The sequence below is a fragment of the Patagioenas fasciata genome, chromosome 5 (assembly GCF_037038585.1).
Source record: "Patagioenas fasciata isolate bPatFas1 chromosome 5, bPatFas1.hap1, whole genome shotgun sequence".
Lineage (NCBI taxonomy): Eukaryota > Metazoa > Chordata > Aves > Columbiformes > Columbidae > Patagioenas > Patagioenas fasciata.
In genome coordinates this window covers 53,073,466-53,145,297 of record NC_092524.1, presented here as the reverse complement: position 1 = coordinate 53,145,297, position 71,832 = coordinate 53,073,466, and the positions used below count along the sequence as shown (strand labels likewise).

Below are 71,832 nucleotides of genomic sequence, written 5' to 3'. Positions count from 1 at the left end.
CTAAGCAGTTACTAAAGAGCATGTTTACATATGAAAAAATTGCACATTTGCATATGAACATAACCAGCCCAATTTCTTGACTCTAGTGGAAGTTTTCTTCCTAACTACAGTTTTCAGGATAACATTCCTGATGTACTCTTGGAAGGTAATTTGTTTCCTTTATTCTGTTTGCTCACTAGGAAGTAGAACACCTTTTATTTTAAAATCATTGTGATTTCCTTTTCACAGCCTTACTCAGTACAAACTGCTTTCCTGCTGGCATGAACACTTCTTACTGTCTTTTTTTTCCAAAGAATTCTTTCAAAATTTAAAAATAATCTAGCCACTTTTCCTCGTAGTCCTAGCCAAGTGGAACAAGTGCAATGAAGCCTTTATGGGAAAATTATATGCCTGTGTAATTATAATTATAATGTTTAGCAGTGAAGGTTTGCTAAAGTGAAACATAAAAATGAGATTGCAAGCTCATTCAATTTCTTACTTGGTCATTTAAAGTATGAGAGTGTTTTTTAAAAATTCACATTTGAAAATCTTAGGTCTAAATCAGCTCAAGGTTTTAAAAAACGGGAAGGAAATGGATATAAAGCACTGGCAAAGGCATCACACAGTATTCTCCAGAACAACCTTGAACACTCTATATTAGTCATCAAGCCAATTTGTTGTATTAATTTATTATAATGACTGTACAAATAATAGAACTACATTAATGTCAGAGAACTTGAAAAAAGCTTCTAGAAGTGACATCATCATTCAATGGGAAATAAATATACCAATTTCAGGGTTAACGAGTAAATCACTGCTGCCCCAAATAGTCTCCTGTAAAGCAGACTGTTTAAAAGATAAACTCAGGAGCTTTATATTGTGTTCAGGACAGCAATTCTAAGAATTAGCTTACTTTGAACACAAGTTGCTAGAATCAATCAGTGGGAATAAATACCAATTAGATGTTTATTAGAAAGAGCTGCATTGATAAAGTTCAAGTAATTCCAAATCAATCAACTCTGAGTGATAATGCCACATTTTCTTTTTTTTACCAGTGCTCTATGTAGGCCACATCCAAAGCCATCAATAAGTACAGGAAAGGTAAGACGGAGTAGTAAGCAGAGTTTGTTATGGTTCTAAATACATCACATTCAAAACATTCTGCCTAAAAACTTGCACTATCCATTTAAAGCAACCATTTTAAAAGCAATGTTTTTACAGCAATGTCATTACATTAACATCTGTTAAAGATATGCAGGTCTGCCATCTTATGGAGCCTGAATGGTACTACCAAATAACAGAATATAGAACTGCATGTTCATATTAGGAGAATAGTTTGAATTTTTCCTTTTCAGGTAATGTATTCTTTCTTCAAAAACTTGCACAATTTTGACTGATTGTTTCTATTTGATATGTATATTTATTGCATTTATGTGTGCATGCTAGAGAACACCTGTAAACACACAGTCAAATAAAGACATTACAGTTACAAGTTCAAACATGGAAAAGCTGGGAAGTTTTAAAGTTGAAGTTGTTTTTTTTTACATTATATGACAGCCATGAACAACATCATCATGTGCTATTTTTTGCTTTGGGACCACTGCCTGATGCAGCGGTCAGGTTAGATGGAGCTATTTAGTGAATAGCTGTTCAGAATTCTGTTTAAGCCTCTTTGTTTGGAGTGTAACTATGCTGTATTTGCTGCAAGCTAGTAAAGCCCTATGCTAAAGACAAAATTAGTAATTTATAGATGGGCTTTTCTGTAGTTGTTAGAGAATTATTCTGAACAATTTTGAATGAAGTTTGTACAGGCCAAGGCAGACAATCATCATGGAAATTTTTAGCCCAAGTGATTAAAGTTTGGCAAAGCTGTTAAAGTTGCAAAAATGATGCTCTTTTGTTTGGTTGGTTTTATTATCTTTTTTTTTTTAAGCTGATGTCAGATAAACTTGATAAGTGACTTTTGGGTCAGCTTAGAACAAATGCATAAGAACACAAGAGTGTTATAATTGGTACAACAAGTATTATATGTTATTTTCATTTTAACTTAAGAAAATTTATCTTTAGGTGAAAAGGATTCCTCAGGAAGACACTATTTAGTTTTTGAAAAGTTTGAGGTGAATTAGGAAAGTGGTTGATCTAAGTGGTTGTGATACTGTCAGATACTGTAGTGGAGCAGTTAAACAAATTGTCCAGCATTCAGTGAACTTTTGCAGAGTGTTACCAGTTGCTGGAAAATCTGGTAGCACCTGGCATCTAAACTTAGGTGGATGTCTGATTTCACCGAGTTGTACCTGTACTAGAAAATAAATTATATTGTCTCCATATAGTGTCATTTGCAAATATTCACATCTACCCTGATAATCTTGCTGGGAAAAGACAGTGAGCACAAATTGCCACTTAGATTACTGTCAGCTGAATTTGATGATGTGAAATACTACTTACCACCACAATAAAAGCCTTAGCATAATTGGTTTTGTGTAAGAACCAACCGAGTCTTCACCTTTTCAGTTATTGCCCACTTACGAGAAGGGTTTTCTCCCCCAATGCATCTTGCTTGATTGTAATACCATATTTTCATATGTGTCAGAGTCAAATAGTCTCTGACCAAGTTCTTTTAAATACTGCACGTGAGGTTTTAATGTTTAATATCAAATTTATTTATTTGATATATTGGGTATTACATGCGATTTTGATTTAGAAGAGTGATACAGCAATATACTGAAATCACAACGAAAGGATCAAATAGCAGTTCCAATACACAGATGAATCACAGTAAAAGCATCATTCTTGTTATGGGTCTGTGTGCTCACCATGATGATTCTGAGCATTGCCAGTCACCAGGAAGGAGTATGTGGTTGAAGCCAGCTCAAACCCGTTGCTCTTTCCAAAGTGCATGTTGTTGGTTGCTCAGTTTCTGTACTCTGGTTTTGGCTGAGCCACTCCTCCCCTGCCGTGTTGCTCTGGCTAGCTCAGGAAGGCATTATTCTCTACTAGTTATCTCAGAGAAGGCTGTTTATACAATGTGATGACCCGCTGGTACAGCCTTATATCTAAAACAAAGGTTACCATCCAGCCTCCTTTGTGTTAAGTTCAGCTTTAGGATAATTGGTGGTTTTTCTTTAGAGTCCTTGAGATAATTGGTTTTTTGCTCATCCCCTCTGAGCTTTGCTCCAGTGTATGGGGTATCTAGGTTGATTGCAATCCACCCCTTCGCTCAGCCTGGCATTCAACAGTTATTAGTGTTGCACAGTGAGCTTGATACAACAGTGCTATGAATTACCAGCCCTCGTGCCTGTGCATGCTGAGGGTAAGGGCATATGGGAAAATTATTATTTACAGCTTTGCTATGTGATTTAACTTGAGTAAATCTCGTGTACTATTTGATTTTTCAAGTAACAGGTCAATATCAAGGTTACAAATCACATTACAGTGGTTATTAACAATACAGACATAGAATGTAACATTAGTTTCAGCACATTGGTAGCTTTCGGTGACAAACTTTCAAAGATATCATACCAATGATGTTCAGTAAGGCTGATTCATTATTATCATATACCATTTTTACTTGTCTTTCACCTAAACATTTTTCAGTTTCAGACAGATGTTGGGTAACCTTGGCATTTTGTTTGAGAAAGTCATCTTATGGATCAAAGGTCACCCCACGTTACTGATATCTTAAATGGCATGAAATAAGACTTATTCTGTTCAGTCAACAAGAAGTTAACTTGTAAATATAATTGGTTATTTGATCAAAAACATATGTCATATTACAGCAGCAAATGTTGCCAGGTCCAAAGTTTACATCATCTTTGAAGTGGATAGTACTGACAGTGGATATACACACATCCAAAACCATTGCCATATACTTATATCTCACTACTGTAGACATGCTGCCAGATGCAGATACCAGAGGAGTGTTTCATACTGCATGATTCTGGAGCTCTGGGCATAGTAAGGCAGGTCCATCCTCAGCTTGAGCCAATAGGTGTAGTGTTTACTGATTTCATAAATGTCATGTATTACAATGCAAACAATCTCCTGCTACTATAAGTATGTGATGTGAAAAGGCAGAACCTCTTAGAGACAAGACTCAGGCATGTGTTCTTATTGTCAGTATTCCCACGGTGATAAGGTAACCCTCTATTTTCCTGCAAAAGAAGACATCTAGGTCTCAGACATGATCCAAGCCTCAGTTATTGTTAATTTAGTCCCTGTACTGTCTACAGAATTCCATGCTCCTTTTCCTATGCAAAACTTTATTTTTAAAATGTGATTTCTTATCAGATTGTATTTCTCTGGGCAAGAGAGAACTAGCAAACCATCCGTTTAAACCAGCAGTGATTGCTGGACCAGTCACAGCTTGGGTGGGATTCACATTCCCTACACCACTGTTTCTACTCCTGTGAGGATGTATTTCCAGCCTTCAGGTGGTCACTTTAAAATACTAACATAATCTAGTTGACAAGTTTCTCTGAGTAATTTACCTTTCCGGAGACTGGCAAACTGTTGTCCTTTTGACAGGCACTGTACCATTGTTTGAAAAAATGGCATGTGTCTACAGTATGTATTGCCAGAGCTTTTGTCACAGGCCATCCTCTGCTTTCAGTTCATTGAAAAAAATCATAATTCCCAATGTGTCCTAGCCAACCCTGTAACCACTTACTAGCCTTTCTGCCTTGAGTTTTGCTATATCTTTATTTTAGCCAAATGATCAGTGATCTGATTCCACTTTCCCTTAGGGGTTTTTAGTTTTTGGTGAGGAGATAGATGTCCTGCAGATATGCACTTAGATTGGTCTACATTGTAAATCTTTCCAGTGTGTTTTTCCCCATAGGTCTCTACCATTTACTTGCTGATTGTTTTTCACCCAGTTCTCTACACACTGTGAACCAAACTTCCTTTGTCTTGCCTTCCCATGGCAGCGCATCATTTATTGGAGAGGAGGGCAGATGAGAGTATTTGATAGGCATCCCTATTTGCTCTACACTCTCTGATAATTTGTTTTCTCTATTTATCACATCACTTGTCGCCCAGTAAAGTATATACAGGGCCCATTGCTGCACAGCAGTTTCCTGGGCTACCATTAACGGTAGCGGCTTACCAGTTAAAATTGGTTTTAAAATAGGAATGGGCACACATAACTTGATTTCTCTTTCCAAAATTAATGGCTTGGTAATTAGCAGCCCTTCATATGCAGCTAACAGCACTTTCTCAAATGGAATGTAGTTGGGAGCCTCACCATGATTTAGAGCAAAATGCCTTTTTACCATTCACATCTTATTGCCATGATTGCTATTGATATCTCTCATAACCTATGACTATATGAAGTGTACTTGGATGTGCAGGCTTAATGAGTCCCATAGATGGGTTAGTAAAATTTAAGCATTAAAAGCATTTAATGTTTCATTATGATTTTTTTCCCAATTCCATATTGTGGGGTTTTTTCAGCAAATTGCAGAGATCCCTATAAAATACCGAATCCAGGAATGCGTGACTTCCAAAGCCCAAAAGTTCCTAATAAAGCTTGTAACTCCTTTTTATCAGAAGGTTCTTGAATGCTTTGTATCTCTGCTAATACAGATTCTGTAACAGTTTTCTGTCCTTCAGTATATACCTGAAAATGCAGCTTCTTGACTCGGTCCTTGCTGTGTCAAGTCAGGAACACTAATATTTAATTCTTCTAAATGCTAGACAATAGCATTCATACTCTTGGCAAACCATTTCCTCATTGTGTCCTTCAATTAGAGTATCATCTGTATATTGCAAAATAGTTACTTCAGGTGGGAGGATGACTGATTCGAACCCTTTAGCTACCATGGCATGGGTGATGATGGAGCCATGTTTAAAACCTTGGCGTAGGTAATGAAACTATATTGTCTTCCACCCCAAGGAAATGGAAACTGCTGTTTGTCTTGCTCTTGTATTGGGATCATAAGGACCATACCTTTTGTGGTTAACACTCCCACCCACAGAAGATCACGTTCGTATCTACTGTGCTAGGAACAGGGCCAGCTGCTTTATTTAAAGCCCTACAGTCAATAGGCATGTGCCATATCCTCTCCGGTTTCTTAAAAGGCCATACTTGGATGTTATAGGGTGGGTGAGTTTTTTCATGGTAACCCATTGCTCTAATTGTTTGACTAATTCTGTCACAGGTTTTATGGCAGGAGTTCTTCCATTGTGGGTGTGTGTTGGTCAGTCACAACATGTGATTAACTTCCTGAGTGTAAATTTTAACTTGTTTGTTACCTATTCTAGTATAGATTCCGCGACAGCAAAACAGAATAATACAGAGCAGGGGCTCCCAGGCTTAATCCACTGGAGAGGGGCAAGGCTTTGGTGCAACTGGTAGCATCAAACTTCTGTCCCCAGACTGGTGTGCAGGAAGATATGTGCTTCCACATCTGCTCTCTGATGCCACTTCTGTACCTGTGTCCATGCATCACATATTGAAGCCTCAAATTTTAAAATTTTAATTTGCCTCCCTCATCGCCACAGAAAGAAGCCAGTTCCCTTCCCTCATCCACCTCCATTCCATCCATGTCACATTTCCTACCCTGACTTGCTCCCAGAGTCTTGGAAAAGGTGGCTCTGGCTTGGCTCTTACAGAGCGGCAATAATGGTAGAGACAGCAGCAAGTCAATGCCCATCAGCTGGTTGGTGTTAACTGCTCATCTTACAAAACTCTAGGTGTAGAGGAGTTTACTCCTGGGTTACACATGCTGATTCAGAGTAACTGCTCTATGCCAGAGTGTATTGGAGACACAAGGAGACTTTGCAGTGTGAATGGTTAGTGGCTACTTGGAACTATTTTTGCGGTGGTGATTGCTCCACAGCTCAGGTGAGTATGTATCTGCTGCTTGTGTCATTCCTTGCAATTTAAAGAGTGTTAAAAATGCAAAAATAATGTTGCTAATGAATAGAATTATGATCTTGTCTAAATCTGAGGGCACTTTAGAGCTTAAACCCTCACTTTGTTCCTATGCTTAAAATGATGACAAGATGGTCCTAAATAGGAGTAAAAGCAGAATGTGTATCAAGTTTTTGTGCAGAACTGCATTTAAAAAAAATAATCTGACTTCAGTATATTGAGAAAAAAAATCTATAAACTGGTGTAATTACTTATGCGTCTCATCCTTAAAATGGTTGTTACTGATAAGGCAAAATGGCAAAAAAGTAACTGAAATTGGCATCCACCCTGCTTGCTTCAGCTCCCAGATGGCAGGGATGTCACAGGAAGCTCAGAGGTTGACACATAAAAAATACTATTCTGGATCAGACTTGAGATGCCCTGGGTCAGTACTTTCGACAGCTATGGCAAGCTCAGGTCTTTGAACAAAGTACTCGCTGCTGGTAACAGGAGATAGTCTGTCTCCATAAAAGACTGTATTCTAAACTGTAAGAGATTTTCTGAAATTTGAAGCATGACATACAATAAGGCTTCCAGAATTATTGTGAACAACCACAGCTCTGGCTAGTTTGTTGTTCACGTACATTTTTAGAATTTACTGGGTTCTTGGCATCAGTAAGTTTCTGTAGCAATATGTTTCACCATGTAGTTACTCACTGATTTGGCAAACAGTAATCAAGTACATTATTTCTACAAAAATTATACAAGATTTTATGTACCATTACAAAGGAGGCAATGTTTCAGCTGTCATGTTTTGTCTGAGAAATCAACACACAGTAAATTGTCTTCAGCTGACTGTATCTTTTAGCTTAAGAAATCATATTGGGATTCTGATTTTAATTTGCAGTGTCAACATGTCTTAAATTGGATGCTTAGTGTTCTACTCAAATGTGATGTTTTCTGGGTTTTCTAATAATTTAAAACCAGCTTTTTCTAGTTATTTCCAGCTTTCTGAATTCTGTGTATTTTTTTTTTACCGGCAAACATATAAAAATATGTATCATTTAGTCCAGAATTTGTTTTACTCCTGATTAACAATAAAAACCTGCACAGATGGCTGCAAAACAGAACCTTCAAACACAGCCAGATTTGTACATTTGTGCTGATTTCTTGCTTAAGGGAACTCAGTTCAAAATGCTGTACTGCCAAATCCATCCCTGCAGTAATTCTCTTGGCTTCAGTGGATGGCCACATGGGATTGCCTGTGATATTTGGCTACGCTGAGAGATTCTGTGCAATTCCAAAGGGATTTGTTTGACAATACAAAAAAATGAAGTCTGAAGAGCATGCTACTGTGTTGGGTGTTGGACAGTTGAACCATTTTGTTCAAAGTCATGGCCATGAGAGCCATTATCCATTCAGAAACCACAAGACATAATCAAAATCTACTTTGATTTCAGTAACGGGCAGTAGAAAATGTTGTACCCGCACTGGGTCACAAACAGGTGCAGACAATAGGAGGGTCAAACAGTCCGGCTGGTTTCTGAGGACTTAGAAATAATTTTAGAACTGAGGAAGTGATCTGGAAGCTGCTGTAATTCTGTCTGTGTGGCATCAGAAATGCTGGAAGGAAGATTTTTAGAATACAGCTGCCTACAGAGACCCTGGGAACTACAGATAAATAAATTGCTCTTACTCATCTGAATTTCTTTGTGCTCCATAAATCAGGATGTTTTACCCATTCTTCCTAAATAAAGGGGATCATATCAGATTTAATAAATTTCTTTTCCTAATGGAAACAACCTTAAAATGTGGAAAGCTGATTGACTCTTTAGGCCAAAAAGTATTGACATTGCTAGAGAATATAGTATCACATAAGAATGCAACATAGATAGGAACAGGCCAACAGCCTGTTTGCCTTCGCTGATATTGCTTATATAGGGCAGACAAAGCACACAAAAATGAAGTCCCGCAGCTGCAATTTAATGAAATTGTGCACCTTATCTGAACATTTGCAAAGAATTGAAGTAGTTTTGAATTTTTGATCATCCGTTAAAGGCAAAGTGATAGCTATTGCATTAGAGTAAAAATACTTGTGTTCTTTTGGAAGTTGGCTTGCTTTTCTATGGCAAACTATATTATTTTAAAATAATCCAAAACAGTAAACACATTTATGGTGCAATGTAAATAATACAGAATAATCAGCTGCAAATCTACAGTCTAGTGCTAAAATGTACTTTCACACTGAGAGGTGATCATTTTATTGTAGTAGGAAACTCCTGTGCTTGTAAGCTTTGTGTTAGCACTGTAACAGACAACCAAGAAACAGTTGCCTTACAACTTTAGCTGGATCCTCTGTCATCCAGCACTGTCGGGCTGGAGCTAAGCCCAAGACAGAATACTTCTCAACATCCTACTCCTAATTGTAATGTTTCCTGTTTTCTTTTGCAAGCAATACTTTATAGTGTAAATGCCTTACTGGGGGTTTCACCTATGACATTTTGGCCTTTTCATTCTGCTCCTGTACTCTCCTCCAGAAACCGGCCAGGCTTCTTGCTGCTGGTGTTTCAATGTCGTCTCCTTGGTTCCCTGTAGGAGAGTTTGTTGGGTCAGATATCCGAACTGGATCCGTGTGTGTGTATCGTATTCACCTGACCTACAGGGCCTGTCCTGTCCCGCCGGTGGGGGATCATTTCAGCTGTCCCTGCATGCAGTCGGCTGCAGTTGGCCTGAAGCCCAGCGGGGTTTGAGCTGTTTCGGTGCTGTCTGCACTCTGTCTGTGGCTTCTGGTTCTGGGAACACGGTGAGGAGGAGCCTCGGCCATTTCTTCGGAAGCAACTTGGATCAAAAGAGCTCTGGCTCTGTGTGAAAGCACGTGTATTGTTTCAGGCCAGGAACAGTCTTGCAAGAGACACTGGTGCAGTGGTGGGGCTCAGCTAATAACTATGCTGGATGCAATGTAGATAATCTGATCATAGATAATTGACAATTGGCTTAATGGGTGTTACAAGCTTGCTCTCAGTTTTGATCTTTCATAGGCTGTTACTTTACTGCTGTTCAAGCAGGATCAGCTTGAGGTATTCCTGCTTCCTTTTTGTTCCCTCTTCTGTCTGTGGCATGCCACCCATTCACTTGTGCTAGCACAACTTTTCAAGATCAGTAATTATGTTTTTTAATCCAATTCGTTCCTTGACGTAGTGCTGACAACCTTTTAATAAGCCTTATTTAAGAAGCCCTACAAGCAATTGTGTTGGCACAGTGGAGGGGCAGAGGGGGTATTAGAAGGCTTTAAGCTACTGTTGCCATTTTTTATTGTGAAACAATAGCCACAGGGCAACTCCTGTAATTCCACTAATTCTAAAGCTGTACCGTTGTAAATTAGAAGTAATCTCAAATAAAACAAGGCTTCCAAGATCACCAAACATGTTTGCTGTGAGAAGGTGAAATATTAAAATATCAAAAATGTTGGTAGGCAGTTGGAGATTTGAGGGAAGGCGTTTTATTCCCTGCAAATATAATAATTTACGAATGGCATTAATAAATAGAATTATTTTAGCACATGAAAATGGTATTCTCTTTGTTTTAGTACTGAACAACCACATAGAAAACTGCAGGGCTACAGAATTACAAACCACACACAGTACTCTCTGGAAAACTAGATGGCTTCACCGAGCCATGTGCCACTGTGCACTTCATGGCTTGCTGGGAATGAAAAACAATAGAGCCTCGGGTTTCCCAGTCATCTTTGCCAGTGACTTCAGTGAGGAAAAGGCTACAAATAGAGTGGCTGCAGGGGGCTCTCTGCCCTGCAGGCGTGGTGTCACAGGGCCAGAAATTGCCGAGAAATAAATCCCTGGTTGTCCTTGCTGCTGCCTCCTCTTGCTCCACCCCACTTGTGGGGAATGAAAACGATACGGGGTGGGGGGAGACACGATCATCGGGCTTCAGAAATCACATCTAGGAGTGGCATATGATGGGTCTAACCACGGTTTTCCATGAAAGGATGAGAATCCTTGTGTGCAGAAAATGTCATCAGAAAGGAAAGGAAATCCAAACAAAGGGAATAAATACAGAGCAGGCACTTTGCCAGGGAGCAAAAAAATTCCCTTGATAAGCAAAGGGAGCTGATGAGCTGTTTCCTTGACAGGGAAGAAGGATGTCAGAATCTGCCACTGGAGAAATTTCCCACCCAATCTTGCTATAAAAACACAGCTGGCAACCCCAGGGAAAGAGATCCCTGAACAACAGAGAAAATACTGTATTTCTCTTGACTTGAGAAGAACAAATTCTATCACCAGGAAACTCTCTGGCTACAGCTATTAATTTACAAATGGCATTCAGCAGCTCTCATTTTCTAATTCTAGCCTTTCTTACTGCTTTCCTTCCTCCCTTTCCTCTTTAGTCTTTCCTTGCACCCCTCCCCAACTTATCTATGTTCCCTACAACTCACTGAACATACTGGGCTGATTATCTGAATGTGCTTATCTCTGGGATTGTCTGCAACTGCTAGTCCTATTAATTTACCTTTCTCCAATAGTTATTTACTGAATAGCAATAAAAAGTAATTACTTGTAGCAGCCAAAGAAAAAGCCCTGATCTTAGCATTTTAAAATAGGATGCTTTCTATACTAGGTCTTAAAGTCTTCAGGTTTCATATTTCAGTAGTAGCACTCTAGTATGGGGCGTCCATTAATTATTATGGCTGTTCAAGCACTTCTATAATGTTAACATTTGAGCTTTTTTCCTTTCTGGTATATTGTTACAGATTTGTTTGCTCACAAATTTGGGAAAACAGCTCACAAACCCAAGGTACAGTGTTCTATAAATGAACTCAAATGAACCTCGCAGAGCCTGCTTTATGCAGCTCTTCCTAAATGAAGGCTGCTTTGACAGTGTTTAGAGATTCCACAGTTCATAGGAGGCTACTGTAGGCTTCTGCCAAAGGCCCTAACATAGTTTGGGGTGGAGTGCAGCTTCCCCTTTTAGTGTGCAGGTGCCAGAAGCTTTTGATTTAAGCATATGGTGTGCTTTCTTCATTGAAACAGCAATATGCTCAGCTCAAAATAAGTACTTCATTCTAAAACTCATTGGCACCCTTTTGGCAGCAAAGATGGTAGAACACCATTTCAGTGTTATTTGGATTTTAGGACTTTGAACAGTGCTAAATATCAGGAATCAATGGCTATGATTCCTGGGAAATACAGCTGCAGTGTTCTGCCGCTTCCAGTGCAAGACTGTCTACTGTAGTTTGCTATACTTTAAAGATTAATGAAGTTGTTCTGAATACACTGATGAACACTAATAATAATTTCTTAGTCATTGATAAATTACATAAATATGTTCAGGTATGTATTTCTGTGTTAGCTGCATTTCTATTAACTCATATATGGATTTTCTGTATTTTTTAACATATGATTTCTAGTTCAAAATATTAACCTAATGTAATTGCTAGGCTAAATTTTACAGAGAACAACTCATATCTAATGTGGATTATAATGAAAAGTGTAGACAGAAATCAATGGACTAAGGCTGTTTATCAAAGTAAAATGTATAGAATAATAAACTGTCCCTGAAGCATTTTAGAGGTTTTCCATATTTAAATGATACTTTTCCACTTGTACAAGAAATTTTTTACAAATAATACTAAATTATACAAGTTCAGTAGAGTTTTACATTTTTCTGACTCTTTTACCCTTTTCTGTCTTGTAATTCTTTTCACATGATCTCACGTTGCTGTAGAGGAAGACGTTATTCCTATTTCTACATGTTCCTCACAAGTGTTTCTCTGGTGGCTTTTGATCAAGAGGAATAATACCCTTGGGGTACTGAGGTTTTATTTAGTTATTTGCCCAATATTTTTCCCTCAATAAAGCAAAGCTTTTCACTTGCTTGAAAAGGAAAGGAGACAACACTAAATTGAAGTTTTAATTATTTTTCTGGTCTAGTATCTTAAATCATGAGCAACCTTTGTCCTATAAGGTTCTGGGATCAAGCCTCGTAGGTTTCCAGAGGTGCTTAACCTTTAGTAAGATAACATTTCCTTCCTTGTGTATTTTAAGCTGCTCCCTCATAAGATGTCAAATAGCAAAATGAACTATTTTACTTCAAATCTATAGTCAGAAGCAAGATAATCTACAAAACCAACATCCACCAGATGCATATGAAGAGTTCACCTGTTTGAAGGGAAGTGCAGAGAAGGTCCCATTCATTTCAATGGAAGGGGAACTGTGGCTTCATTTGTTAGAAATACAACCAGAACCTATACCTCACCAATAATCTATCAGATGGCTAAGCAGATGTTAAGATAAGTGTAGATGAGTTATAAATGCCATTACTCTTCTTTTAGTCTAATGGAAGGACTCTCTGTATTCAGAAGTTCAGCAACAAAACATGTTCAGAGTTATTGACAGTGGTCCCATACAGATCTGTCTCTGGACTTTGCTGCAGATCAGATACACCTAATTTTTGCTTCGAGCTAGACACATGGGCTTACCTTGTCTAATATTTAATTAATAATCTCTCAGAAACTCCCCAGCTTCTGGCTAATTGGTAGTGTGGTTTGGACCAGTACATAAAGTTACCGCAAATTCCTAATTCCTCTAACAATGGACAGTGGAAAAGAACCCAAGCCCCAACCTGGCTGTGGCTGGAAGTTGGAAATGATTCTTTGGGAAATGACAAAATCAACAATGCAAGATTGATGAACAACATAATATGGACTGTGTGACTAAGCTTTGTTGTCTAAGTATTGTTTTCCATGAACAACTAGTATTCTAGGGGAAACACTTGTTCTGTTCTGTATCAACCTGGACCATAGTTAAAACAGTACTTTGCTAAGGCCTTGAGCAATGTCAGAGAGTCATGCAGGGAACATGCTGCCTGTGACCTACGTGCTGAGGAAAAATTATAGCAGATGACACTATATGAGGGATTGCATCTTATAGAAGAAATATTGTTTCTATATTTTGTTTGTTAATATGATATGTGAACACGAAATAGGATTTTTTGTTTGCACTTCTTTTAGACCTAATAGAATAAGAAATGCTCTCGGTTGAGCATACCACCTTGTATCCTAAATTTGTTAACAAACAAGATCAGCACAATAAATTGAAGAGGTAAGGTCTATTGTGTTTTAATCTCTAGTGGGAAAAGACATGCTAGAAGTACTCCAGTCACTTTGAAAAGGTAATTGAGACTGTGTTATTAGAGAGGGGTCAGGAGAATGCTTGACATATTGACTTGTGGACTGATAATGGATTGACTCATTGACTTAGAAGAATTTGAGGAAGAGTATTCCACATTATTTCCATCATAACATAAAATATTTGTTTAGGCAAACACTGGTTATAGAAATCAGTCTTCTGGTCCTCAGTAATGGAGTCATTCACTACAAGCCCTGGAACACTTTATTTTTTTTTTGCTGGCTATGGGCTTGGGTTTCCACTGCTTGACCTCTCAAGAGTGATTAGATAATTAGCAAGATCTTATCTCCCAAGGCCATTACATTATCTCCCACCTTGCTGTTTTGCAGAGATGTGCGCAGTATTTGAAAAGCAGAGTATAATCACAAGCAGACTGATAAAAGTGAAAAAGGAGAAGATAATCTTTCACACTCCATATTTTCATCACATGCCCTCAGCCATCTGAACCACACATAATGCTGCTTTTGCAAGCTGTTGAGGTCTAGCCTGGACTCATGTGGTTGCTGTTCCTTTGTCTTTCTAACGCCTTGATTCCATCCCAGTGATATGTCCAAGCTTGTATTTCTGAGGGTGGATTTCACGTGCTGGCAAAAGTAATGAAAATAGGTAAGAAGTCCTCTGAGCAAAAAGGACTGACTTATGGCCGGATGGGTAGAAAGTATTTTAGATAATGGCTGCTGTTGTGAAAATGAGCTCAGGGTTCATGAAAGCCCAACAAGTTTGGAAAAAAAATTGATGATCTAAGAGAAAGTGATAGAGAATTTCAGGGGAATTAAAAAAGAAAGTAACATTTCAAACTACTCCATTCCTGTATATGTGTATAAAATAAGCTCTGAAATATAAATTGTATAGATATAATATATATTTTCACTCGTACCCTGATGAAGGTACATGAACATTCAAATTACTCTGGCTTAGGCTATTTTATTGCACAAAGAATTAGGTTTGAATTATCATCACCCTTACTTTTCCTCCTAATACATGTAATGCATGTATGGCTGTTTTTATCCAGCCTTCTGAAGCCAAAAGAACTGCTTTTATGCAGTTACCTGAAGAACAGGTGAAGAAGAAATGCATGGAGGAAGCACAGTCATACCTTTGAGGAAGGACCATAAAAATAAAATTAATATCCATTTTTCTCTACATGAAAATTAAATTTCTTAATGCTATTACAGAGTTTACCAAGTGAACTTGCCCCTGCATTCTCTTCTTCTCAAGGTTGTGCAGCATATTTCTGCTCTTTAGGTTGAAAGTAACAGCACTTCAGTAGAATAATTGCAGCTTGTATAAAAGGACTTTCACTGCTAATAAGATAGAGGATTTCATTACAACAAATATAGAGTTGATTAGTTCCAGTTAATATATTATTGTGACTTAGTGATGCTATCTATAATTTAAGGATGTTAGACTGGTGTTTTTATAGGCATAATAATCCTCAGTGTGCTGAAAGAACACTGTAGTAGTTCAGGACAGCAAGATTCCAGTTCATTATGTTGTAAATTTTTTTCCTTTACTGTGTATATATCAACCAGTTTCAATGCTTGTCATATCGGTTGTCTAGTGACAGCAATTGGCATTCTGTCAGAGGTGACATTGCATACAACTCAAGCATTATACAAATTGTCTGGTAATAAAACTTTTCAGTACTGGTAATGGATACTTATGTGATATTATTTGCAAATTGAAATTTTCTAGAAAACTGGAGGAAACTTTGCAATCTTGATGGCAGCTGAATTAATGGAATTTTGCAGCACAAATGGAGACTGGAGAAGGGAAAATCTGCAAGCATCACAGCTCAGTTGTTGGTGAAACATGGGGATAAGGAAGATTTCTGATGAGGTTCTTTGAAGAGAGATTCAGAAATGCAGATGTACAGTGGAAAACATGAGCTACTAGTACCAGTACAGCCCAGATATTTGTGCAAGTGACAACCAAAGCACTTTTTTTTTTTTTCTTGGTACAAACTGATGCTATTTTAGACTAATATAGGTAGTAGTGATGGGGAGAGAGCTGGTTGTTTTAAAGTTAAAACAGATCAGTCCTCTCTCCATCCCCATCCCCACTTGGGAAGAATAAACAAAGCTGTTTCAACAATTAAAGTTTTGGAGGGCTTTTTTAATACTGTAATAACAAATATTGGTAGATTAGACATAGCAATTGAGATATTCAAAGGGACTGAATAAATCAGAACCTTAAACATGACAGAGACCTGGAATTTACTTAACTCAGAGATGCAAAAAACATGTGGAATTTACATTCCAAGTATGGAAGTGGGATGAGTAACCACCTCACCAGTCAGAGCAAAAACAAAGAAAAGGTCTGTACAGAATGGAGAAGGGAAATGAATGAAGATGTGACTTAAAGACTTGGAGGTGCAGAACTCAAGGAAGATTTACCAAACCGAACCCAGAGCTAAGTCTTGCAAAAGAGTAAAACAAAAAGTAAAAAGACTGTTTAGCGATGTAGGTAGCTCATTGCAACTAGTGTAAAAAGAAGGGGGAGCTACATTCCCCAGCCTGATGAGTAATTTTTGCAGCTTTCAGAACAGACAAAGATGTAGAAAGTCAAAGCTAAGTTTGCTGTTAGAAAAGAATACACAAAGTGAAAAGAGCCATGGCATGGAAGCTAAACTAGGAGAAGTCAGCTTGCTCAGATGGGGAAGCGTTACTAAGGAAAGAACAAGGGTATGGAGTTTTATGGTTTGTGGTAGAGATTTTAATCCATCTGTTGTATTGTGGTGATTCTATATAGCAAGCTTCCTTTTTTTTTTTTTTAAATATATAAACATGTAATATATTTGTAGTTATTCTGTTAGTTTACAGTGACACACAAAGCTTTAGAACAAATTTTGAAAAGAATGAATGCTATGGATATAAATGGAACATGGGATAAAATGCAGTCCAAGTTTACTAAAGGTAGATCATGAGTGAACTTTAATGGCAGCAGAATTTTTATGGATGGAAACCTGGTAGGTCCAATTTATTTTTGTCTCAGTAAAACACTTTGCAATGTAGTACTTGTGAGATTATTAGCTGAAATGGGAAACAGCATAAGAAACATAAGTCAGATTAAAAAGTGTCTAACAAGAGGGGTGACAATAGGTCTGTGCTGGAAATGGCACCCTGAGACCAGAGAGGGATTCCAAGTGAGGTTCCTTATACCAGCATTTGTCCTGATCTTATCTAATAAATGCAATGGCACAAAAATAAGAGCATGCTAATTAAACTTGCTGATGACAAAAACTGAGAGGCCTTGCTTACAATAAGCCATCTCAAGAATTTCTTTCCTAGAAAACAGATGACTTAGCAGCCTAGAGTAACAGAAGTAAAGTTAAATGTAATACAAAATATAAGGCCATGTCCTTAGGGATTAATAATAAGATTTTCTGGTATAATAGGGGGATTCATCCAAGGGAAGTGATAGATTGGAAACGCCAGAGTGTAGTTATTGATCAGGGTCATTATGAGCCACTAGTATGATTCTGACAACTAAATGTCAATGCAGGGCTGTAGAATATTTTCAGTAGAGAATATGCAGTAGGCCATTCTGTGGAGTACCACTGCATCTGGAATACTGTGTACAATTCTAGTTCAGGATATGAACTGAGAAAAGTGCAAAAAATCCAGTGAACTGATCTTACAAAACTTTAAAATTGCTTAATGGAAGGCTGAGTGGCATATGATTACTGTCTGTGTATAGGTTACATCCAGGTTAGCACCCTGGCAAAGTGAGGAGCTATTTTAAGCCATAGGAAAATGCTGGCCCAGACACAGATGGATATAAACAGAGCATGAATGAAATTAAGGACGAAGTCAGGATGTTCCTAAGCATTGGAAAATCGAGGTAAAAGTTGCATGGTTTTGGATATATAAGAAGTTCTGATAATTCAGAATTTTTTAAAATTCTCTAGTCTTTGTCCTGAGAAAGCTTCTAGTAAACAGAATGCTTTGCTTATATCTGCAAAATACCTCCTTTGTCTTCTGGATGTAGTTGTTGTTCACAGCAAAATTCTCAGTAAATGTACTGGGAACAATATCAAGACCCTAATGTTTTGTAATCTATATAGGCATACAGATATATATTCACATATGCATACATGTGTGTACAGCAAAAGTTAAAATACTTTACAAGTCTGAGGTTTATGTCTAAAAACCTAATAGGTCTATCTAGAGCATGGCTTTGAAACAAAGGTTTTTCATATTAATTTTGGTTTTGTTTGTAGTATGGAAGAGTATATACATATTTCATATATTCATATAGGGTCAGTCTGACCATGGCTTTAGTTCAAAGTTCAAGGCCAGCACTGCCATGCAGCCTGAGTAATCAAGTGCAGAAATCTTCTTCAGGTTTTTAAATTATAGAATCAGAATGTGTATTTGAATGGACTCAGTTATTACATATATCCACCACAAACATACCTGTAATAGCTGATCTACCCAGCAAGCATTTGATAACTCACCAAGCTTATCATAACTCAAGATTTTACAGATAGAACTTGGATCAGTAAATAAATCATAAGATTTATTAAGGCACTAGAAAGATGTCCTGACAGCCTTTGTGAAAATATCAGCAGTAATGCATCTCTGAATAAGATCAATTATATGTGTTTACTTTCTATTTAGTTTTATCTGTTGAAGGAAAGATGTTTGCACCACTTCCGTGTCATTTTATGTCCCTGTTTTATTAATAATTTAGACTAAAATTTTATTTGAGTATTATTTATTACATTTTAAGAATAAGGTGGCAGTAAAATTGCGTATTTTCAATTAGCAGTAATGTCATTTTCAAAATCTGTATAGAAGACTCTAGGAGGGATATACATACTGACCTGCTTTGAGAGTAAAATATGATACATCAAATTTAGTAGCAATATTATACAGTATTCTCACCTGAAATACTTAACTGTATGTGTAATACAATACATAATTAAACACCAAAGAGAAAGTAGTTGGAATTTGTTGCTAAATATGAGTCAGCTCATTTCCCTTCAAAAATATAATAGAAGTGCTTTTGAAAGATATAAAATTATTAAACCTTTGTATCAAAGTATATTCAGTTTTGATCTGTCAGTTTTGAGGACCAGAAGAATATTATCTAGACATTTAAGAATAATTTTTTCTCAGAAGACATCTTGAGCTGCCTCTCAAGCGATGGCAAAGCATGAGATGATGGAGAGCTCTGCATCATTCCTTGTGTGAAATGTCCCAGCCATGTCCTGCCTGATGCTCATGGCATGGAGTCGGTGACCTGGGGAAGGAAGCAGGCAGGGAGGAGAGCCAGTGGCACAGCAGTGGTGGCTGCCAAACCGTGTCCAGAGCCAGGGGAGGTTGGTCCTCTCCCTCTTCAAGGGAATGGCAGAGGTGGGAATGGTGAAGGCGTGGGAAGTATAACAGCAGCTTCGAAGGGGAATGGAGTGGGGTGAAGTGCTCCCGTCCTGTCCCCTGGGAGCTGCCAGCCCACACAGCACCCCAACAGCAGGGCAGAAAGAGGAAATAAAATAGCTACGGGGACCTTATCAGGCATCATAAAGTCCCAAACTCGTGATGCTGCTGCAGGAGTTGGTCTCATGGCGAGGCTGGCCACAGCACAGTGCTGAGGCTGCAGCCCAGCGGCAGCGCCTGGCACCTGACAGAGAGTGAACAGGAGCTCTCGCGTTTCTGCCTGCCGAGCGGGTCTCAATAAAAAATTAGCCCTTGGTAAAATTACTGAATAGATCTCAATACATCTGAGTAGCATTGGCATAGACAAAAGGATTTCTTAGTGAAAGAAACCTGAGAAGGGGCTGGGAAAATGTAGAGGAAGGCTGGAAACTTGGCACACCATCAGAACAGGAACCCATGTCACTGGAAACTCTGTTGTGTGCCAGAGGTCTCACTGCAGGGAGATAAAGCTATAGCACCCTCTTTTTACATTCACCTAGTCCCTCTCACTGTTGGAACATGCTAAATAAGTCATATTAAACCCATGTATTTTCTTATTCGAGTAAGCTGCATTCTTACCATCATACAAATGCGTCATCACATGATGCTGGTAGCACTCGGTATGTCAATGAGGTTTGAAAAGGCTGGTCAAGCACAAAGGTGGACGCCTTCTAATCCATCCTGTTGGGGTTGTTCAGGGGAGCCAAAGAAGGCATACATAAATACATCCAGTTGTCCCTCTAGCTCCCTGGTCAGAATTAATTTTGTGCACTTCCTAATGCAACCTCTGCTCTTACAGTCTTACAAAATTTCACAAAACTTTGGGAATGCTTATTTCTTTAAATGAGTGCAATGTAGCCCTTGCTCAAAATGGTTGCCTTTATTTCTGATGTTTTTATTCAAGGTACCCACTGTGTGTACTTCAAATCACACTCTTTATAATGCTGTACTATACAGCTTGTTCTATAAGTTTTCGCACGTGAGAAGAAACCCTCCTTTGTAAAAAGGATGGTCTCTTGGTATCTAATAGAGAGATGGACCTACTCCTAGCAGGAGCTCCTGCACTCTCAGAGTGGAAGGAAGAACCAGCTATAGGATTTACTTCAGAGAAAGCAGCAAGTGTGGAGAAGCAACAGAAAATAGAAAATTATGAGAGATGTGATATCACAGGCTGTGAAGTTAAGGCGTAGAGAGCACGACAGAACAAAACGTTGAGTTTGTGTGGCCAAGAACCAAACAGGCCTGCTGTGGCCTTCCAGGCCCTGGTGAGGGGCCCTGAATTACTGCTGCTTATGGCACCCACTTCACAAAAGCCAGACTCACAAATGCCTACTACAATTTTATTGTAATAAGGAAAATGTTATGGACCCAATGTGAGGGGTTTGATGTCCCTAAATATAATGTTATGATTTTTGTCAAAATACACAAAAGAACTCAATTCCCAAATCTACTGAAAACTATCACTCTCAGATCTGCTTAGGCAGTTCAGTACCTGACTCACCATAAGGCTTTCTAAAGAAGAAAAATCCTTATCAAAGAAGAAGAATCCTTAAAATAGATTATTAATAAGAAACATTATCTGTACCAGACTTTAATATGTTAAATAGGTAGATACAATGTAAAAAGTGGACCAGAGCGTTCTTAAGTAAGGAACTTGTTAGTTCCTCTAGTTGGTTAGTTTGTTCCTCATTGTAAGAACAAGGAACTCTTGTTGTACACAGCTGCTGTGGTTCTGTCTGTATTGTAAAAGGTTTGATGGTTTTCTGAGTGTTTCAGGTACCTTTATTCTAGGCATTGTGTTTTGGTCATGTTCTTCACTAATCCTAAGAAAAGGCTTGGCTCAACTGAGTTGAGGCAAGTAATTTATTTCTAATAATACTTTTTTCCCTGTAAAGGCTTAGTAAAGCATTTGTATAACATAATTAAAATGCATTTTGCAGTGTCTTAAGATAAAAGTTGGAAAATAAAATTTCTTAGGTGTGGAGCTAAATACATTGCAGAAAACTACATTTCATCAGAATGGGCACTGCTCACTCAGTAAGTCAAGGAAATGTCAGTTTAGAAGATTTCACTACATAGGCAATTTCTAATAATGATAAATAGGAAACTGCTTGTACAAATAGATGCAATAATGTAAAAACAATGTTCACAGAAGTTTAACTTCCACTTATGATAATGGGAAACGTTGCCTGCGTTAATGTGATAGTATTGAATGTGGTGGTGTTTGGTTTCTTATGATGCCACAGTAATATATGTATGGCAACAATAATAACACTTTGTGTTAATTTATCCCTCCCTTTATCCATAATTGGAATGAATTTCCAGGGATACAGCGCATAAAATCTGTATTTAGGATTCTTACAAACTCTCTCTTTGTCCATTTGCTTTACTCTCAACAAGCACATTTTCTGTATTCTCTTTGTTGAGAAGATGTTAGTTACCATTACTATGAGCAGCTGAGAGACAATGTGAATGATGACATTCAGCAAATAAACTGAATGCTTTTGTTATGAAGTCCATTTAGTTTATCCTGCCTGTAGAGCATCAATATCTTGAAAGAGCTTTTAGTCTGGTTCCTAGGAGGATAGGGAAATAATTAATTTTCTGTAGAGAGGTGGTAGCTTTCCCAGTGCTGAGGCATGCAGAATAAATTCATTTACAAATTTCAATAACTATCCAAATAAAATTATAACAGATATTTCCATCAGCAGGAGAATTCTGATTCAATTTTCCCAGTAGATTAGACTCCCAATATGAACTGCATGCACATTGGAGTTTTCCTCCCACTGAAAATCCTGCTCCGCATTGCCACCTGTTTTCATGTAATTTGCAGTAATGTAATAACCTGTAACCTCCTGTTAAATTTGGTTGAAATTGGTCACGAGTTTTAAAAGTACCTGGAGAAATTATGCCAGGCAGACAGAAAGACAAATGCTTGTTCAGGTAGCGTAATTACGTAGGTTTTATCTTCTCGGGAAAAAAGGCTAAAAAGTGGCAAGATAAGTTGCTTGTTTTTTTTCTTTTTAAATTGTCTCTTTGGAATTTGGTCACAAATTGGTAATGTGTTTCTTTTAGATTTTTTTTCCCTATCTTCTGTATCAGCTCTAGGCAGATATACATTTCTATGTATTACATACTGCATTTTCCACATTCTCATGTTTTACTACAGAGCTTGATAGATACTAACAAGCCTGAGCAAAAACATTGCTCCACATCAGTATGTGAGCATGCATTTTAAAGCACATTCTTTCCAAGATGGCAATCAGGCCCCACTCATTTGATGACTTCCAGACAGTGTCCATGACCACTACTTTGTTCTGAATCCTCTTGTCTCTGCACTTATATTCTTCTCTCCTGTTGATAAAAATGAATATGATTTTATAGATTAAAAATAAATTAAAGGTAGGAAAGGATGATTAAGAAATAGTTGGGGTTCTGTTGTTGTTGTTTGGTTGGTTGGTTTTGTGTTTTTATTTTTGTTTTGTTTTTTCTAAAGGAAGAAGTCACCAGCAGGATTCATCCGGATCTGACTGTTCAACATCTACAAAAAAGCTGAAAATGGCAGCGAACACAGAGCTGATAAAATCTATAGATGGTGCAAAAGTATTCAGGTTAATCAACTGGAAAGCTGACTGAGAAAGGTCACTCAAATATTTCAGAAATAAATGATAACAAAAAAAATCAGCTCAGTAAATGTGAAGCAGTGTGTATACGGAAGCTAATCCTAACATCTATACACAATAGTTACCTATTACTTTTTGCTTCTCAGGAATGGGCTCTGAAGAGACATCGTAGCTCAGGAGAGGCCAAAGGCCAAACAGAATGATTGGTATTGGGAAACGAGTAGAAAACAAACCACTCATTTGAATTCCCTATAATCCCTAAACCCACTGTACACCTATAGCTTAATCACTGCATGAAATTCTGTTTGTGCAGTGGTATTGGTGTAGGAGTTAGAAAAACTAAAGAAATTGAACAAAGAGAACATTATGAAGCAGCTCTAATATACAAAGAAAAAAGGCAGACTTTTCAGTTCAGAAAGGAGAAGTATCTTAACAGTGTATAAAATTTTGCAGAGAAAGTGAATAGGGATGCTTATTTCACCTCACAATGCAAAAATCAGGCACTGGGCTCGAGACATAAAAGAAATACTGTTTCAGACATTAATTAAAAAATGGAACATCCTACCCAACAAAGTGCAAAGTATAACAGTACAGAAATTATTTTTCCAGTTTGCTTATGGAAGACAGGCTCATGGATGCTATTAAACATGCTGGGCAACTCCGTGGTCAGGAGACTTACGAAGGACTGACTGCAGGAGGTTGTTTCTTCCCTAAGCTCTTGCTAATGGTGTTTGAGAGAGTCTGCCTGGATAGATGGGCCTTCTGACATGCAGTGGATACTAACAGAAAGCAAGCATGGCTTCTTGCAATATTCTGCTTTACACAGCCGAGCATTCCAGTCCCGAAAAGCTGTTTCTGGGGTGCTCCCTCCCAGTGAACCCCCTGAGGGAAGGCAGTGTGGTGGGGAAGGGCAGGCTGGCTCTGTAAACCCCATTCCCTTCCCCCAGCAGTTCTCTCCTTTCAGTCCCTTTAGTGATGGCGGCAGAAGGTGCAGGCTACGCGGAGGCCTGCAAGAAACAAACACCCGACGAGCCTCAGCGCTGAGCCCTTTTTCTCTCAAGAGCCATAGGGCCCCGCCGCCATTTTGAGCGGTCGAGCGGACGAACTACATTTCCCAGGATGCTCGTCGCCGCGGCGCCATCTTGCCCCGCCGCTCCGCGGGGCGGATCGGGCAGAGTAGTGGCGGCAAGCGCAGACATGGCCCTGTTCCCGGCCTTTGCCGGGGCCGCCGAGCCCGGGGAGCCCCCAGCCGGCAAGAGCGAGGGCTCCAGGAAAGGTAAAGTCTTGGGAGAACTCTCTTTCCCCCAATAGTCCTCAGGAAGCCCTTCCGCTTCCACTCGCCTCCATACGGAGCCTCCTGGCTCCTGCCGGCCGTTCTCCGCACCCCGTCGGGCCTGCTCCGGCCGCCCGCCCTCCGACGGCACAGCCCGGCCCGCCCCTGCGTGCCCGCGTTGCTGACGGGCGCTCCGCCCCCGCCGTGGAGCTGCGGGGTGGGCGGTGCTGCCGCCGGGACCCCGGCAGTGGTGCTCTGTGTGCGGCGCCTCTTGGGATTCGGGGGTGCCCAGAGGGGCTCGGCTGCCGGGGCAGCCCCGCCGCCTGGAGCGCTCGGCTCAGCCTGCCTGTGTGCGGGGACAAGCGGCCGTGCGGTGCGCACAGGCGCACTCCGTGCAGGGCACAGCCGGGCTGCTGGGAGCAGAGCGGTCGTGGCTATCGGGGAGTTAATGCCCGTGAGGGGACTGCAGAGAGAACCTGCACCAGGGTCGTCCCCATAGAAATGGTGTCGGCTTCTCGTTTAGAGGTTGTCAAGTGTGTGCAGTTTTGCTTCCAGCTGTCTGCTGGTAGATCGTAGAGTCATAGAACCATTTTGGTTCGAAGGGACCCTTGAGATCATCGAGTCCAACCAGAACCTAAATCTAGCACTAAACTGTGTCCCTAAACATGGCTGTACAAATACTGATCTTTGAGAAAGTGTATGTTAGCTTTGTGTATGTGGTGGAGAAAGTTTGCTTTATGCAGAAAATGAGGGTTTCGTCCTTTCCCTTCCCTTTCTTTTATTTTTTTGATTAATTTTTTTTTATTGCCTGCTGGCCTTGGGCAACTTAAAAAGTGCTTCCTCATTTCCTTGTTTATTAAGCCAGATTTTAGTTGTAAAGGATATTTTTTGGAAGGTCATGAGAGATTATGATTCAGTTTATCACTTTGACTGTCATGGTTGCTGTCTAGCAAGTTACACTTGTATTAAATGACTAAAGAACCCTTCCTGGTGTATTGCCAAACTCTGAAGTATGCGCAACATTTATTAATTCTACTGGGAGATGTTTTGAACAATGGTTTTTGCTTGTCAGCTTCCGTCACCCTTGAGTCTGCTCATCCTAGAGATACCACAGCAAGAGGAAGCTCTAAGAGAATTGTTTACCTAGGCTGAATTTCTTGTATATTTTGTCCAGTCAGTATGGTGAGGTTTTGAAGCTTTTAGCAATATAGGCTGGGATTAGCTGCTTGTTCTAGCCGGTTCTGTGTACCCCCTGGTGGCATTGCAGCTGTTGAGGCTCAGTCTGCCAATGCAGAGAAGTTCTAGCCACACTCAGGAGCCTTTCTGGTAATGACACTTGGTGCAGGGAATAGTGGATGTAATAAGATCCCAAGTTATAGCTTCTAGGAAGAGAGGAGCTGCTCTGCCGGGCACAGGTACACTAAAATTCTCTAGTAGTAAGACCTGTCTTATATTTTAAAACTCTGGGAATTTGGCCTTACAGTTTGTTATGCGTAGTCTGTGTCACCGCAGACCACCTGTCTGGAAGATCAAATTACACAGAAAAAGAGGTTAAGACTGACTTTGGGAGCTAGATTTCAGTTATTAGCTCTGTTTATGAGAGACGCTTTAGTCTACTAGAAGTAGACAATTACAGACAGAACTTTAAGGAACATAAATTGTTTCTTTAATGTGTTATCCAATATTGTACTTTGTTGTTAATGACCACATTTCAGTATAAGTTATAAAAATTAAGTATTAACTCGGAGCCACGTTTATGGTGACATATATCAAATTTCACACGTTCAGCTTGTGAGAACTTGAGAACTTGACAGGCAACTTTGGTATCTCTCTGATAGATGACTCTCTTTCCTCAGAGCTGATATGAAACCAGAGTCCATCATAATACAGAGATCACAGAGTATGTTGTATTTAATATGATTTGTAAAACCAAGATGTCTTTTGCAGTCATTTATGTCTCATACTCTTACAAACCTTCCTAAACCATTTATAAATGTGTTACTTGAAACAGAAGTATTGCTGTATGCTCTTCCTACCCTGCTAGATTGCTGAGTTGCAGCAGCCTCTAGAGTGCAAAGTAATTTTGGATATGGTTCCTTGCAATTATGTTTTCAAGCTTAATTAATTTTTGGTAGAAGATAAATTACAAATTTATCAGTAGCCATACTGAACAGAGCAGTGGTAATAATTAACCCTGCTGACAGTAGTGAGCATTATGCAAAGCATTATTTACAGCCTGAGCTATTCTGTAGGTAAGATGACGCAGTGGTTTTTGCTGAAAACAGATTTGCAGGATTCTGAGAGGCAACAAAAGTCTTTGCATATCTCTTAAAAATTGTCTCTGTAGACATGCACTGTAAATATGTATTTTTTTTTTCTTGGGAAGGTAACAAAGAATGCCATTGTATTGCTTCTATTGTTGTGCTCATGAATGTGGATGGTAGAGCAGAACATGAACAAGTACGTACATCTTATTACAAAATAAGTAATATATTTTATTTTTTATGTTCTTTAAGAACATAAATCTGATCTGTGAAAATGGTAAACTTTTAAAACACCTGACAAGGAAACAAAACAAATGAAAAGGTAGAGTTTTGAAGTTTGGAATGTGTTTTGATGTTTGAACTGGATGTATCCAGCTAAGTGATTCACTGGAGATTATTTACAAGGAGATATGGACTTGCATGTTGTGTAATGGAAAAAATTGTTCAGTTCTTTCCAGAGTATTCGGTCAATTTGATTAAATTGCTCAGAAAATACTGTCATTGGAGAATTCTAAATATTTCCCTGGTGTATCCACAGAGGCATATTGACTGTGCTACAGGGGTTGGTTCTTGCAGTGTGATTCTTCAGTGTTTTAAAAATGTTTATGATTTCATTTCTCAAGGTGAGTTTTCCTTAGAGGCCCTAAAAATAGTTTAAAATGTAAAAAATAAACCTTATTCTGCTTGCACTCACTGTTGTAATCATATTGCACCAAGTTAGTGAGTGACTTCACATCTGTAAGGGGATAACAGATAATTTCAGGTAAAGTTAAGTCAAAATGACATATTGGAAGTCCTTTTCTAATAGCTAACAGTGATAATAGACATTATTTTGCTATATTTAAGGCAAATTTCCTATGGAAATGGATCTCATGGATGCTTGCTGTGCCTTTGTCTACTAACCTACCTAATATCTCTCTCTTCCTCCTCAGGAGTTTTGACTCTTCCAGTCAAATTTGTTGTGGTAGGAGAGAAAAATGGCAAAAATAGAGGAGGTCTTTGAAAAACCTACGTCTGTAGAGACTGTAACGTGAATTGAACTGTTACCAGGATAAATGGCCTTGACAATGAGTGTATGTCCCAGTCTGACTCTTGCCCAGCCAATAATTAAGGGATGTGACAAATTACTGTAGAATGGTCTAGAGAAGCCAGATAATTCTGAAGCTGTGGCAGTGGTGGGGAACGTAAAGAATGAAGGACACAACTCAGAAATCTGGGCTTCAACCTTTTGTGAACTGCAGCATTAATGTATTGGGAGAGGAGGGGAATGAAAATTTTGCCAACTCATACTTTTTATTTAGGAATGTGATTCTGTTCTTAGAAAAACCTCTCAAACAGAGAAATGTAAAGATAATGGCTTTCTGCTCTTCTCACAGTTCGGTAAAACCTTTTTTGTGTAAAGTCTGTTTTGTGCCTCAGGGAAATTTGTATGGTTAGTCAGCCCTGTGTTTTATTGTGTCTTCTAAAACAGCTGGAACTTTACTGCTTGCTTGCTTTGTTTTCTCTGTTCATTTTGTCAGTGTGATCAATAATGCCCTTTTAAAAAGAAATGTATGAGTTACTTTCTATTTTTGAGTCTTTAAGACTGAAGCTCTTAGTGCTGCTAAGGATTTGTATCTCCATTTGGAAGCTGTTTGACGCTGTAGTACCATAAGGCTCAAGGTTACAAAATGTAGCATACGTGTTGCTGTATGCAAAAATTTTTTTCCTAGTTTGGGCTGGTCTGTATCTAAGTTGTTTACGCTGACGAATAATATTGAAAAATGTATTATCTGCATTAATCTTTGGAAGAACTGATGTCATGCTGCTGAAATAAATGAAGAACCTATGTTGATGTGTGCAGCATGTTGAAAGACCTTAGATCAAGATCTTAAAAGTTAAACATCTCAGAGATTTTTCCTGATGGTCTGAATTCTGAACTTTGTCATGAACAACTGTGTGACTGAAGGCAAATTGTTTAACTTCATTCTGCCGTCGAGCTTACTTTTTAAAAAAACGTAACCCGGTGTTTTATTGTCATGAGTATTAGTATATTTCAAGTGATTTCATTCAAATCAATGTAGAACTACCTTGCAACAAATTAATTTCTGCTAGAAAAATAATACTAGTCAATTATTTATTACACATCACAAAGGGAAACAATAATTTATTAAAAAGAAGAGAAGCTCAAGGCCACGGAGAATATCTTTGTGCCTGAAGTATCTTATTGAAGATCTGGACAAAGACAAATTAGATAGGTCTTGTGTATCTTTGGAACAAATATAATAATTTTAAGGCGATCTGTTTGGCTAATAAGTTACAATTTTGTGCTGTTATTTGATACACCTTTACACCAGAGACTCTGCCAACCGGTAAATTTTTCTGATATGTTAGGTGTATCTGGGTAGTACAATGCAAATCAAAACAAAGATGGATTTTCTTTAAGGGAATTAAATGTCTCCTTTATTTCTGTAAGTAAATAAAAGGCTTTTTGCACACATCAGTGGCATTTACTGAAATCTAGAGTGCTCTGGACCATTGCACTCTCTCTGAATTTGTCTTTGTTTAAGGAAGGCGGGCCTGAGTGTGACCAGTGGAAAAACTTTGCAGGGTTGCGCTTTGCTCTTGTGTTCTCTTACACCCCGTCGTCATTACCAAAATGAAGAAATAATTGAATATAAGGATATAAGAATATAAGGAAGCTAATTTTTAAAGTCGAAATCACATTTAATAAATATACCTCAAAAATCTTGAGTATAAAGGAGTACTGAGTATACTGCATGACATATATTGAATTATTAACCAGTCTGATTATGCAGCTGTTTGGTGTATGAATTTATTTAGCTCATATATGTTTTAAATATGTGAATGGTTACAAAATTATTCATGAGAAACATTTGGTACTTCATGGAAAATAGTAAATACAATTATTCTAAGAAGTAATTGTGATTTTAGGTTATTTATTAATACATCTCTTACAGGATCAAAATAAGAAATTAACTTATTGTTGTATAATACTTTATTCCCTAGCAGGGGAAATAATTATTTTGATAGGCAAGTGAAATGTTGCTTGGATATTATCCAGCATAAATCTTTCTCATTTAAGCTCACCAGAGGTTTTGGAAAATTTTTTTGTCGGAGATTTACAGTTTTAAGATCATAGACAGAAACTTAAAATGAAAGCGTTTGTACCAGGGTGGATTAGTTTGAATTAAATAGTAGATTTTTATCATATTTTAAATAGACAAGTAAGGATCATAGTTTTAAGGTTTCATTTTTTATTCTAATTTTACATTAATATTTCTTAAGTGTTTTCCTGAAAGCAGAGAAAAAACATCATGTTGATTTGCAACAAAACAGGATAGTATATTTGCCGTAGGTTTGGTGATTCTGATTTCCAGGCAGAAGGTTACAATAGTGTGCATATGTATTATACAGCTGAATTTTCATTTTTCAGTCTACATCCTACGTTTTGGTGAGCTGGGAAATGGTGCGTGGCAGTGTTCTGCAGCGTGTTATTTGGGGCGTTCATGGGGAGTGTGTTGTGGTCCTGGCAGTGTCATGAATTGTGGGCTGTCCTCCGCAGAGAGTTGGAGGCTCAAAACAAGCCTTCCCACAGGGTCTTTGGTAGCAGGGATAGCCTCTTGGGAAACGGAGCTTAGGTTGATAGTACGTGCTTCTTCAGAGAATCATAGAATGGGTCGGGTTGGAAGGGACCTTAAAGATCATCCAGTTCCACCCTTACTGCCGTGGATAGGGACACCATCTGCTAGACCAGGTTGCTCAAAGCCCTGTCCAACCTGACCTTGAACACTCCAGGGATGGGGCAGCCACAGCTTCTCTGGGCAGTCTGTGCCAGTGTCTCACCACCCTCACGATGAAAAATTTCTTCCTTATATCTAGATCTACTCTCAATTTAAAGCCATTGTCCCTTGTCCTATCAGTACATGTCCTTGTAAAAACTCCCTCTCCAGCTTTCTTGTAGGCCATCTTTCGGTACTGGAAGGCTGCTAGAAGGTCTCCCTGGAGCCTTCTCTTTTCCATGCTGAACACCCCCAACTCTCTCAGCTTTTTTTCATTGGAGGGACGCACCAGCCCTCTGATCATTTTCATGGCCCTCCTCTGGACTGACTCCAACAGATCCATGTCCCTTTTACACTGAGGACCCCACAGCTGGATGCAGTACTGCAGGTGGGGTCTCATGAGAGTGAAGTAGAAGTAGAGAGGGAGAACAACCTCCCTTGACCTGCTGGACATGCTTTTTTTTTGATGCAGCCCAGGACACAGTTTGCTTTCTGGTCTGCCAATGCACATTATTGGGTCGTGTTGAGCATCTCATCAACCAACACCCCTATGTCCTTCTCCTAAGGGCTGTTCTCAATCCATTCTCTGCTCAGCCTGTATTTGTGCTTGGGGTTGCTCTGACCCATGTGCAGGGTCTTGCACTTGGCCTTGTTGAACTTCATGAGAGTCACACAGGCCCACCTCTCAAGCCTGTTAAGGACCCTCTGGATGGTATTGATTCCCTCCAGCATGCTAAATACACCACACAGCTTGGTGTTGTTGGGAGGGTGCACTCCATCCCACTGTTCAGTTTTCCAATTGAGAGACAAGGGTGTTGTGCAGGACAGTGTCAAATGCTTTGCACAAGTCCATGTAGATAATGTCATTGGCTCTTGCCTTATCTACTAACGCTGTAACTGCATTGCAGAAATGTGTCAGGCACGATTTGCTCTTAGTGAAGCCATGGTGACTCTTGCCAATCAACTTATTTTTCATGTATTTTTCTTGATGAGTTTAACTCAGGTTAACAAACTGTTTTGCAGCCTGCTCCATTTTAAATCCTTTTGTGGACAACAGTTCAGCGATATGAGATGGAAGAGTTTTGGTATGAAGAGCTATTTCTGAAAGAAATACTTTAGAAGGAGAAGAGATATATGGCTTGGCAGACAATGAGTTCATGCTATTTAAGGATTAGAGGTCAGTGTAGTCAAAAGCACAAAGGCAAGAGTGTGACAGGAAGAACACTGAGGCAAAAATGGTTGTGAAGAGCACAGAGAACAGGCAGGGAGACCAAATTTGTTTCTTTTGTTATCTCCTGAGGTCTGGCTCCTCAGAGGCTGATTTTAAGTTCTGTGCTTATGCAAAATTACATTTGTTGTTTAATATGTTAGAAAATTTCACATACTGAAAAGAATTATAGAAACGAAATTTCTATGAAAATTGCTATAAAATTTTTAGTACCAGTAAAATTATCGCAAAAAATTCCCCTCCACATCCTATCGGTATCTGATCTTATCTGATGACTGAAATGGCTGAGGTCTAGATGCAGAATGCATAATGCTGACTAATATATCAAAATTAGCATAAATTAGCCTTTTTTCACAGTATTTAAAAGTCTAATCTTATTTCGGTGGTTAGAGAACTGAGAATCCAGTGACACATTTTGACCTTGTATAAAACACTTGGGTAATCTTATCAGTAATGACTGTCCCTGACAATAAACTCATATTATCTGTTATCCATACAGTGAATAAAGTACGTTTTTGTAAGTTTGAATAAGTTGTATTGTATTCATTAACTACACCTTTCATTGAATTATGCCCTTCTGTAATTTTTTCAATTTTACTCTTTAAATATGTAAATGTCTCTATATTGTATCTCGTAATTATAATTAATATATAAAATATGTAAAGATACATTAGATGCTTATATAACATATACAGGCATTATAATTATATATAAAGTTAGAATTTTTACACAGTAAAAATTAACATTGGACAGATTTTTTTTTAAAGTATATAGCAGTTTATGAAACATATTATTTGCTTTCAGTATGAATTTTTAAGCATTATTATATGGTGGGCTTTTTAAAACGTTGATGTGAAGGGAAGATTCCAGCTCCTGAATATTTCACCTCATTACAACCTAGTTTTCTGCTAAATGGAAGTTTCATGGACTGCTTTATGATTTACTCGATTATTACACATGACTTAATGACATTTGCTGCAATTTTAACTGTCTGCTGACTAGATTAACCCTCAGCTTTAAAAAGTACAGCAAGCTGATTTGTACTGATCTCATATTTTTTTTTACCTGCAGAATTGGACTGGCTTAGTAACCCAAGCTTCTCGGCGGAAGATGCACTGTTGCTGCATCAGCGCACTACAGAAGTTGCAAATCTCATCTCTGAAAAACCACCACTAATAAGGTAGACTATACTTCAATATTTTTAAAATATCCTCTTTCTTTTGTCCTTCTTATCTTTTGTTCTGTGAGACCAAAATCAGGAGCTTTTAGGGCTGCTTTTCATCCCACAGTTCAGTATTTAAAAAGGCCTGAACTGAGTCATATATAAAAGTGTGAATAGTGCTTCAATGTCCTTAAAATAATGAGAAATTATACTTATGCTATTACATTCCCATTTTCGTTTTTCTCACAACTGCATTTAAATCTTTGTTATTTTGGAATGGAAAGGGAACTGAGTGATCATGAGTCTTTGTGAGTTTTTAAATGTCCTAAGTGACCCTTGAAATAATGTAAAGTTTAAGCATCATCTTTGATTTCTCTGTGAAAACCAGTTCAAGCAGCCATTTCACAGTTTTTTACTTTCTAAAAAGTAGTTGAAGATGTGAATTAGTGAAATATTACATGTATCAAATTGTGCAGCTGTGTAGAACATGCTGATCGGGGAAGTGGGTGATTACATTCTTTTACCAAGAATGAACTTTAAGCAGCCATGTTTGCTGAAGAACTCGTTTTAACAACTTTACTAGAATAGTTGCTGTACTCGGCATATCTACACTATAACTTGCACTTAGTAATTAATGGAATCAAGTTACAGTTGCCAAGTTCAAAAACTTTGTCACTTTTAATTTGATACAAGATCCTGTCAATGGTCATGATAGAGATTGTCTTTATAATAATAACCATAGCCAAATACGTATTTGTATATACTTTTTCATACCTTTATATGTATTGTGTGATTGAAATGCAATTACTGTTCTGTTTATCAGTCATATATTCTGCTTCTATTTCTTCAGATCTTTTCAGTTCAATGTCATAAAAATAAGAAATTTGCAAATTACCGTTCAGATAGAACGACATAGTAAACCTACCATATTTAATTAATCTTTGAAAAATAATTTGTCAAAAAATAGCGTTCAGAGAAATGTTTGAACTTTTTGCCTATTACTAGGTATATTCTCAGTTCAATAATAACTAATTATTCCAACATTATTGGTGTTTTATTGGGGGGTTATGGTTTGTTTAGGTTTGGGGCAGTGTGTGTGTTTTAAAGACCTGCTAATGGTTCTTCCATGGCTTCTTTTTCCTTAGTGCCCTTAAATTGTGTAAGGCTTTTTTTTAGGTGCCTTGCTTCTGCCATATTAGGAATACTGAGACTTGTCACTCCTTTCTTTCAATAAAAGATTCCAGAAAAACTGTTTAAAAAGAGCTTGTGCTTTGATGAAGGGTTAGAGAAGATCTCCATTATTTCAGTTGATTGTTAACTGTGGGAGTGTATGCAATATATACAATAATATACATGTGTTTTGCCAAAACTACCTGTCCTCTGCGTGATCTCTCAGTAAGTCAGCTGTCTGTTGCATGTAGTGTTTATTACTACATTATACGGTCTGATAAGATTAATCCAGTAGTCATCAAAACTGTTCTGTGATTGCTGAGATTTGAATTTCTAATCTGGAAGTGATTTTAAAGGTATGTGGGTTTTTTTTGTTGTTTCTTATGTAAATCACAAAGAACAAGTAAAAAAAGTACGAATTTTTTTCTTTTGCGGGTGACCCCGAAAGATTTCTCATCCTTTTAGCTTGACCTAAGTTGTCTGAGCAAAGTTAAAAAGTTTTATCAGCTCAGTAATATTCTTTAATTCGGTGATGATAACAGATGGATATTTATACAGATCACACACCAAAATGTCTTTGACAATTAAAACTATAACACTGGCTGTCAGTTGCTCCAAGAGCTGAAAAAAACAAATATTGTTGTTATGTAAGGCAGGCATATCACTTTCGTTATGTCTTGTTGCTAACTCTCTTCTCTAACAATACAGGGAGAATGAAGGTAAAGGTTAAAATGAATCTGAACTTTCTTACGCTGGTATTTCTTTACAGTTTTACTACTTAGACATGTAGAGGGGTGTGTGTGTGTATATATATATATACATATATCTTTATTTTTATATACATATCTACTTGTATATATACATACCTACTTGTTTCCAAGCAGGACTCCTTCAAGATCAGAGTTGTCAGGGGAAAGTGATACAGATGAGAGTCTGAAACAGGCAAGTAAGAAAAGAAAAAAGCAAAAGAAAAAGGATCACCACTACAAGAAGACAAAAAAGAAAACCAAAGGGGACTCCAGTAGCAGTGAGTCAGACCTGGACGCTAAGCACATCAAGGACAAAGCTGCAGGAAGCTCCAGAAATCACAAAAAGGAAGCAGCAGCAAAGTATGTATTTATTAATACTATGCAAGATGTAAATTCATTGTGGTCTTGTCTCTTTTATGAATGAAATTCTTACCACTGGTGGGTCATTTTTTTTTTTTCTAAGCTGTATATGACTAAACCTGCATTCAAAGCAATGAAAATAGAATTAGAACAACTTGTTTAATCATATCTGAAAAGCTGTGACTAAAATATTGTGTGAAAAGTACTGTTCTGCAGAACAAAGCATGATATGGCAGTAATGAAATATATTTTTAAAGATATGTCAAGGCTTATGTTGAGTTTTTGTAAGCATCTTGTTGCCTTTCATGGATCTTCTTTTGGGAGAGTTTGGAGGGGGATTACATTAAACGTTATTCTTAGTGCTAAAGTCTTAGTATACAACTGTGTTTGCCTTGTGATATAACTTCCTCCTTACAGAGTTAACGTTTCCTTTTTTTCATATTAAGATGAAATTTGTTGTACGATTTAACATTTCTTTTATATCCAGCCATTTATTACTCTGTGCTGTGTGCTTCATACTTCTTGCTCATGGTGCATCTATATGGGTATTTTAAAACTCAGATTGTTTTGCTACATCTTATTTGTTAATTCTGGGAGCTCTAAAGTACTGTGTAATTAGTGGAGGTGTCATTTTTTTTGTGGAACAATAACATAGGTATGTGGTGGCTAGCATGATCTTTGAGCAGTAAAAGAGGTTCTGTGGCCACACCAGGTATTCAAGTTTGGCATACCTAGCTGTGCCTTTCTCCATTGGTTGGGTTTTGGTGATTTCTTTTTAAGTGGACTGATCTAGCTGTCTGTGTAAGTCACCTTTCCCCATTTCTCATCCTGTTTTTTGAGCAGCCATTTTGCCTCTTTCTGACTCCCTAGTTCCTGCTTTTTCTTTAGCATCAGCAGCTCTGGCTCTAATTCACAGCATTGCAGATGCTCCTGGGGACAGAGTGGGAATTTGGTGACACTGGGGAATTGTTATGGCTGGATGTAGTCCAGGCAGTCCTTGACTTCCCCAGATTTGCTGCTTTTCCCAAGTCAGAGGAACCAGGAGCTGAGAGCACAGGCTTGTGGGCTTCTGTCTGTGCTGAGGGACCTTTGCATCATTTCCATGTGGAAGAATGGTGGTGGTACTGGAGGTGTTGTCTAATGCCTCTGGCCACACTCACCTCCTTCTGGATGAAGGCCTTGTTGTTGGCTTGTGGTGGCCAAGGCTTACTTGGCTACGAGGAAGCACGGTAAAAGTCACTGTGATGCCAAGACCATTCTGCTCTGCCCAATCAGTCTTGTCTTTGCTGGAAGGGGTTCTGGGCTGAATGGAATGGACTTATGTGCTGAACCTGGTTCATCAGCTGTTTGCCAGACTGGGCCACCTAGCCAGTGCTTTGCCCAGATGAAAATGCTGAAGTTCTTTCAGGGTGTCTGCTCTTACCCTTTTCCCACAAATTGTTGATAACTGGGAGAATATTGAGTTTTCAGGAAACTGTTTTTGAAATGAGAACCACAAAATTACTTTAAATGCAACAGGACTTGTAAAATTTCAGACATCTTCTCAAGACTGTAAAATTAATTTACTAAGTTATGTATTTGTAACATTAATTCAGATTGGAAGTTCATGGTTGTCTACCATTCAGAGGCAGGTAGCAGTTGCCACCTAAGTTCATTTATATAGCTGTAATCCATAAACCACTTTGCACACTGTTTTTTACAGCTAATCAACGTAATCTTACAGGTTATCCTGTTTTTCTTAATTGTAGCATCTGACTAAGACAAAAGTAAATTTTAGAAGTAGTAAAATATGGCTTTTAGATTTTAGTTTGCCAGCCAGTTGATTGATTAAATCTAGTTCTTACCTTTTGTAATCGTAAATCAAATTTTTGGAAGAGCAAAGAGTGCTTGTATTTTGTTTTGATGGTCCTATTAGTGTATATTTCTAGATGATTTTTCCAAGCATGTGACTGACTTTGCCGTACTGGATCATGTACCACGACTTTGAGTAAATTGCATTATTATGAACAACAGAAATGCAATGTTTCGTGGGTAAATGCTGAATCTGTGCACAAATGCTTAGAATATGCTCCTTCTCTTCTACAGCCTAGATAAGAAAACATCAAATCTTACCAGCAATCGCTTTGTTTGGCTTGATGATGTCCAGACTTTCACAGCAGAAACCTTCAGGATAGACAAGAAACCAGACCCTGCAAACTGGGCCTACAAGTCCTTGTATCGAGGGGACATAGCAAGGTACAACATGTTGGTTTCTATTGGTATTGTCACTATCACAGAGTCACTACCTCAAGATTCATTAACTTGAGTCTGGCTGTGAAATTTTTATGTAGAAGATGAAAAAGTAAGGTAACAGAATATTTTATTACAAAATTTGACTTTGCATTAGACATAAGTACTTTAAAAGACAAAAGATGCCATGAAATAATGGGAATAAATTGCACAATTTTTTTTTTTTTCTAAGAATATTCTCTGTGTAGTAGACCGCAGGCATGTGATCTTGTAGAACTGCTATCTGGAGGTGGCAGCATGGGGCAGACTCAAAAGGATGAATTTGAGGGCAGAAATCCCTGGGTTCTCTTGCGGATCATCTTTGGGCGAGTGCCTATTGTTCCATTTCTGTGTCTGAAAAGGAAATGAAGGTACTGAGTATTTTGTACTACATATATAAAGAGATTTACCTGAGTAGTTTGATATCCTTTCAAAAAACCCCGCACAGATACTTCAACAAACAGATTTTATGTTAGATCGCCCAGACATGGTACCAAAGGGTATCTGTCTTATCCATTGGTGCATTTCGAGTGAGTGTAGGTGAAATTGTATATTCAACCTCCTTAGTGGGTTGCTGGTACTATGATGACCCTTCAGAACATTTCCTCGTGTTAATGGAGAAGCCCATCAAAAGGAGCCTACACTGGACTTGTGCATTATGTACGCACACCTGCTTCTTGATGTTCTCAAGGAAAGTTGTTTAGCATATATTAAAAGTAATTATTTGTGGAGGAGGGAGGATTTATGGGGTTTATTTTTGTAGTGTATATGCCTCTGGAGTAAAATTGCCTGGTTACAATCCATTCCAATTTTCTGCCACCTTTGGATTGTCAGCTGTTTTTTGAGATGAAAAGTGTTAGTTTAGCGTTGCATGTCAGTATGTCTGCCACTGAAAGGACATTCTTGGTAATATTTTAAGGTGATATTTTCCTTTCTTAATTCATGGGATTATTGTGGGCTTTATGAACCTGGTCTCTCTTTCTTCCCTCCCACCCTACCCACTTCTTGGTATATAAAATGGATAGAGGCTTAGGGATGCAGAAAGATACTACCAGACTGAACTACTGGTTTCTGATTTTTTTCAGTTTAAAATAAGCTAATCAAAATAGTCTTAAATAATACTATCTGATATTTTTTCTCCAGGTTTGTCTACATGGCGTAAAATTATACTGGAAAAAATAATTTTCCGTCTGCTGAGTATGACAGATGCTGTTGAACTCAGAAGAAGCTTAGTATGATAATAAAAGTTGTGATGGCACTGAAAAAATATTGAAATCAAAGCCTTAATTAAGGAGAAAGTTACCAAATTCTTAGGGTTTTGAAGGTCTATGCATACATTATTTGGGTCAATTTGAATGAAAGTACTCCTTCCATGCTTTCTTTCAAGAGGAGTTATCTTTTCTAATGTGTATTTTAGAAGATGTTTAGTTGTATTTTTCCTTCTAAGGTATAAAAGGAGAGGAGAGTCCTGTCTTGGCATAGATGCAAAGAAACAGTGTATAACTTGGGAGAATTCTGCATCAAAAAAGAAGCAATTGCAGAGGCAACCTGAGCGCTACTTCACAAAGAACAATGTGAAGATACTGAACACAGATGGGATTCCTGTTTGCAAGAAAAGTTCTTCATCTGACTCAACTGCTTTTATACCAGTTTTTGAAACGGAAACTGATGATCCTTCTGGCACAGTGGAGGTAAATTCTCTTGGGATATATGATCCATCAGCTACAGTGCAGCTACAAGGAAAAGGGTGCAGGGCTGCAGACCATGATCCTGTAAATACACAGCAAACAATTCAAGAACCTGGGATAAATATCGACTCCATTCTAATGACAAAAGTGGAAGAACATAACAGGAAAGTCAGAGAAAACCCAAGAGATATTAATGCTTGGATGGAATTTGTTTCTTTTCAGGTATGTGTTCTGACCGATCTCGTTGCTTATTATAAATCATAAATACAAGTTTCCTTTGTTTAGGACTATATGTCTTCTATTGATAAAGAATAAGCTGTTAATTCATCTTAACAAATATCAGCATTCTTCTTGTGATCCTAGTGATGATTCTTCCTAATGTCATGATTTTTCTGTTGTTTTAAGGATGAATTAATGAGAGGACCTAGCCTTTATGCCAGCAAGGGAGAGCAGGAAGTAAGAAGAAAATCACTGAAGTTAATCTTGGAAAAGAAACTGGCTATTTTAGAGAGGGCAATTGAAAGCAATCCAAGTAATGTTGATCTGAAACTTGCCAGGCTGAAGCTTTGCACTGAATTCTGGGAACCACCAGCTTTGATCAAAGAATGGCAGAAGCTAATTTTCTTACATCCCAATAATCCAGAGCTGTGGAAGAAATATCTCCTGTTCTGTCAAAGTCAGTTCACTACCTTTTCTGTTTCAAAAATCAATAGTCTCTATGGAAAATGCTTGACGACATTGGCAGCTGTACAAGATGGCAGCATGGTATCGCATCCTCTGCTGCCTGGGACAGAAGAAGCTATGCTAGGTAAGGTTCTTCCAGTTTCATCTTATGCTCAGAGTGGTCTTCACAGGAGCTGACTACATTCTCTGTAAAAATAGGCTTTCCTATGTATTATGGGAAATTTTTATTCAAAATGCCTGGCATCCTGATTTCTTAGCTGAGAATTCCAACCAAATATGGACATAACAGACGCTTTTCTACCCCAAGAGAGTTTGCGATACAACATCCAGTAAAGTCTAATGTGCTGAGTGGTTTACAGTACAAATGTCAAGGCTGGAGAATTGCAGCCGACAGCCGAGAGATGTGCTTTTATGTTTGAGAAGTGTTTATTGAAAAAACCCACAGTTGCCTGGTGAGAAAGAAACAATTATATTTTGTTCAAAAGTTTTATAGTTAATTACTTTAATCCAGAAAAGAGAAGAGACATGGGAAGTCTAATGTGAAATTTTCTTGAGCATACCAGTTCATAGGTGGAGAATTCTAAACTGTAATATCATGTGATCGTACCTTTTGTATTTATTGTATGCGTGTATGTACTACTTATAATTGTTATATAATTATCCGTGGAAGGGAAATTAGTCAGATGTTAGGATGCTGGACTGGATCCAGGGAAGAAACGAGTTCATGCTTAGTTCTGGTATGGGCTTTAAATTTATTTGGAGCTAAATGACTTAACCTATCACATTTGAATTTTGCTTCTCTACCTTGGGGGGGTCATTGTGATTATTAGTCGATGAATACGCTGAGCAGGGGGAAGTATTAGTGTCACCATGAATGTATTTGTGTGATGCTTTTGCTTTTTTCTTTTTAAAATTTGTTTTATATCTAGAGGAGACTATTATGAAGCAGTCCACATTTCTCCATATGTAGCATAGTCCAAGGAACCTCTATTTTTATCCAAGTCCCTGTAACTCATGTTTGAGCAGTGATGCTATCTTTTAGGCAGTATCTAGTCTGGATTTACAGATTGAGATACTGGATTGCAAATTAATTTCAGGTGTTCAGATCTCCTGTGGTCTTCAGTTAATTCGTTTTGGATCAAGCACTGGAAAAAGTGCTGTAAAGGAAAAATCCTATGCTGGCAGGTGGATATTGTACTCCCTGACTGCTTCTAACTGCTTCTACTGTCTCTAATTTCTAACACCTCGATCACTTTGCACACTAACTGCAATGAATGATTCTCAGAACAAATGTTTTATTGAGCATCTGATTTTTTCACACAGGAAAGTACTTATTTATCTATCTATCTATCTATCTATCTATCTATCTATCTATCTATCTATTTATTTATTTATTTAATTTTGCTGCGCCAAATGTATGTGACTCATTACATACTGTTTGTCAACTGATATAAGCATTATTTTTTAATGGAGTTCCGTTAGCTAGTTAACTATGTTAGATTGATTGACATTTTTCAAAATACTTGTGTGCTGGCAATGTCTGTATAGATAGGTTAAAATGAAATTGGACTTGTCTTTATTTGTATTTCTGATCCACTCTTAATGGATTGTTGTTCTGTATTAAGGTATTAAGACTGTAGTGATTTGTTTATGAACACTGTTGAGGGATTTTATTTGTGGTTGTAGGTTTTGGTGTTTTGTGGATTTTCTTTGTTTGTTTTGCGTGTGTGTGAGTTTTTTCCTCAATTTTTGAATTCAAATGATAGGAGTGGGGAGACTTCTTGATCTGAGGGCTGTGTTGTTGTTGTTTTGGTTGTTTTGGTTTTGTTTTGTTTTGTCTTTTTCAGTGACTCAGCTACCTGATTCTTGTGCTGAATTTGAACTGACAGTGTACTTATGAGGAAGATTACCAAATCGTTTGTTAAGATAAATATACAAAGAGTTTCACAAATTAATAATGAGGTGAATAGCAGTGTAGGTGTATGGTAGGCTTGTATCTTCAACCTTTGACCTTTGATAATGACAAAATGTAAGAGCTAGTTGTAAATAGTGGTGGATTATGCCATCTAGTGTTCAGTTCAGTGCATGGCACTATCTGCTTGGAAATAACTGGGTATTTTTTAAAACATGAAATTTAAGAAAGCAGGTAAAAATTGATTTAAAGTTATAATATTTGTTTTTACTCTAGTTTTGAGATAGCATTTTGTAAGATTTTTAATTTACTAGGATCTGTTAATGTAAAGCAAATGAAGGTAAGCATTCTCAAGTTTTGCTATGGAAAAGGAGTCCTGTTTCTCAATGTATACCTACTGGTTGGGGAGAAACATCCCTGCCTTTTAGGTTAGTTCAGCTGCAGAAGTCTTTTAGCATCATGGACTGAATTAACTGTATTCATGCTGGTTTCAGCTTTTACTACAAAGAAAATGCAGATCTTTGCATTTCTTCAAATATAGAGGGTTGTTTTTTTTTTTTTAATCATGCAGAAATTATATTATTTTTATCTTCAGTTTGGCAGCAAGTCCTGATGAGATATTCTCTACATTCAGACTATTTTAATCAAAATTCATCTGTTTGAAGCTGTGAAACTAGGAAAGCACAACTTTTTCAGTGACAGTTGGATACTGAAATTGATGGGGAAAGTGCCTAAATTGGTTAAAATACTTTGGGAGATTCTATTATATACTTAAACATACTTTGCATTGTTTAAATACCTTTAGAAACCTCAGAGTCTTTGTTGTCAGACACAATCATTGGCTTTGCAGGAAAACTGGATGGAATGCTTAGTTTGTACGTTCTAGCTGAATTCAAATTTTTGTATGCACACATCTGATGTAAATCTGAATACAAATGAAATGAGTAAATAATTTGCCACTTCTTAGGATTAAAAAATAAGCTGCTGATTAGAAGCAACCCTGCAAAGCCAATGCATTTAGTGAAGCAACAGTAGTTTTTGAAGAACTGTTTCCAGAACTACCAATGAATTATTTAAGTCTTGATTTATGGGGTTTGGATATTTTTGAAAGTGAATTAAGATTATGATTTTAAACAATTTGGTTTTTGAGCAGCCAGTGGTTTGTTAAGACTTGAGTGTAATTTGGAATGATGGAATATCTCTGAGATGTCCTTGAACTGCCTAATAATAGAGGTGTTGATAATACCTGTTATTTCTCCAGCTGTTTCATTAAAGACTCTTATTGCAAATATATTAATAGAAAAACTGGGCCTTTCCTTCCCTTTTTGAGCTGGGACTTGAGGCTCCGTCTATAGTAGAAATATGGCAACAATTACAGAAATAATTTGTTGAAGAGTGAGGGATAGGACTCTAACTTCAAGCAATAATACTTTGGTCAAACAACCCAACTTCTCTTAGCTGAGTTCTTATGTAAATGGGAATGAGAGTTGGAATGGAAATTGTATACTACCAACATATTACCAATGTAACTATCTCATGCAAAAATGAGGCAAAAAGGGTTTTTGTTGTAATCACTCATTGTGTGAATGGTAATAATGCCCAGCATCTTCAAAGAGGGCTGTGGCCCTCTCTGACAGATGTTGGATAAACTGAGTTCAGACCATTGTGTGTAAGTTTTATTCCACAACAAGAACAGTGCATGCATGGCATGAATAAAAAAAAGTCACCTGTCTGGCGCATTTAAAGTGGGAGACCTTAAAGTTAATTAAACTACAACAATTTTGACATGGATTTAAACTAGTTACTCTCTGTGTTTTGGATTTTGATACTGTTCCAAAACAATTATGCTCTACAACACTTCATGTGTGTCTTTTATATATTTGTGGACTGTAATAAAATACTTTGCAACAAAATTTATTTGAAATATTAAAATTTTTTCTTCTTTACTTTACAGCTATATTTATTCAGCAGTGCCACTTCCTGAGACAGGCTGGCCATTCTGAGAAAGCGGTGTCTTTGTTTCAGGCTCTGATTGACTTCACCTTCTTTAAACCTGACAGTGTAAAAGATCTGCCAACAAGGGGACAGGTAGAAATTTCCAATTAAATGGGTGCATGTCCTTGTGCATTACAGATAACGCTGTCGCAGGAAAATGTTGGTGAATTTTTAAGGGCGTGGGGAAATATTTTGAATCACAACTTACAATACTTCACAGTTCTTGAGGGTGATGCTTGCATTGGAAAAATGCTTGTGGGTCCTCTGGATAGGACTCATAATCTCTTTCTGTTCTAGACAGTTCTTGCAGACATTTCTTAAGTTCTCTGTTTTCTGTTGTTTTCAGTAATTCTTTGACAGCTACATTAGGAGCACCTTCATGCTTTAAAGTACCTTTTGTTTGACCCATGAGATTCCATTCAGCTTATTCTATTGAAGTACTGTGTCAATTTTTCTCTTCATTTGGTCAGGAAAATGTTGGGTGTGCACCCCAATAATAATCAGGAAATTAATATTTAAAGGGGGCTGTTCCCAATGTAGCATCATCCCACTGGATTGTCAGGAGCTGCTTTCTTTTTGATGGGCCAGCAGTTAGGCAGCTGGGCTACCATGGAGGACAGAAATTTAATTTCCTTTAATTACTTCACCTTCCTCAGCAACCATTACTGAGACTCCATTTTTTGTTCTCTAGATTATGCTTTTGCCCACCAGTGGAGACATCTTTTAGTTCAAATACTCATGTTGTCCTCTTAAAAAGCCAAAAGTTCAGAGTTCAGTCACAATTATCATGTGGGATGGGAGATTTGGTATAGTTACACAGATAAAGCCCGAGTTATACTTCCAGTCATTTGAAAATCTTCAAGATTATCTGTTTTATTTAAAAACTCTTAAGAAGGCAGGATGGAAAGGAACCTCAGTTTAAAAGGACAGTGTTTAGGTTGGAAAGTGCAATTCTTGAAAACAGGAAAATGCCAGATTTATAGCTGATCACACATTCTGCCCTCATACAAAAGTGTTATGACTCAATCTTGAATTACTTGTTTGCGTACTGTTTTCGCAGTTCACTTTCTCACTTGGAGCAAAGAATAAATCCATGAGGAGCAGAATTAGATTTTGCAGTTGCTGTAAGCCCTGTGTTTTTTGATATGTTGATGCTTGTTTTTTCTTAGAGTAAACTTTATTGTTAATATTTGTATTAACAGTCACATTTCAATGTCCAAGCCAAGGCTGTTACACAGCAGCAGCATATAATAGGAGAGAGATGGTCGTTAGAGCTAAGTGTACACAAAGCAGAGAGGAGCTGATGAATCTAAAGATGGCAAATACATACAGGCAGTGACAAAGTCAGGATTAGAACCCTGGACTTCTGATTCACTGGGAAGTGCCCTGAAGTTGTTGACCACCCCGAAACCTGAGAGATTAAAGGCCTCAATGATCTTTTTCCTCGTGTCCTCAGTCCAGTCATATACATCCAACTGTAACATTTTGGTTCGACCGTAAGTATGTCATTGTCTGAAATATCATTCTGTGATGTGGTGGAGCACAACTATCATCCAGGGTGGTGGACCCTGGAACAGGCTCCCCAGGTAGGTGTCACAGCCCCAAGCCTGACAGTGTTCAAGAAGAGACTGGACAATGCCCTCTGACACGTGGTGTGAACTGTGGGGTTGTGATACACAGGGACAGGGGTTGGAGTCGATGATCCTTGTGGGCCCCTTCCAACTCAGGACATTCTATGATTCTAGGATTAGCCAGGTTCTTCAGAGTCCTGTCATAGATGGATAGGAGGGTAGATTTGGTTTCTGAGGGCATTTGGATCCTTTTCCTTGAAGGATCTGTATAGGACATTTGGCACAAAAGTCTTTTTTCTTTCTTAAAAGCCTAATGTCTTTTAGAAACAATCTTTATGTTCATGGGAAGAGGTGATGACAGTTCTGCTGTGCCACAGGCATAGCCGAAGCACTCAGTTATTCCTGCTCATTCTTAAGCAGCATCTATCAAAGTCTTCAGATACAGAAGCTGCACCCAAATAAGTGATCATAGGGTCTGGAAAATCTAAGTTGACACAGGCAGTGTCTGCACAACAGCAAAAATTTTTTTCTCTGTTTTGTTTTGGTTCCCTCTGCCCAAAACAACAGGTTGAATTCTTTGAACCCTTTTGGGATAGTGGAGAACCACGAATTGGAGAGAAAGGAGCAAGAGGCTGGAAAGCGTGGATGCACCAACAAGAAAAGGGTGGCTGGATTGCTGTTAAGCCTGGTAGGCCTGTGTCAATACGTGTAGTTGTATGCCCATGTGTTCTTCTGAACATTTTTATTAGAATATACAAGTTGTTTGTTCTCATGTTTTTGCATACAAGTTTTAAAAAATATTTACCAGGTATAAACTAAATCACACTTCACAGGGAAAAGCACACAATGCGCTAGTTGCATCTAGCAGTCTGAAAAGATCATCATAGAAGTGGGATGTGGTTAATCCCTTCCTTTTGTGTGTGTTCAACTATATTGGTTATTTCAATCGCACATTAATTAAAATGATGAAAATACCAGGTATCTAAAAGCAACATTGCCAAGCTTGGTTTGCAATGTGTAGTACTACTTTTTACTTACAGAAGCTTTCTCAAAATATTTTATGTACACGAGTATTCATAGAGTGCATTTGAGATTGTACTCCCATGTATGAGGTGAAGAACCTAAGTTGCCCTAAAGGATGACTTATTCTTGGATGTTACTTGCAAACTGCTGTTGATAAAAGTTGTCCACAGCCCGTCAGTGTTTTATTTTCTCCTCTATGAGGAAGTTTGAGTACTGACAGTGATTCACTGCTTCAAGAAAGTTTGGAAACCTCCTGCTCCTATAGAGTTGATGTCAAAACCCCCAACTGTGATGTGGAATTTTTCAACTCTATCTTAGGTCTGTTTTATTAACACTGTGTTTATTTACATTTTGAAAGTAGTTAAATTGTATATCAAGTCTGGTCCTCGTATTTGGTGGATTTTTTTTTTTAAATAATTTCATGTGTGTGTCATGATTTGGTTTTAGATGATGATGATGATGAAGAGATAGATGAAGATCAAGAAATAAAGGATAAAACTCTCCCCAAGTGGCACATTTGGCTGGATATTGAATATTCTCGTGAAGCAAGGCATTGGTTACCTTGGAGGCCAGACAAAACCAAAAAGGAAACCGAAGAAGATTGTGAAGATCCAGAAAGACAGGTCACTGTGATATAATAAAACAAGGGGAGATGAGAAGATGAATTATTCTTTCATTTGAAAGCATTGCCAGTGGATATCTTAGAGGAGTAATCCGTTTGTTTGTTTGGAAAAAATTATTTTCTTTGTTTGGAGTTCGAATTTTACCTGAGATTTTGGGCTGAGACTGCTGAAATCCGTGGGAAGCTTGTGATAAACTTTGGAAAGGACTGGCAGGCAAATAGTCTGTCTTTGTTCTGTGATTTCTCTCATCTGTATGCAGAAATGTCACAGAAATCTGTGTTTAAGATGATGTATATATTAAATTAAAAAAGGTTTAGTTGCCTTCAAGTCAGATAGTTGGATTTTTTTTTTCTTCTTGGGAGATAGGTCAAGTCAGACATTGATTTTTCAAATAAAAGTATGTTAAATGGCCTAAGTAATAATATTTTTCAGACCTTCATTGTGTAAGTTTCCTGTGGACATCTTTGACACTCAAGGGCAAATACTCTTGATAGCAAATGTACAGTCTGACTGGAAGAACACATTGCTTGTTTAGCTTATCTTTTTTTAATTTGGATGACATTCTGTTACCATTTAATAGTAATTATAACTCTTATTGACTTGAAAAATGTTCTTTAATTACATGAATTACAGGTTTGTTAATTTTATTTGATTGCATAAATTAATGGAGTTTGTTGTAATTTGGATGTTTTTTAGGTATTATTTGATGATCTTGGACCATCTTTAATCCGTCTTTCTAATCCAGATCTTCAGCGTCAACTGCTGTACTCATTTTTGCAATTCCTGGGAGTTCCATGCACAAGTAAACTCTTTCCTTCCAACCTCTATATTGCCATGGATGAAAATAACATTTTTGACAGTGTGCTTTCTGATGAAAAGCCACTGACTTTTGTTGATTTTCCGCTTTCTGGATTCAGCAGTATTGGTCATATGGACACGATGCTACGAGGGAGACATCACATAGGCCACTGTAAAGAAGGAGAGGAGTTCATACACAATGTTTTCCATGTTCTGTCCCTGCTGTTTACAGGAAAGGAAAAGTGCAGCCTGTCCATTTGTTGGTTACAGTATGAAATATCAAAGGTAATGAGGAATCTGCTTATGATCACTTTTGTGGCTTTCTTGTGTACTAACGTTTATATTGAATTAATATAAATATTGATGAAAATAAAGTCTTGTAGGACTAAGTATTCAAATCAGAAAATGCAGGTTAAGATTGATCTGGGGATAAAAACAACACCAAGAAAAACAAACCCTTTTCTTCATTATGTTACATAGTGGCAAACATGTAACAAAATATTTTTTGCAGTCTTGGATAAATGTTGTTAAATGGTACTTGTATGGTAGACAGAAGTGGATGCAAAGTGGAGGCAAAGTGTGTAATCCCCAATACCACGATAAGAACACCTTATCAAGGAATGTACTGCTTCCTATATAAGTTAAATTTGTAGTGTTATTGAAGGAAAGACTACCTTACCACTTGAATATTGATTTATTGAAGTAGAACAGCACTAATAGATGCCCACAGAAGGATGCGAGTCCACGTTGTCTTCCCAGGAAGTTTCGTATTGTGTTACCTTACGGAGAAGTTCTCTATCTCTTACGCGAACATTACCTGACAAGAAGATCTCTTGTAATCTTCCCATCCAGCCTTTGCATTTGTCTGTCAGCACATTCTCCACTCTGAAAAGCTACTTGGAGGTTTAATTGTGTTTGCCATAAACTCCATCTGACCAGGCAGGATCGTTTGTTTTCCTTTTCTCAAACATTGCAGGGTGGCAGCTCATTATTTGAATAGTTGGCCTTTTTAAAGAGTGAAATTTGATATTGCTTATTGGCAATAGCAGGACTAAGAATGATAAGACTGTAATTTGTCTGTGTTGGAGGTAGCTTACAACAGGCTGTTGTGACAACTTACAATACTCAGTAGCAACATCTGGCTGGTGCTGAAATATGGAACAGAATGAAAACAAATACAATAATGAAATTAAAAAACGCTGTGAGGTGTGTTTTTTCTTTCTTCTCCCACCTCTCTCAAAGTGTGTTCTGTTTTTTGTCCCCTGCAGGTCGTTCAGTGTCTCCAAACAAAAAAAAAGAAGAAGCTGAAAATACAAGGGAGGAAGAGTAAAAAGTTGGCCAAGAATCTCCTTAAAGCACCAGACAACCGAAATGACCTTTCTCTCTGGAAACTGTATGCCTACTTAGAATGGTTGCTCGGTAACACTGACGACGCCAGGAAGGTGCTTGACACGGCTCTTTGCACAGCAGGGACAGGAGGGTTGAAGAGTTCCCAGCTCTGCAGCCTCGGTCTGCTTTATGCTCAACTGGAAGTGGAACTACTAGAAAGTCTAGAAGGAGCTGTTATGTCACGTGCTGTTCATGTGTTGACCAAATTGGCTGAAAGTGGACCCTATGTACCCTATAGTGGACAAGTGTTACCTGTGAATGTCTTGAAAGCTCGTAAAACATATGAGCATGCACTGCAAGATTATTTAGGTAAAACACAGGTTTCTGATCAGGATCGGGTCAGTGATACTCATCAGCTGGTTAACTTGGTTGGTTGTTATGCACTGTTACAGTATTTGACTGTTGGGATTGATGCTGCAGCATTAATATATGCACAGACTTCAGAAAAACTTGAAGCTCTTGGTCCACAGAAATGTGAAAATACTGGAGAGAATTTTGGCATTCAAAATTTTCCCACTGCTCTGGAAGCTGTCACACTGCTCCATACAAATTTACTCAGATTCCACATGAAAATTAGCGTTTATCCTTTGAATCCTTTGCGAGAGGCACTAACGGAGGCTCTGAAACGGTATCCTAGCAACCAGTCTCTTTGGAGGTCATATATCCACATCCAAAGAAAGTCTCACAGTGCTAGCAAAGCACGAAGATTTTTTGATGGTGTCACAAGGTCTACTGATTCTTTAGAGCCATGGCTGTTTGCAATCCAAGCAGAGCAGATGAGGAAAAGACTCATTGAGAATGTCCAGAGGTAATATTTTGCAGCTCCTTATGATTATGCTTTTTTGGATCTGTCTAATCACTTAACAGAGGAGAGAAAATCTATCATTTTGCAGATGAAGAAACTTTAGCTAGGGAAGGTTATTTGTTCAGGACTGAACAGTGAGTCAGTAGCAGAATCCTGAATAGAATTAAAGACCTGGATGATAGTCTCACATCCTTTCTACTGGATCAGATCATGTGTTGTGTTGTGTTGTATTTGATTACTTGCTGCTGACATCAGATGGTACACATTTCTTTAAGTTATTTTTAAATAACTAAGAGACTGCTTAGATGGCCAAGGTAGACACTGTGAGCTTAGAAACTGCTGCATTTTAGTACTACAGCAATAAGGCAGATAATACAGAGCTACACTGCAGTTTCTGACTAAGCTCGCTGCCCTACTTTACTCCTGGATCACAGAACACAGTTGTGGCAGTTTCCATAGTGAGTACTTGAGAATTTAGTTTTCATGTGGGGCTGTTGCTAGGTAGAAGAGGCTGGAAATTTCCTGAATTTGCAGTGTGGTCTGGGTTGAATTTTTTTTGCTCCTGGGAAGGGAGGAAGGGATAGGAAATGTGGGGAAACAGAGGTGTATGTTCTTCTTAAAGTTTAGTCTGTAACTGTTGTCTGACATTGCTTGGAGCTACCAATCCACTGCTACCTAAACATTTCTGATAACATTGGCAGCTTGGTTCTTTGTGTCTGCACATAGCAACAGAGATTTCTAGGAAAATATCTGGAAGCTTTACATAGCTGCCAGCTTACTATAGTCACACTTGATGAAATTATCGGTATACTTTGAAGTGACGGTGCACCCACTGCTTTGATTACCACTGTCTGGCAACAAGCATGCATACATGAGAGTGACATTCCTGTGCTGTTGGTGTGTGTCATCCTAAACTCTAATAAGAATTCCACAGCCACCAAATGTAAAGAAGGATTGTAATTTGATTTACACTTAATTACAGACTGACACTATGGTAGATTTTCATTACTGTTACCGGAAAATGATGTTAAAATTCCAGTGTGATTGTTTTCTCTGCCAGATTTAGTTCCTTTCCATATTCTCTGCTAGCATAGCCTTTCCTATAGGTTATATTTGTGTAGGGACAAGTTGGATGTTGCAAGAACAGAGCTGAACTCCTCCAACAGAGAGATAAATGGCCTATCAGTCATGTATAAAACATATGTTTTTATGATGTTGTGACTAAGAAGATGTCTGTGCTGTGTGTGACTATTTCCTATTGTTTTGTATTTCTACTTGTTTAAATGCATGGAATTCATTTAAAGAAATGAACATGAAGGGTGAAACAGTAGCTTATAGAAGCCAGTGTGAGGTATAATGCTTCAAATGTCTGACTCCATGCAGCATAGATTACATCATTTTTCCTCATGGCAAAGGTTAAGATGAGAGGAAACATGACCTCAAAGACCCTTGAAAGAAGAGGCAAGTTAGGACCAAGTGTTAAGGGTGAGTGGAACAATCTGGCAAGGCAAAGAGGATGCACACAGGCAGAACTGACGCTGCCACGAGTGCTCTGGGCTGTTTCTTCAAGCTCAAGTGTCAAAAATAATCCAGTCTGTATCAGCTGTAGATAAAAATAGGCGCTTCAGTGAAAAACACGTACCTGCTTTTTTGTTAATGCCTGGGCCTTAGGGGATTTGAATCTCTGGGTGAAAAAGAAAAGTATTATTGTAATCACGGTTGAGTTCCAGAGCTGTAATCAAGGCCTTGATCCAAGACCAGTGAGTGTATGCTCTTACAAAAGTGCCAGGAGTAAATTTGAACAGGCTTGCCTGGGCACCATGGGAAGGCTTGCTGACCAAGACTGTAATTTGGTTTGAGCTGTTACGCCAAGCTTAGAATGATAAATTATCTTGAATGAAGGCTAAGATAAGTGTTTTAAGGTCATGTGATAGTGGGTTATAGTACTCAAAGAGAAATGATCATGTCCAGTTGGACAGGGTTAATTTTTCAACATACTAAAAGAATTTTCACAGAAATATTAACTGATTTTTGTATTTAGAAATGTGTTGATTAGAGTAGCAAGTGCTAAAAATCTAGTTTATAACTTTCAGAACTTATAGTATGAACTTAAAAAACCTGTCTATATACAGTGCTATGTGAACAAAGACAGCACATTGACCTGTACCCTGTCTTACATGGATGTGCTCCTCCTGCTTGGATTTAAGGCTTTGTCATTTATTTTTTCCTCTGTTTCAGGGCAGGTGCTGGTGAAATACATTCCACTATTCCTGAAACTGGGTTGACAAATCGGATTATAGCTCTATTTGAACATGCAGTTCAGAGTGAAAATGGTACCCATTGTCCGCTGCTGTGGAGAATGTATTTGAACTTTCTGGTAAGAAGAGAGTATGAGTTCTATTTTTTTTTTTTTTTTTACCATATTTGGAATTTCTCATGAACTCAGCCACAATACTATATTAAAAAAAAAAAAAAAAAAAAAAAAAAGGAATACTGCATGCTGCCATATCTATACAATTTGCAAGGTGTTATGTTTGACTTGTAATGCTCCTTATTGGTGGGAATATTAGGGAAAATGTATTTTGTGTGGATTAGAAGGAGTAATAGCTTCTGACAATGTAATTTTAATATAAATGCAGACAAGTTATTGTGTCTGCTAACTTAAATAGATAAAAAATATGTCATAAGATGTCAATAAATGGATTCCACCCAGCCTTACAGTCTAAAGGTAAGTGGACAGGGGCACAAAATATAAGAAAAGCGGAATAAAATTGTAGGGATTTTATTATTTTTATGTAAGTAAAATCAGCAAAGACAACCTGTATTTATATTTGAGACCTACTTTAGGGTTCTGTAAGGAAATTATAAGGACTTTTGATATTTCACTCAAATCTAGATCCTTATTTGTGTAACATAACAAAATCACAGAATGGTTGAGGTTGGAAGGGACCACAAGAGATCATCTTGTCCAACTTCATTGTTCAAGCAGGGCCACCTAGAGCCAGTTGTCCATGGCAACATCTAGATAGCTTTTGACTATCTTCAAGGACGGAGCCTCCATAATTCTCTGGACAACCCATGCCAGTGGTCAGTAACCCTCACAGTAAAAAAGTGTTTCCTGATCTTCAGATAGAGCCTCCATTGTTTCAGTTTGTGCCCATTGCCTCTGGCCCTGCCACTGGGCAGCTCTGGAAAGAGACTGACTCTCACTTCTCTACATCCTCCCTTTAGGTATTTATATACATTGGTAAGATCCACCCTTCCGTCCTTCTTTTCCAGGCTAAACAGTCCTCAGTCTCTCAGCCTCTCCTCATAGGAGAGATGCCCATGTCCCTTAGTCATCTTAGTGGTCTTTGTTGGACTCTCTCCAGTATGTCCATGTCTGTCTTCTACTGGGAAGCCCAGAACTGGGGACACTGTGCCACGTGTGGCCTCACTAGTGCTGAATAGAGGGGAAGGATCCTCTCCCTCAACCTGCTGGCAACGCTTTGCCTAATGCAGCCCAGGATACCGTCAGCACTTTGCAGCAAGAGCATGTTGCTGGCTCCTCTTCAACTTGGTGTCTACCAGGACGCCCAGGTCTTTCTCTGCCAAGCTGCTTTCCAGCTGAGTGGCCTCCAGCATACATCGATGCATGGGGTTGTTCCTCACCAGGTGCAGGACTTTGCACTTTCTGTATTGAACTTGATGATGTTCCTGTCAGTTCATTTCTCCAGCCTGTTGTGATCCCTCTGAATGGCAGCAAAACCCTCACGTGTATCAGCCACTCTACTCAGTTTTGTGTCATCTGTAATCTTGCTGAGAGTATACTCTGCCAGACCAGCGAGATCATTAATGAAAATGTTACATGAGATTGGACCCAATATTGACCCCAGAGATACACTGCTAGTTACTGGCCTCCAACTAAACTTGGTTCCACGGATCACCACCCTCTGGGCCCAACTGTGGACCCAGTTTTCAGTCCAACTCACTGTCTGCTCATCCAGTTCCTGCATCAGCTGCATGTCTATGAGGAACCCATGGGAGACAGTGTCAAAGGCCTTACTGAAGTCCAGGCAGACAATGTCTACTGCTCTCACCTCATCTACCAGGCCAGTCATTTCATCATAGCAGTGTATTAAGTTGGTCAAGCGTGACTTTTAACCAATTCATGCTCACTACTCCTGATAATTTTATTTTCATTCATGTGCCTGGAAATGGTTTCCAGGATGAGGTGCTCCATCATCTTCCCAGGGATCATGGTGAGGCTGATTGACCTGTAGTTTCCTGGGTCCTGCTTCTTGCCCTTCTTGATAACAGGAGTGACATTTGACTTTCTTCAGTCTTCGAACACTTCTCTCAGTTGCTGTGATTAATCCAAGATTAACAAGAGCGGCCTCAGAGTGACATCTGCCAGCTCCTTCAGCATCTGTGGAGGCATTCCACCAGGGCCCATGGACTTACACATGTCCTTTTTGTTTAAGAGTTCCCTGACCTGATCCTCTGCCACTAAGGGTACATCTTCCTTGCTCCACATGTTCCCCCCGGTCTCTGGGACTTGGGATTCCTGAAGGCCAGTCTTGCTATCAAAGACCGAGGCAAAGGCAGCCTTCCACACCTCAGCCTTTTCCATGTCCTGTGTAACCAGGTCTGCTGTCTCACTCAGCAGTGGGCCCACATTATCCCCACCCTTGGTTTTGTTACGTATGCACTCACAGAAGCCCTTTTTGTTATTTTTGACTTCCCTTGCCAGGTTCAATTTCAGCTGGTCTTCAGTATGTTTTTTATTTATGGTGGGATAAAGAATATGGTGAAAACACTTAATGTGGGCCCCTCAAATATTTTTCTTCTTTCTGTTTTCTCCATATTATAAAAACCTTCTCAGACAAAGGTTTTTTTGATTGACATTGAGTCAAGCAAGGCACCATCCACATACAAATAAAATGCATGGTAGGGAAAGAATAGCTATAGCTTTTATAACTTGTCTTGAATTTTCACAATCTTTTTTAATTTTAAAAGCTGCATATAAAGGTTATGCTAACTGCCATTACAGAATAACATAAAAAAGCAATAATGTTCATTTCTTTCGTAGTTTGCCATGGAGGTGCATAAATAAAATCAACTTCACTTAGGCAGTTTTGTCATCTTGGTTCTTTTCTTGCTTCTCCAAATACACTATGGAAGATGAAAGCACAAACCAGATGCTTGGGACTCATGTAGGAGGAATTTAATTCTACAATATTACTCCTCTGTTCATGTATTTTGGTGTAATAAGTTGGCACAGAGGATCAGCAGTTACCAGGCTGTGAAATATGGAGGAGGCAGGGGAAGGAGAGACTCTTATTTTGTGTTGGAGAGGATCTCTTGTGTGGGACTGTTGCTGTGACCATTTCTACATAAAAACATGCTTGTAAATATTTTATACAACTTTGAATAGGAATGTACAATTGAATTACTATTATTCTTTACAAACTACTGAAATCTGGCGGAACCACCAGGCTCAAAGCATTGTCACCAGCAGCACAAACTCCTGCTGCAGGCCGGCCACTGGGGCCTGGTATTGGGACCAGCACCCTTTAACATCTTCATTAATGATCTGGATGATGACAGAGTGTGCTGTGAGCAAGTTTGCAGTTGATACAAAATCATGTGAAGTGGCTGATGGCACCAAATTCTGCCGTTGGCTTGTCAAGGTCCTTTTGAATAGCCAAGAGCCAGGAAGATGAATGAGGGACCTGGAGCATGTGTTGTACAGGGAGAAGCTGGGAGACTTGTGGTTGTTCATCCTCAGTACATAAATACCTGATGTGAAAGTGTGAAGAAGACAGAGCCAGACTCTTCTCACTTATGCTTAGTGGCAGGACAAGAGGCAATAGCTACAAATTGAAATATAGAAAATTTCATTTAAACATAAAAAGAAGGCTTCTTTACTGTGAGGGTGATGAAACACTGGAACAGGTTGCCTAGAGATTATACAGTTTGCATCCGTGGAGATACTCAAAACTGAACTGGACATCCTTCTGAGCAGCCTCCTTTTGCTGACCCAGCTTTGAGCAGAGGTGGGTGGAGCAGATGGTCTCCAGAGGTCCCTTCCAACCTCTGCGATTCTATGAAAAACTTTGAGAGAGTATGCCACTGAAAGCTCTCAGCAGAGCTGCAAAAGGTGCATGTGCATCCTGGTGCACAGCTCTGATGGCAGGGCTTCCAGTAGGTGAAATGGGTTGCTCTTCAGTTAAGGGAGATCGTGACACCAGAACAGCACGAGTTTCTACAACCAGTGCAACGATATGAAAAAGAGTTTCTAGATTTTTAAGAACAGACGAGGGAACCTGCTGATTTTTAGTAGCAGAAATGAAGTAGTCAGAACAAGAGAAAGTGTAAACTCCTGATTGAAGATCTTTTCTTCAAAGATCTCAAAACATTTGATGTGTTTTCATTATTTTGGAACTACTGGTTTTTGGTGGTTTTTTGGATTTGTCATAAAACCCTCTTTTGTTAAGTGTTTTTGAAGGTTATTTCTACCTGCAACTGGGATGACTGTAGCTAAGGAGACTGTTCAGTGCTCTGGACTCTGCTTCCCTTCTCCCTTTAAACTTCATGATGCTGTGTGCTCTCTACTTATATCACATAGCTTAACAGATCTGAGGAGGAAGTTTTAACTCTTCCAAAGAGATGCTAATTTGACATATCCATTTTTGTATGTAAGGGGATTCAACCTTGACAAGCTTTTGCTGAGTAAGAGAATAAATGTGCGTGATCCCTTCGGTGCACAACAATAATGTATTTTCACCTTTGCTGTGCCAAAGGTGCTCTTGTGTAGTGTAAGCGTACATTTTGGTTAACAACTTGCACTCTTGCCCATTGGAGTGTTATTGTCAAATATAGGCTAAGGCACTGACTTCAATGAAAACACTCAGCAGAAGCTCTTTCTGCTTGTCTTGGTTCTGTTATTTGTCTTACAGGTAAAAGTCCTGAAACTCCTTAAAGACACCTCTTGCGTTACATTGAAGAGGGTAACCTGTCAAATTGCATAGCTACCATAATGTATAGTAATAGGGATTCTTCAGCAGAGGTACACTGAGCTTTTCAGCAGTAATTTCTTTGTTTCAGAGATAATTGTTTCATTATTTCAGCTATTATTGCATGTTCTTTCTCTCACAGGCTTCAGTAGGAAACAAAGAAAAAAGTAAAGGATTGTTTTATAAAGCCCTTCAAAACTGTCCTTGGGCAAAGGTAAGCATGGAAAAAATATGAAGTTGTCATCATACTCTAATTTTTGAAGTTCTGTATTAAAAAAAGTTAGAATTTAGTAGTTGTAATGAGTTATATGCAAATGAGAGATTTCTGAAGGAGAAGTACTGTAAGATTTCTGTAAATGAGAGATGCATCTGAAATGGAAACAAAGATAGTGGGCAGTGCTGTTTGCATTGCAGAACAGAAAGGTATTGCATTGCATGAGGCCAGGAGATAATAAATTCCCCTCTGTGATCTAGAAGTGATCATGTCTTTCAGACCATGCTTTATCATGAGCATGGTAGTAGCAGAAGTATATAGGTAAGTAAAAATGTATTTGGTTAATAGTATAACAAATGAGTCAGGAGCACCTGCATCTCTTCAGGTAGTGTCTGTATATGCTGCAAATGCCCCAGCACTTCCTGACCGATGTTTCATCTCTTTGAATAAAATTATTTAATAAGAATTGGAAAATACTTGATTAAACATCTACATTTCTGTCACTGTGGAAGTACTAATTCTGTTTGTGTTATTTTTAAAAGTGTATGATATTTCCTTTTGCTGCAGAGTTGTTTGCATATCTACATACTTCTTTATACTGTGTTTCTTGCTAGGGTAGAAAGATGGCAGAGAAAACGTTCTCCTTATCTTTCTAGGTGCTCTATTTGGACGCAGTAGAGTACTTCCCTGATCAGCTGCAGGAGACGCTTGATCTAATGACTGAAAAAGAACTGAGAGTGCGGGTACCGATGGAAGAGCTGGATCTGCTGTTAGAGGTTTAAAAGAAGACTGTAACTGAGCGGAGGATGCACAGAAGCAAGTTCCAAAACTAAGTTAGACCTGTCTCTTTTCAAACGGGAACTCTGTTGGGACTTGGGTACTATATACCTTTTTTTTTTTTTTTTTTTTTAAGCTTTTATATAAATTGCTATCAAAATGGAGTTCTGCTAGCTGCTGCAAGTATTCTGGAATCAAGTACTGCATTTTGCCCACAAAAATGCATCAATTTCCCTGAAGTATTGCTGTCTCCCACAGAAGGATACCCTCTTATAAATATCCTCTTGTTGAATGTTGCCCACATTTCTTATTCTATTGTTTGAAATTACATTCCCTGGAGTTCAGTAGACATTCAGGACATGCCAACTATGGTTTGGTGAGCAGCACAGGAAATAAACATCTGCCAGATGGATGCTTCGCTGTTCCCCAGTTGGCAGACTTCAGTAATTTCCTTCAGCTTGGTATGCCTGCATGTGTATATATAACTACCAACTCAAGCAGCCATTACATCTGTACATAAACTGTTAGTAAAAGCTGAATCTTTGCTTGAGCAGACACCTATTTTGGACTTGTATTTGTATGTTTTGACAGATGACCATTTTAATAGGAATATTTATGAAAAATATACCTGAATATTTGAAAATTCAAAAGGAACTTGGATTGTTTTTTATTTCTTGATTTAGTAGTACTGTGAGTGTATTAAAAATGAAATTATATTCATAGTGCACCTCTAAGCAGCTAATTTTTAAACAAGTGTTTGTGATTGATTACTCTCTTCTGACCCAAATACAGGCAGTCATCATAAGAGAAGCAGAGGTCTGTTCTGTATTTAATCCTCACCAAAGAAGGCAGAGTAGTCAAAACATGACTTTAATTAGTAGCTTCTGTTCCAAGAGTCTGTAGGCAAGTTCCTAGAGAAGTAATATGCAATACAGTAACAATTTAAATATATGTATTTCTTTTATAAAACAGAATATGCTGAAATACATGAAAGACGGTTCAGCATCCCTACTCTTGAGACCCGAGTACTCAGAAACTGGGTCTTTGTTGGGAAGAGGGTACCTGCTGCTCCTGAATATCCAAAACTCTTTCAGAGGTTTTCCAGAAGAAAACTGAAAACTGTCACAACACTCAATCAATCAAGGATCATCCAGCTGATGAGATCTGATTACACAGAAAACTATGGCTGGACAAAGCCATACAATCTCTGGCTCGGTTGTGTCTGTAGCAGCACAATGCAAGATTTATTATAATTTAGGCTGCACTTTGTTTATTCTTTTCTAGAATTATTTTAATCTTACAGCGAATATGCAGAATTTTAAATGGTATTACAGCACTTTCTAAAAGCCTTATCATTTCACAGTGGTGCAAGTGATGCTAGAAAAGGAGTTGATTAGTCTTGGTAAAAAAATATCTATTTTATTTTTAAAATCCATTCTTCTTTCCAAAATGACAGAGCTCCTGAATTGGAGGTAGAAGTTACTCTGTGCACTGAACAGCACCATCACAAATTGTGTTTGATTTTGCTCTCCCATCAAAGCAAAATGCCATTTCCCGTAAAGACCTGGAAGGGGCATGGCAGGGGGAAGCTTGATTGTGCTCCTCATTGTGTTTCGTAGAATCACAGAGCAGCCCAGGTTGGGAGGGGCCTCAAATCATCTAGTCCAACCTTTTTTGGGGCAGAGAGCCTAGGTGAGATTTTCCAGCACCCTCTCCAGTCACATCTTGAAAACTTCCAGTGATGGTGGTGGTGACCCCTCTTTCAGTCACTTGTACCTTCCATATGTCCCCTCCCCTGGGTGCTTCTCCCCATGCTGGGTTCATGCTGCTGCCTTCACTTGGGGTGGCCAGAGGCTGCTCCACTGACTGGAGCTCCTAGACTAAGTGCTGCCTCTTCAGTCAGACCCCAGGAGCTTTTTCTGTCCCTATGGGGAATATACTTGTTGTTGACTTTCTCCCGATCTTTATTACTCACTCAGGTTCAGAAATGTTGGAGAGAGTGGCAGAAGTTAAATTCTGTTGCATAAGGTAGGAATTGAATTTCCAAATATGTTTCTTTTTCAGTTACTGTTGCAGCATTGTACCAGAACACACTCCTTGGTTCATTAATCCATTGCAGTTTTGCTTCAGTCAGCTGAACCACCTCTGTGGTTGTTACTTCTGGCCAGCGTGAACAGCCACGGTCCCACATAAAAAAAGCCTTGCTCACCATGCATCTCATAAAGCTCTTCAGCCCCTCAAGCGATGGTGAGATCAACTGCCATGATTAGAAAGTAAGTGCTAAAAAAATCACTGGCTTTTTGTGACCTTTCCAAAGAGACGGATCTCATAAGGCTTGCAAGAATGGGTAATAAACTTTGCTGCTTGTTTTTCTATCATCTCCAGATGAAAAACAACTCTATTTCAGGGTTCCTGTCATCCCGATTAAATAAAAGGCTCCATTCATTTGTAGGGTTTGTTTTTAACAATGAACCACATAATTTTTACACAGAAAAACAAAATCTCTTGGCCTTGCTGCTACCATTGTTGTTACAGCACTGGCAGTGACTGAAGGGATCACTGTGTAGCTCTCCAATGGCTGTTACTGGCCAGCATTTGCTCCCACAGAAAGTTTCCAGAACAAAGACGGCACAGTGATTAACGGTTCGGTGTACGGATCTTCACATAAACCTTAACGAGCACATGTACCACGTTTGCTAATTAATTACTTAGAACTTAAAAAGCACTTTACAGATGTACACTACATAAGCTGTATTTGCATCACTACAATTTAGCAAAATAGAAATCCAGCTCCTATAGGGATGGAGATGCAGGCCATGGATTTGTTCCGAGGGGAAGAATTCATTTTCAGATGACACTGCAGAACAGCAACCCTCTGACTTGTAGTTTGGATTTCTCTGCATGGCAAACCATGCACTGCCAGGGTCGGTGCCTTAACAGCACCTGCATCTAGCCCCAGGTTGCACAAGTGCTAGATAGAGACAGGTACCATTAAGGCTCCATGTTTTATTAATTTTTATGTATACATGACTTAGGACACTGAGGTTATGCAACAGTGACTTTTGTCCTAGTTACTTAGCCACTAAAAAGAGATGGAAAAGTAAAAGTACGTCAAGAACAGCAGCAATGACGCAGTAGTTGTCGCTGACTGCCATGCCAAACATGGGCCCACAGTGGGGAACGTTTCCACGTGCTCCTCGCTGTTCTGTCACAGCGTGCTTGGATCATGGGGACAGTCACTCATGGCACTCGCACTTTTTCCTGGAAGTGAGTCCAACTAAAGGAACAGACAGTTCCAGGTAAATAGCAAGTCTTTGCCACCAAACCAGTTCCATTCAAATCTATGTTTTATTTGGAAATGAAGTGTTACACTGACTGAAAACCCACAGTTCACCAGGATTTAACCTCTGCAAGAAGAAAAATGAGCAAGACTGTGGTTATACACACGACTGTCACTAACACAGAGCTCCTGATCGTTCCCCAAGAGACAGATGACTTAAAGGTACAATCCCTCAGGCGTTCCCTCCTGCTTCTTGTACAGAACATTCTCTTTCGACTTTTTGAAGTCTTCATTAGTGACTTTCATTCGTCGTTCCCTCAGAGCCATCAATCCAGCTTCAGTACAAATTGCCTGCAACACAGAAAGCAAAGAGTTCTTACTGGCTCCGTGTAGCACCTGCAGGTCACAGCTCAGAAGACAGCAGCACCTTCACACTGCTCTGACTGACTCCTAGTACAAGTGCAGAGCGTTAACAACATTTACGTTCTTAAATTTGATACTGTTGAGTAGCACCGAAGCACGGAAAGCAATCATCTGGATAGAGCTAGATGAGTACTTCCGTCACCAGAGTACTGCTGCCATGGCAGAAAGGCAGCTTCCTAACAGCAGTTTCCCTCCTGCGAGGAACAGATGCATCCAACTCTGTTAACAGTGAGGTGACAGAGTAATGTCATGTCATGTTTGGTGAAGCTCATTAGTGTGGTAACTCCAGCAAGAACGCTTTCTGGTTCAGACCAGCAGACTGTGTGTCTGAAGCCTCCTCATCTACAGTTGCATTTTTATCTACTTGCACCAGTCTATAAAAATGCTTCTTATCCTGCACTGTCCTGAGTAATATTTCAGATATCTGGCATGTTTGTGTGAGATTCTACATCCCACTTCTAATTTCCACTTTGCTACTTTTAAAATTTCATATTCAGGTAACACAGGTACATACTCTTTATCAAAACAAGGTACATCACAATTACAATTTTGATAAGTTTCCCATTCATAAAGCTGAGTATGTGGCACTCAGAAAAGGCACTTTAAAGCCACCCAATGGTCCCTCAGTGATGTAGCCACAGGTAATTAGATAATAGCTTCAACAGACGACATTTTTGCATGCAGTTAAAAATGAAATTTCATTTGTCTTTTGAAGTGTAACAATGCTGATGTACACTCACCTTAATATCCGCACCACTGAGATCATCTTTTGCCATAATCAGCTCATCCAAAGTCACATCATCTGCCAACGTCATCCTACTTGTGTGAATCTGAAAGATTCGTTTCTTGGTCTTTTCATCAGGCAGAGGGAACTCTATTTTCCTATCAATGCGTCCTGTGCAAAAGAGAACTTCAGTCAGGTTTTTGACACACAGCTACTGGAGACAGAGTAGGAAGAACATGTCAAGGTTAGACTGACAGCAACCGTTTCTTCACACCACAAGAATTGTGGTGTGCAAGAAGAGTAGAAAGTGCAATCAGATTATTCTGTTTGTAATAAAGAGGATGCTACTGGAGCTGAAAGCTGCCGTGCTGCTGAAAGTCTGTGTCCTTGCAGGGAAGAGACACCTCATCTGGAAGCATGAAAACCCACAGCTTCCTTAGGGCATGTGTAAATATAAAAAAACAAAATTTGTGATAGCAAAGAAAAGTATTAATCAAAAACTTAAGTTTTTGTAACAAATTTTGTTCTACTCTTGAGATTACATTTAGCTCTGAATTTTCTGCCCCATACACACAAGTCAGTGGGGCTACCTGAAGAACTCTTCCTACATAACCAACCTCCTAAAAAAACAACCCCAAAACCAAACTGAAGAAGGAAGACTTTGCGTAAGATGTTCTGTTGCAAGTCTCTACCAGATGTCTCCTTTATGTCAGTAGAGACTTTGGATGTTCTGGTAGTCATTGTTCTAACTTTAATGAGCAATCTTTTTAAAACATTTTTTCCATCTCCAGATCACTCCTATTTTTCTTTACAGTATCTTTTCTAAAAAGGGTTGATGGCACCACATAGGATATTCCAGACTATTATACACGGTGGTAAATCAGCCTACCGAGCTGTTAGAAGTGCCCTTGTTGCACAAGCAATGGCTATAATTGAAATACACAATAGGTGTAGGAAGTCTCCTTCCAACAAATTTTAGATCATAATACTAGTACAGTATTTTCTCCTCTGTACTCGAACAGCAGATGGTTTTGATTTGGAGGAGCAAAGCTAAGATGGTGACAAAACCAGACCTTTTGAAAAAAAAAACACACGCCTCAGCAACTTCATACCACAGAGGTGCTTTCTAAGCTCCTTGGGTCTATACAGTCTAGCGACCATTCAAATAGTTATTTGAAAAATCACCTTATCTTTACTCTCGTATCTTACCTCTGCTACTTTAGAAGGACTATCGTTACAACCTCTTCAATACTTAGGATTTACCTGAGGACACTAACAGGAGGCTTAGCTTTTTCCTTTGATCTCCATGTTGCTTTCTAAGTTCTGGTTAAACAGACCCCACAGATATTACTATGTTTTGGTACATTTTAGCAGCCATTTTAAAATACAAATTGTAGCTGCTGAAGCTCTTGGCTCAACATGTAATACATACGTTACATCAGAGTAAGATATTACTTCTCCCTGACTCATCCCCCAGATGACAGCAGCATGCCAGGTCAGTAGAGAAGCAGATGGGTTTCCTTGCATCAAAATCCAGTATCTCCTTGTTCAGGCTTTAGTTGTCACATCCGTGAGGCACACGTGGCACTGCCCAACCATCCCTAATGGGATGCTGCTGCACTATGGCTTGCCTTTGCAATCACTTAAAATAGCTGTGCCATCTTAATACGAAAGAAGAATATTCAAATTGTTTATGTATATATGAGAGGAATTAATACATTTAGTCTCTTTCATAGGTTTTTCTTCCATCTGGAAACTTTTGAATGGGTTCTGATTTTAACAGATACACCTACACAACCGTATATGAATACAGACAAGGCATAACTTGCCCTCTTTTTACTAGTCCATGTTTGATGAGTTATGACAAGTCCCAAGAAGAGTGACTTAAAACACACACAGTGGGAAGTCTCTTACCTGGCCTAATTAAAGCTGGGTCCAGTGTTTCTATTCTGTTTGTTGCCATGATAACTTTAACATCCCCCCGAGAGTCAAACCCATCCAGCTGGTTCAGCAGCTCCAGCATCGTACGCTGGATTTCTCTCTCACCACCTGAATTTGAGTCATACCTTTAAGAAAACAATGTAGTCAGAAAAAGCACTATGCCAATTTAAGAACATGTACCACGTAACTGCCACAAATGTCTAAACAAATACTGTGTGGTAGTTGTACGCGTTTTTAGTTTGGTTTGTTTTTTTAAAAAAACATCCATAACAGATTGTTTTTTTAATTTAATGATCACCCATAGAAAAGAAAAAGCAGCTTCTCATAATCGTATTGTTGACACCTAGGTAAGGAAAGAGACAATGGACTATTCTTGTAGGTAGGAGAAGTAACAGCAATCACATGAAGGAAATCTGCCCTTTTTCCAAGTTTGTTATGTACTTGGAAATCTCATGTTTTTCCTTATGCACACAGTTGTAACTGTGCACCCTCTGGCCTTACTAATGTGGCTCCTGGTTTAACTCTGCCCTTACTGGCACCCAGGTACCAGGGGCTGTATTCCTCTGCTTCATAGTTTAGCTATTTCATTTTGCTAATATCAGACTAGATAATCTACATCCAAAAAAGCTCACCCACGTTTAGGAACAGTTTCAAGTGGCATAACATTAATCAAGAATTCCATGTGTTATGCACTTCACCATCAGTCCGCTCCTTTCTACATATGCTGAAACAGACAGGGCAGAAGCTGCCTCATCCTGGACCTTCAGGCTAGTAGCTCCGTAGTAGTAACACATATGAGCACCTTTTTATTTAAAACACATTTGACTGCTTTGAAGACTATGTACTGGACAGTTCCAGTCAGCCTAACAAATTTTCAAAGTAATACAATTTGAACATAGGCTTAACAACAGTTTAGTGTGACACAAACAACGCTTCTCAAATTCCACATTCACGACATCACACTCTGTAGCTTACCACATGATGTTCTAAAAACTTGTAAGTATTTACTCACCTATCTGGAGAGAAGAGTGATAAATGGATAAACTCTGTATTAAGTACGCTGCTTTACTGTTGAATCACTGTTTATTTGGATTTGCACTTCAAGTACACCATGTGAACTTACACACAATGTCCCTTTCTGTTTGAGACATTCTATCATACAGATGCTACCAGGTAGCAAGAGAACAGAGATTGTCTGCTGTCGTACCTCTTTAATATGAAAAGGTTGTGATATATTTTAGTTTCAAAGAACTTATTTGAAGTTTTACTTGTTAAAAACGCTTACATCAAAAAGAGTATAATGAAAATGGCAGCAGAGCTATGAAACTGAATATCAGTATGGACCCAAATAAGTGTTTCTAGTAAACTTTCTGTTGTCCCTCACAATACTTGCGAGTGAAGTGGGAGCCAGAGTACTGTACCTCTTTGTACCGATGGCATCGATCTCATCAATGAAGACAATGGATGGCGCGTGCTCTTCAGCCACACGGAACAGTTCACGCACGAGCTTTGGGCCATCACCCAGGTATTTCTGTATAAGTTCTGAGCCAACCACTCTCAGGAAGGTTGCTGAAGTTTGGTTTGCCACTGCTTTGGCTAGTAAAGTTTTACCTGTTTTCAGTTGGACCGAAATACCGTAATTAGTTTGCAGGCAAAATAAAGTGCCTTAACACAACAATCATAAGAAATTTGTGACAAACTTGGCAATGGTTTAATACTAATCAAGCATAATTTATTTTACTTGGGTTAGCTCAGTACAGTTGTTATTGTACTACAAGATACCTGTGCCAGGTGGGCCATACAGAATGACTCCTTTGGGTGGCTTTATACCCATCTCTTCGTAGTATTCAGGATGGGTGAGAGGAAGCTCCACAGACTCCTGCAGTACAAGAAAAATGAAATTGAGGTTTTACAGTGAGCACTCTGCACAGAAATTCCATGGGGATCCTGAGAACAGCATCAATAACAGAAATAAAGGCAAAAAGAACTTCACTAATTTCAAGACAGACTTTGAAAATTATGTCTTTCTGTTGCCTCCACTTCCAAGGCAACTACTCTATTTGAAGAGGTCTTTCTATTGTTTCCACTTGACACATGGAAGAGAAGCAGTGAGTGTTCCTCCTCCCTCAACTGAAATCATCATGCTGAATTTAGAACCTGGGAGTTCCTGACTCCCAAACACAGAGGACTGTGGGGTAGGGGACACTTTACAAAATGATACCTTCCACCATGAGTTACCACATACTACAGATCAGTATTTTAAGAGCATGTGTGATTTCAGCTACCCAAAGCAAAAGAGCTGAGTTCACCAGGGTTCAGACAGAGCTCTGCTGGTAGGAAAACCAACCAATGACAATACAGACCAAGCCAACCCCCCAAGCCAAACCCTTGGACTGCACAGCATCAGACACTCAAAATGACCTCTGCATTTTTTAGAATTTAACTTTCATCTTGGAACAATCAATCACTTTATAAGTCAGAAAATAAAATGAAGTTATTGCAGAGATTTTATGAGCTCAGTGTTTTACAGATTCCACAGCAACTGTGAAAGTTTTGCGTGCATACAGTTTGTGAATCGCTATCCTACCCACTTAAGAGTTTCTGTCTAGCAAAATCAAATCCAGAAATGAACTGGCAAGATACAAAAGAGCAGTACACAAACAGCATTTAGTCCTGTTCTTGTGAACAAACAGCACACCAACATACACTGCTAGCTTACTTAACAGTGTGAATTAGTACATCTGAATACCTTGATTTCTTGAATCTGGTTGTCAAGGCCACCGATGTCAGCATATGTTTCTTGAGGAGCTTTCTCAACTTTCATCACAGTCACTAATGGGTCTGTGTCATCCATCAGGACACCTATCACAGCATGAACCTAATTCACACATTAAGAGTTGTCAAAAAAAAAAAAAAAAGCAAGCAGCATTTTTAATACAAGTCTAAACACAATGCCCATGTATTTAGGTGTGTGAAATAAACAGCATTAGCTCTCAGACCTGGGATTCTCAGGAATAAAAGAAGGCCAGTTAAAAACAGCACAAGAACTTGCGCTTCATTTTATAAAAAGAACTCACCTTATGATTTAGCAAAACAGAGCAGCCTGGCTCTAGCAGGTCCTTGTCCACAAAAGACAGAATACTGACATAGTGTTCTGATCCTACTGATGTGGACACGATAGCGTGGTTGTCATCGATGATCTCCTCCAAGGTACCCACAGACATTGGGGTTCCCCGCAGATCATCCACCTTGGACCTTTCTTCCTGTTGTCAAGAAGAATCCAACGAACAACTCAAGAACAAGGGCAAAAAACATTCCTGTACAACACTGGCTCAACAGTTCACACCAAACATAACAGAACCAGTCTTTGCTATTGTTGTCTTGCTGCCCCAACAGACATAAAAGCACAGGCCAGTAACAAAATTCACTGTTATTTCAGTGCTATCCTGTGGAGGTTCCTATAGGAATGTGCACAGCTAGAATATTCTGTCTTTCTCTATGGATGGATATCCGGGAGCTGCACTTTGACAGACAACTAAGAAACAAGTAGCCACTATGGCCTCATCTGTAGTAATCCATGCTTGGACTAAAACCATTAAACTGGTAAGAAAAAAAAAATCCCCTGTTTTCTGGACAGTAATTAAGACTTAATGAAGAATTCTAAGTTACACTATACATTGGTATTGACTTACACACTCACAGCACTTTATTTCCATTGCTTTTGTATGAAGCAGTTTACATTAGAGCACCTACTGTAATATTAGAAGTTACAGCTCGCTCAAACCTCACCTCTTGTTTTTCTTCCAAAGGTTTCATCTGCTCTTGATTTCTGATAAATTCTTCCTCCATTAAGAGGTAATCTTTAATTCTCTCCAATTTCAACAATTTGAGTCTGCACTGTGTGTGAGGAGTCACTGTAATCAGAGTAGAATAACAACATTTTAGACTAAGTTTGGCATGGTACCAACTATTCACTAATTCATTACCAGAAAATCTGCTTTCTGACAATAACTTCTATATGAGCAGTAGTCACTGTTTTACTTGTCCCACTATAATTCTAGGTAAAAAGCATTTGTAAAGATAATGCTTCCCCTGCATTTCTCCTCATTTCAATTTCTCTCTCTCTCACCCAGGAATTTATAGGCTGCATCTTGCATAACAATAATCTTATTTCTAATTAACGTAAAAACACAAAATAAAATTACAATCGGCCTTCTCTTTAATCATTTGTGATGTATAAAGAGCCAGACCTAGGGGAGAGGACAGCTCAGTGCTTCTGGAAGAGAAGACAGGCCACAGGACTGCTGGGGCAGGCAGAATGCTTACCCAGGGGCAGTTTGCTGGCAGCATCTGGTCCCTTTGTCTTCTTCTTCTTTTTCCCCACTCTGGTTGGAACCGGAGGTTCATATTTCTTTTTCTTATCCTTATTCACAAAGAGAATATAAACAATGAAAAAATACACACAGACATTAGGAACACAGACTGAGAAAGAGCCCAACTTCAGCCGAATGGCTACATAACAAAACTGTTTCCTTTATGATATATAGCGAGAAGCCTAAAAGGAATATTATTCTTATTTTTCAAGAAAATTGAAAAACGTCCTCTGCTGATTTTACATCTCTCTTTCTTATTTAGATTTCTGCCCATTTTCAGTGAATGTGGAACACAGAAGCCTGAAGTAAATCACAAACAAAACTCATTCATGAAAGGACAAGGAAAATACTGAACCACATCATTTCTGTTGCATTTTAACCAACAGGTAACGTGCTTTCAGTCCGCTGGCTGAGACATCGCTGGGCATGGACATTGTACTTCCATCTCCAAAGGAAACTGGAAAGGCCTCCAAGGGGCCACAACACAGTACAGACCTCATGCAGGTGACTGTATGATGTCATTTTCAAAGCAAAACCAGTTACTTAAGTGACAGCTTGAAGGCAACTAGTCCTTCCTAAGCCAAAGAGATTTATAGTTTTATTGTTTTAAAAAATAAATTAGTACTGCCAAATAATTTCTGTTTCTCTTTATAGTTAAGCCCCCTTTTTTATTTTTGAACTGCGACCAGTTTCACCCACTGTGCACCCAGGAGAGATAAAACATTTCATCAAAATTAGCAAAAGTGTAATTTTATGCAGTTCCAAGTACAAGAAAAAAAAAAAAAGTAAAATCAAGTATATTGCAGCCAGCCTCTGTAGCAGCACACCTGTAGTTCTTCCTGGAAGTAAAAGCGTTTCAGTAAACTAAAGTTTTTCGTTACCTTGTCATCCTTCTTGCCACCGCCAGGGCCATGTCCACCACTCTGACTTTGACCCTAGATAAAACGAAAACAAACAAGCAAAACCAAAACACTCCTATTAATCTTGAAACCTATGGACAGTTCCATGTAAACAAATACGGTAATGAGATTTCTCCTAGCTAAACAAAGCATTAGTAAATCTGATTACGTATCAAAAGGCAGTGAATAAAGAGAAATATGGGTTTATGAGGCAGGGAGGGATACGTCTGGCATCACCTTGCCACACGGCACTTTTGGCTCACTCCTCACTAGTGTAAATCACTGGACATCACGAAAGCTTCTCCTTCGCTCCGCTACCGGCCGCTCTCCCTGCCCTTCCCGCGCCAGCAGCAGGAACCGGCGCTGCTGCCGGCAGAAGCCCGACCCGCCGCGGCGATGCCCGCCCGGCCCGGCCACAACCCCGCTCTGCTCCGGCAGCACCGGCCCGAGACCCGGCAGCTCCCGCTCATAGCCCCGCCCGACCGTAGCCCCACAGGCCGCACTCGCCGCGCTCCGGCCCCGCGCCGGCGGTGACTCCGCAAAGCCCCGGGCACTGGCGGGGGTAGCTGAGGAGGCCGGGGAGGCCCCAGTCCCGGCCCCCGCCCCGTACGGCCGCGCTCCCAGGCCCGGCTGCTGTCTCACCATCCTGCCGCTGCCCGCTCCGGAAGTGCCGCCCCGACGGCGGCCGGCGAGGGGCACAACGGCGGCGTCACTACGGGGCGCGGCGAGGGCCAAACGCGAATCGCGGCGTGGGCGGGGCAACGCCGAGCGGCGCGGTGCGGCGGGTCACGTGACCGCAGGCTGTTGCCCGTCCCCTCATGCCCCCCGGGGCCGGGCTGCTGCCCTCGTCGACCTCGCTGACCCGGGTCCTGGCCCGGCCCGGCTTGTCCCGTCCTGTCCGCCCGCAAAGCCGCCCGGGCGGCGCAGGCACGAGCGGCGGCCGCTCGGGGTGTGAAGCCGGCAGCGAGCGGCAGAGGGCTCCGCGCCGCTGCAGCTGGGAGCCGCGGCCCTCTCGGCCTGCAGCGTCCCGGCAGGTGCACGTCGGCCGTGGGGGTTGGTGTTTCGAGCCCCCGGGGTTCCTCCGAGTTCGGGGGGCTGTTCCCTGCGCACCCTGAGCAGCGAAAGCCGCCTGGCTGCTGCTGCTGCGGACGGTTGGGCCACCTCTGGATTAATGCTCCTGAATGACCCGTTTGCTGGAGAAAAAGCAGTTTCTGTCCATTGGCAGAGACTTCATGGTCACGTCTCAAGTAGTGCTTGAGTTGCAGTAGCTTTTGAATACAGTTTCAGGTTAATAACACTTTCCACTTTTCTTAGCAGAAGAGCCACGTAGTAATGGCCAAGTGGAGAAGATGTTTTTAGCACTCTGCGAACAGCAGCTTGTGCTCTGAGTGTGAAACTGCCTTCTCCACCCCAGAAACCCAGAGGGAAGCTGTCCTTTCCCCCTCAGATATTTCTCAAGTATTCTTACAGTTTAGTTCACATCGAAACAAGAAGCTCATGATACGTGTTAAAGCTGATACTGACCAGCTGCTGGAATGTTAATAAAAATGATATGCTGGGAAAGTACATTGATCATGAGGGTTCAAGTTCCTTCCCTCGAGCACCACTACGTAACCGCCAAGAGATGCATCTTCCTGGAAAGACCAAAACACTCTGTGTTGTGCTACAAGTGGAGAAGTTGCAAAGTTCATGCTCCTGCTGCCCGGGGAGTGGACCTGCTCCTGGCAGGTGTCGCGGGAGGCGTTTCTTAAATGCTGTCATGAAGAGTTTCTCAGTCACAACTTTGCTTGGCACCTACTGCAGACCGGTTTTAACGTGTGGCCCAGCACTGTGGCAGGAGGAGTGTGACCACTGCAGAGCACAGCAGCTTTAAGGCTTAGGAGAGCAGCCCACAGTCCAGAAAGGAACAAAACCACAGCTCATGTTTTACAACACTGATGGGTTTTCTACTGAGACCGCATCTGGATTGGTGTGCTGAGTACAGCTTGCAGCAAATGTTTTCAGAGTGCTACTCTGTTGTTCTCCACCTGTAGCGTGAGCTGCCGTGTGTTTTGACTGTTCCAACAACATAAACAGACATTCGTTCTGCTTAAAAGTGTCAGTAGATCTTCTTCCAAAAGTTTGTTTCCCTGTAACATTTTTCCATCTGTGTTTTTGAAATAAATGAAGGCATTCAACCTTGTTTGAAAGTTATTTGCAGAGGGAGTAACCAGAAAACCTTCCCAGTAATAAAAGAATGGAAATACAAATCAAAGAAGTGAGGGGGTTTTATGTCTAGAAATGAAGCTTTGGGAGTTTTAACTGCCAAGAAAGAAGAGACACTGTGACCTTTCTGTCAGGACTTCTTGCTGTGAGCTGACCTGTGTGGGAGTGTAGAAGCAG

The 71,832-nt window shown here is 39.3% G+C and overlaps 2 protein-coding genes across 4 annotated transcripts; one reads left to right on the top strand and one right to left on the bottom strand.

The window, feature by feature from the left end:
- Nucleotides 1–24,214: 24,214 nt before the first annotated feature.
- Nucleotides 24,215–58,460, top strand: NRDE2 (NRDE-2, necessary for RNA interference, domain containing). Of its 2 annotated transcripts, XM_065838751.2 has the most exons (14): nucleotides 24,215–24,353; nucleotides 32,696–32,804; nucleotides 34,841–35,065; nucleotides 37,151–37,300; nucleotides 38,781–39,243; nucleotides 39,427–39,829; nucleotides 43,572–43,705; nucleotides 45,751–45,871; nucleotides 46,654–46,829; nucleotides 47,526–47,912; nucleotides 48,896–49,824; nucleotides 52,060–52,198; nucleotides 56,962–57,033; nucleotides 57,690–58,460. In XM_065838751.2, exons 1-14 carry the CDS (start codon nucleotides 24,275–24,277, stop codon nucleotides 57,813–57,815), a joined length of 3,513 nt encoding a protein of 1,170 aa, XP_065694823.1. In that variant the 5' UTR covers nucleotides 24,215–24,274; the 3' UTR covers nucleotides 57,816–58,460. The 2 variants fall into 2 exon arrangements, with proteins under 2 accessions (XP_065694823.1, XP_071665653.1); XM_071809552.1 differs by lacking the exons at nucleotides 56,962–57,033; nucleotides 57,690–58,460 and having other exon boundaries at nucleotides 52,065–52,198.
- Nucleotides 58,461–61,139: 2,679 nt separating this feature from the next.
- PSMC1 (proteasome 26S subunit, ATPase 1) lies at nucleotides 61,140–70,190 on the bottom strand. 2 transcript variants are annotated; one of them, XM_065839526.2, is made up of 11 exons: nucleotides 70,093–70,190; nucleotides 69,433–69,486; nucleotides 68,505–68,601; nucleotides 67,968–68,092; nucleotides 67,256–67,441; nucleotides 66,928–67,056; nucleotides 65,961–66,057; nucleotides 65,600–65,789; nucleotides 64,152–64,303; nucleotides 62,254–62,408; nucleotides 61,140–61,441 (listed from the first exon to the last, which is right to left on the bottom strand). In XM_065839526.2, the coding sequence occupies exons 1-11, from the start codon at nucleotides 70,093–70,095 to the stop codon at nucleotides 61,307–61,309; spliced, it is 1,323 nt and encodes a 440-aa protein (XP_065695598.1). In that variant the 5' UTR covers nucleotides 70,096–70,190; the 3' UTR covers nucleotides 61,140–61,306. The 2 variants fall into 2 exon arrangements, with proteins under 2 accessions (XP_065695598.1, XP_071665651.1); XM_071809550.1 differs by lacking the exon at nucleotides 70,093–70,190 and adding an exon at nucleotides 69,954–70,058.
- Nucleotides 70,191–71,832: the final 1,642 nt, after the last annotated feature.

Excerpts from the sequence above, each read along its gene's own strand:
- PSMC1 (XM_065839526.2), bottom strand. Across the intron at positions 67,442-67,967 it reads CTTTGGAAGAAAAACAAGAG|GAAGAAAGGTCCAAGGTGGA; the intron begins GTGAGGTTTGAG and ends TCTTGACAACAG. Across the intron at positions 65,790-65,960 it reads GTATGGCCCACCTGGCACAG|GTAAAACTTTACTAGCCAAA; the intron begins GTATCTTGTAGT and ends AACTGAAAACAG.
- NRDE2 (XM_065838751.2), top strand. The coding sequence starts at position 24,275 with ATGGCCCTGTTCCCGGCCTTTGCCGGGGCCGCCGAGCCCGGGGAGCCC. Across the intron at positions 24,354-32,695 it reads GAGCGAGGGCTCCAGGAAAG|AATTGGACTGGCTTAGTAAC; the intron begins GTAAAGTCTTGG and ends TTTTACCTGCAG. Across the intron at positions 43,706-45,750 it reads ATCTGCCAACAAGGGGACAG|GTTGAATTCTTTGAACCCTT; the intron begins GTAGAAATTTCC and ends CCAAAACAACAG.